We start from the raw sequence: 72089 nt of genomic DNA on the forward strand, positions 1-72089 counted from the left end.
ATTAATCACTGGAGTTATCTTGACATTTTTATTGTCTGGAATTGCTTGAGGTCTGGAATGTGTCAGGAGTGCTTTTAAAAGCGAAATAAACTCGGAAACAGGACCTCTCTGCTCTGAAGTCAGTATATAGTGCGATCACACTGCCCTTGTGCCAGCACTGCTTTCCGGTTCTGCATTAATTTAATGTACTATATTCAAATACACATTTACAGGGAACATTCTTCTAGAAAGAAACGTTTTGGCCTCAGCTCTAAACCAAGAGCAGCGACTTCCAACCCCTCAGCCAGCAGCCAAGCACCGGGAAGTATTGATTTAATGGAACTGAAACAATGGCTCTTTTTAAGTAGTGGTTTAACTTCTTTACATGATATAGAGCTGCAGTAGCTAGATGACATGCTGTGGCAGTGCTCTTGTGCCTGTTTCCAGAGTAAATTAAAGGAGGCAGACTTAGATTTAAAACCACAATAATTAATTGATTGCATTCAAAGCCAGCCTGGGAGCTGTCTTCATGAAGAATACAAAAAAATGCCAGCCATATGGAAGGTACTGAGAGGGTTAATGCTGCAATAAAATGTAAGCAGCTACGGGTCTGAGCAGCTACAGTGTAACATGAGGTTGAAAACATATTAAAATAGTCCCCCCATGAGCAGATCAACAGAACAAAGCATAATCATATTGTACTAAGTCCCTGCTCCTTGGAGGAAAAAGGAGGGACAAAGAGGCAGGACTGGCCACTGGTAAGCAACGATTTTTAAAATACATTAAAACAAACAAATGAGAGGCAAGGAATGGCATTTGGCCCACAGAGATATGTATACTAAAGTTTACGAAAGGTCATGCACTTACACATGACCTAAAAAGGGGTTGTGGAATGATACTGCTGAATTTAAATTTAATCATGCGACTTCCATTCATGGGGTGAGGGCCTGAGGGTTTGGCAGGGAGACTTGTCTCATATAGCTTGGTGCTCTGGGGCTACCCTGTGGGTAATGTAGAGGTTTTCTAGATTGCTGGAATAGTTTTCTGCTGGTCCAATTACACTCCTGAGGGTCCCCACTGAGACTGTGCCAGTTATTGCTGGGTGGTTCAGTTTGGGCTGTAGGAAACTGGGGTATCTGTCTACGTCAATAATTTTGAGATCAATGCCCCAGTTTAAGAACTGGCCCCTGTGTTACCATACCTTCTAGGTTGTTTTTAAGTTGGACCAGGTGACCACCGTTGCTTCTGCCCCTGCCAGTTCCGGCTTGGGTTTAAACTCAACACCTTCTATATCATGTGTGCATAGGTGGTTTAGGGTTTCTATTGTGTTGGCTAATTTCAGACTAGCACTTCTATTCAGTATGTCCTGTCTTCCTCTGGAACTGTAGCAAGGGATCATTACTAATTTCAATGGGGCATCTCCCTTGTTAGCTTTTAAGGCAGTGAGTTGTCCCTGGGCTACGCTTTACCCTTGCTCAAATTTGTGCCTCAGAGTAGTACTGGGGCTAGGTTTGACTGATAATGCTGATTTCAGGGGAAGGCAGCGCCCCTTGGCTGTTCCAGCCCTCAACTTGTGTTTGTGCCTCTGGCCTGTGCTGAGGGCAGTCATGCTCACTTAAGCTTATAACTGGTGATGTAACTGTTGATACCATCAGGGGCGATGTGTTGGCTGGTCTTAGTTATGGGTGGGTTTTGTAATCATCATTTGTGAGCCATTGGCTGGCCCGAGCCTCAGCTCGGTTTTGTTCCCCATTCAGTTGTTGTGGAGGTTTTTGGTCGCTCTCACTTGCAATCAGTGCTGACAGTGTTGGGTGCGTTAGGGCAGACATGGTAACTTCTTGTATTTTGCAGTTCTTTGAGAGATGATCATTTATGGCCATACTCCGAAGTCGGGGTTCACAAGGAAGTAGATTGTTTGGGAAGGCTGTTGTATATAGGATCTCTGCCAATGTAAGTGGTTGCTGCAGACGAAGTGCCATTGGGAATGCTCTTTTGGGCCTTACAGAATTTTTGGTTATGTTTCTGCCTGATTTGTTGGTCAACACTATTTTTCTTTAAACTATTGTATAAATGACCGACCTTGGCAGTTCGGATCTTTCCGCTATGGTAGAAAATGAATCCTGGGCCGTTTGAAGATGTGATTGTGTTGGCTGTCTTATTGGCCTATTGCTTCTTGCTTTTCTAATGTATTTGCATTCTCCCTTAGTTAAGGACAGTCTTCCACTTTCCAATTCCTTGGCTGTTGTTACCGGTTGTGCATTTTCCTTTGACTGGTTGGGGTTGCCCTCGTTGCCCCGGGTGGACAGGGGACTGCTCTTAAGTATTGAGGTCTTCTGGACAGAAGGTAAGTCTGAGCTGCCAGACGAATGTATGACTTACAATGCAAACATTTACAACGCATGCCTTTACAACACAGTTTTTACTCACAACATCCTTTACAATGCATGTTTTTACAACGCATGCCATCACAACGCATTTTTAGAAACTACATTTACAATGCATACCATTATAACACATATTACATTTAGTGCCACAGTAGGGTAAGTATGGATAGTGTAGTAGTAAAAATTACTATTCCAACCCCAGTGAGTGCAACAGTAGGGTAAGTGTTGGATAGTGTAGGGGTAAAAATTACTATTCCCACTACAGTGAGTGCAACAGTAGGGTATGTGTTGGATAGTGTAGGGGTAAACATTACTATTCCCACTCTAGTGAGTGCAACATTGGGGTAAGTGTTGGATAGTGTAGGGGTAAAAATTACTATTCCCCATTACTTACATTATAATGCGTTGTGATGGCATGTGTTGTAGTGACATGCCTTGTAATGGCATGCGATGTAAAGAATGTTGCGCTGGAATGACTGCGTTGTAAAGGTAGTGTGTTGTAATGACTGTGTTGTAAAGGTTGTTTCCCGTCCATATTTCAATTAGCTGTTTTGAGTATCTAACTTCCGTAAAATGTCTGAGAGGGTATTTGGCATTGACGTTAATTGGTCCAAAGTGGAGGAACATAGACAAGAATGGTAAGCTGTGTTGGGGTCTTTTTGCACTTGCTTAATTAAGGTATTTGGTTCCAGCAAGTTACTTTCAATGCATGCGACGTGGATGGCCAGGGCGTTCAGTAAATCAACTTGTATTTCAAGTTGTTCTGAGTGAAATGTAAGCCCCATGGAGATCGCCTCCATTGAATTTATGAAAGGGGTCCATAAGGGTGCTGAGGACAATGGTGAGGGGCAGGCTAATCTACATTGTTTTTGGGGTGAGTGAACCTTACTAGTTTGGTTTTCCTTGTTTTTAGGCATTTCCTCGGAAATATTGATGTTGGTGCTGGGACTGTTTTAGTATTGAGTCTTTATTTCGGAAAGCATAGCGTAATAATCGTGCTGTGGTCCAGGGTTTACTGGTATACTTGTATGAGCCTTGTCTTCGTAGTCTTTCTCCTCAAAAGGGCTGAGTAACAGGTCATGCCACACAGCTGAAGTCTCCAGTTATCTTTCTAGTGATGCGATGTCATGGGGTCTGAGTGGGGAACTCAAGAGAGCGAGAAGAGGGGAGTAATGGAGAGGCAATCTACTCCCCACAATAGTTGTTAAAGGTGGGCTGTTGGGTGTGTCCCTGGTATATTGATCAAGACTGTGAAATGAACTTGACGGATAACTGGTATCTGTTTGTTGGATATTTTTGTAGAATTAACTACTGAGGTTGGTGAGGAGATTAATTGGCAGGATCTAGATGAACCCATAACTTGGTTCCTGTGGGATTAAAAAAAATATGTGATGTTTAGGATCCTGGGTGTATTTTTGACTGTGGGTTGAGCCAGAGGAGGTGGTTTGGGTGTTTCAGGTGTATTGGTTATTTCAGGTTTAACAGAGCGATTCCCATTGGCTGCTTCTGCTGTGTGATTGGATTTGGTCTTTGGGGCGTATTTCTTTTCTGCTTTGAGTGTCTCTCGGACCCTGCCTGATCTCATGATGGCTCAGTTGCGGTTTGGATTTTGGCACCCTTGTTCACGCTAGGCAATCCGCACTCAGGCATGGGCACGTACTTAGCTGAGGGGCTGTGTTTTATCACTCGATGTGCCCAGGGGCCCAGTCTATCTCACCTATGCACTGATACACCAGGGCCACCCTTGCACCTGGTGCCCCTCACAGGGGTACAAAGAGCACGTCAGTGTCTGTGCTGTCTGTTGCAGTGGGGAGGGCGCTTGTTGTTTACTGAGCGCTATCAGCAGATACTTTTGGATGGTGGCGATCTAGTATGATGTACTGCATGGGGAGGAGGTGCTGGAGAATAGGGGCTGCTAACAACTCGCCGGGCAACCCACAAGCCGCACCCAGTAGTTGCTGGGCCGCTTCCGGGGCCCAGGTGCACACTTGGCAGATGGTAGCTACTACCCATGTGCTTGTGCCCTTTCCTTTACCTCCAAGCACACCCAATTTGTTTTCTTGTCCTGTTGTTCTGGAGTCTCTTGCCCTCCTCAATGAGGGCCAGCAGAACTCGGCGGATCCCCCCGTTGATGCAGGGGGTGGATGGGCGAGGATCACGAGGACTGTGGGTAGAAGTGGTAAAACGAAATCAGTGCCGCTGGACCGGACCGGAGCTGGGCTCGATAATTACGCCCCTCCTCCTTCCCCCCCACCATCGTTAGTGTAGGGGTCTTCCCCGCCTCTACTGCACTCTCTCGCACTCGCTGCGATTACCGAATCCGGGTCAGGGCTCGCCTGCGATTGTCTGGTGCAGGTAGTCAGGCGGGAGGTCAGAGGCCTGGAGGGCGCTATTCCACTGTACCAATCCGTAATCAGCTCTGCTGCTCTGGGCTTGATTGCTCCTTCCTCACCAAATATTCACTCCTGCATGTTCCCACCACACACCATCTGTTCTCGACCTGGTGCCAGCGGCGTCTCTTCTAATGATACTGTTCAGCATGGGATTTTTGTCATTTTAGTGTCAAATAAATTATTAAGTGTTACCCTATTTTTCAAAATTGGTGAGGGATTTTTCATGTGTTTTCACTTTATTACTGTTTGAAATGCTGCATAAATACTTTACGCATTGCCTCTAAGGTAAGCCTGACTGTTTTGTGCCAAGCTACTGATTGCGCTGGATTCTTATCTCTAAATCTCCCTAAGAATCCTCGGTTGACTGGATCTTTGTTATCTGCTGAGAAGCGTAAAGGGGAGAAACCCAAAGCATTCACCACCAAACATTATGGACCAATCAACTTAGACTCAGAAAGGACTACTGGCTCCGAATTACAATTTAGGGGCTTTATTACAAGGCCAAAAATAACTGGACATACAAGCACCTCATGACGAGGTTGAAGAAATTTATGGGCACTAATGCAAAGTTCATCCTACGCACCAGTCTGATCTGGTGTAGCATAAAAAGAATGAGCAACTCTAAAAATACTAAACCGGCAACAACTGCTCGAACATCTAAATCAGACTTCATTAGTAGTTGTAAAAGAAATCCGTTAATCTGTCCCTACACTATCACTAAAGTGCCATCCCTACTTTACATCTTCCAGGCAAGATCAAGAAAAGGTGTCAGCTCGTGAAGACTTCCTAAGAAGTACACTCACATTGCAATGGTCAGTAGCCAAAGCTAAATCTTCCTTCTAAGAATCGATCCCTTCTTCTGCCCTCCTAACTGCTCTCTGCCAACTCATCCCTCGGGGCACTGTCCCTAATACAAAATCCACAATAGATAGGACACGCCTCTGTGACACCTCCTCTGGCCGGGCACATCGCGTAGGTAATTTTCCACCGAAACTTGTACTCAGTCCAGCAACGGTTGGTATGTCCTTGGGTCTCAGGCTTCTTCGGCGAGTCTCCAATTATCGGCATTCCTGGACACTATGTTGCAGGTCTCCTCCATACGTAACTCCTAAAGAGCATCAGTCTAGCTAACGTGAACAGTGTCCTTGCACCTGCAACAGAAGCATGAGAATGGAACAACCTTGCACGCACATGAATCTTGCTGACTGCCTTAAAATGAGAGCTTTACCAGGGGAAAATACACTTCGTCCTACACATCTCATATAACATAAGAAATACGAATAGGCCTTTCGTAGCAAAATGTGAACCTTCATTTTAGTCATTTACACAACAAGAATTACACACATTAATAAATGTTGCATTTGTAAGCACTACTCTTCAACACATTAAAGCACAGTTAATCGTTCCTTTATGTGCAACTTTAATATGGTGGACGTTTAAATCTAATGCATTACATTAATCGTGAACTACTTTGTTAAGCATTTGCAATGAATATCAAGAATTACATAAGTACATGTAAATGTCATTTTACCTTCTCGACTGACATGAACTAATTTTGTATCAATACTCTTACACATTTCGTTATTACCCCACATTTCTAATGATCATCATTTAGTGTAACACAAGAATATATGCGGGTGCAGACTATCCATGATTTATGCACCCCTACAATTTTTGGAATATCATGACGCTCTTTCCCTACCTGAGGGTTTAGCACAGGTTTATTTGGGTGTTCTTGCATTTCACCTTGAGAAGAACTGTGGTTGCTATGTGAGTAGGGTTTCACACCCATCAACCAGTAACCAGTAGCCCAAATTCCTACAGTGTGCATTTACTGACAGAGTGTAAAGACACCCTTGGGGGTCTGAGCTCAACTAATAGAAGTTAACATTACCTGCAATATGCTGACTATTACACAGTATTATCTACTTTCATTCAGATATTTTGTGGGAGTTAAATGTCATTTCAAAACACGGAAACCGTGACTTGATACATAGACAGAGCTAGAGTGCACAAGCATCAGTCCTAGGATACTTCTTTGAGCTTGGTTGTTGGCATCACGGTACCTCCCACTCTAGCACAAGTAATGGGGCCGGATGCAGTGTATTTCCTGCTCATGGTTCTCTCACTGAATTCTCTGTACTTACCTGTGCTATGTTATGTCATGTTATATTGTGCTATGATATGTTATGTTGTGTTAGTTGCCTGTATAGCTCTCTATGCTACTGAAAGGCGAGCTCACGGTGTTAGATTTCACTGGCGAATGGAAAGGAATGGATCAGAGAGGGATTGAGGAAGGACACTTATGTATTAAATGATCTTGCCCAAAAATGAAGTTGTACCTGATGGCTGACAATAGGAGTTTAATAGACAAAGAGGAATCAAGGAAGGTGAATAGACTTAACAAGCGCAAAAGAAGGTGAACTGGAGGGTAGGTATAAATAAAAATGTTGGAAAACAAATCGAGGATTAGGTTCATGACCGTCAGAAAGAAAATATACATTGTTTGAGAGGTGGCAGGGTGGCCAGATAGAGCCAGATATCCGTGTCTCACACATGCAGTCTCCATCAGTGTGAGAATATTTATTGTAGGTTCATTAACGCCTCAACAAAACATTGGTAAACGTTCATTACACATCATTCATTTACACAATATTAAAGATAATTAAAATGTGATGCATCAGTTAATGTATACTTGCAAGACAATAGTTAAAAAAGAATCTATATTAATCCACATTATGTAAACTTAGTTTGCACCAAAACTAAATGACTTTCGCAGTCATTCCACCTTCTGAAGCTGAATTTGGTCGCACAGGGATACATATTTCCTTATTCCATTTGGCACCACATATAAACGTCACTTTTTTTACAAGGCAATAATGAGCCCCCTGGGCTACAGTACATATTCCCTGGCTACAGAACTAAACTAAAATGTTACAGCAATTTAACGCATTCTCTACATAAGGCTGGACAAATACATAAAACATGAAAAGAAGTCCCATAGGTATACCACACAGACAACAATAGAGACGATCAAGTGTTGCCACCATAAATCAACTATGGGTAGGAAAAACAAAAGGTTTATAAATCTTCATCATACCTAATGTTTAAAGCTGTTAAATAAAATCGTGGTCCTATAAATTAAGCCTGGGGGGAATTCAAGTTATGCTAGTGGGATTATGTAATTTCAGAAATTTTGTGTTATGCTTGTAACATAGAATTTCCGAAATAATGCCTTTATGGCATTTCACGTTATTAGGCACACGTCGCAGTAAAAATGTTCTGCATTCACTGTAAAAATGTACTTGAATGTGCAGGAACAACAGAATGTGATTGTCTGTGGTGCTTTTGTTTTTGCACACATTTTTAATGCGAAATGCCTCCTGGCTTTCATAATTGACACCAAGATGCATTCAAACTAAAATATACCACAAAATGGCAGATTTGCATATTGTGCAATTACGAGTATTTTTTTATAACTGAGCTGAAATTTTGCATAATTGTGCAAAAACAAATTACTCAATTTTTCCACACTCCTACTATAAATTCCTAATAAGGCTTTCGCCCTTTTAAGCTTCATAAACATCTGAACAGCTTTCTCAAAAGAAAGCTATCATATTCTTTCCTCGACAGTTATACCCAAATACAAGGAGAACTTCCCAACCTTTTTAGGTCGAGTTATACTCGAACCTATTACTGCTGAACCAAATTCTCTTAAACCAGCCGGATTTCCTACAATGCGTGTTAATTGTTCATCCGTGACTTCTCGAGCGCGCATTTGTTAATAAATGGCATTATGTCCGAAATCAGTAGATCCAATGTGCTGTTTCAAAGCTCTGACTTTCTAAAACCTGGTGGGGGGAGTTTGAATGCTAAACTGCTTTGTGTTGCCACACCATTGTAGGTGCTTTAAAGCAAAAAAAAGGCCAAGGTTTGAAATCTCGGGAACACCTGAATGTCACAATTCAGTCAGAGTCCAAGTGACCTCTGGTCACATTCTGACGGACAATTCCCAAAAAAGGATTGGTGTTTGGAATAAATTGACTGAAATGAAAATGTAATCTAAGAGTGACCCACTTCCCTTAATACAATGGATAGATTGAACTGAAGTATCTGACAAAATGCAGCTGTTGGCACAATATAGGGTTTGAGTCACATAGGTGAGCATACACTTGTTTTCAAGTTTACGATTGTTTGCTATACACAAGGGTATTTTACTTGTAGTATCCTTACGACTTTGTAGTCTACACACAAATAGATAGGACAGTCCTATCTTTTCATGTGAGGGGAATCCACAATCCTAAAGATATTACTAGTAAAATACCTTTATGGATTGCAAACAATTGTAAACTTACACAAAAGTGTCTGTTACCTTTGTGAATCAGGCCTATTGTGACTACATTAAATTTCCCTAATCAAATCATCCCACCTCTGATTTCCTTCTTTGAGACTCTGTCCATCACCACCCCTTGTTGTAAATTATTTTGTCCACCCTAAGCGTGGAAGGGTATACTCAGATGTGAGTCCCTTGCTCATTGCACCATCAGGATTCAAGCAAGCCGGGCCGAAGACGGCTGAAATGCCAGAAACCGGTCCCCGGAAGCTTGTTTCCTTCCCAGTGTAAGAATTGGCTTTTGTAGTCTGGTCTGCCCTGTTCCCATGATGCACTGGGCCAGGGACAGACTAATTTGCATACAGCCAGGTTCTGAAACTGGGATGGTGCAATGAGCTAAAAAACGGTGTTGGATCTAGCCCTGATCTCTTGACTGGGTGAGAGTATTCTGCTTAATTCAGAGACTCTGTCCATCACCACCCCTTGTTGTAAATTATTTTGTCCACCCTAAGCGTGGAAGGGTATACTCAGATGTGAGTCCCTTGCTCATTGCACCATCAGGATTCAAGCAAGCCGGGCCGAAGACGGCTGAAATGCCAGAAACCGGTCGCCGGAAGCTTGTTTCCTTCCCAGTGTAAGAATTGGCTTTTGTAGTCTGGTCTGCCCTGTTCCCATGATGCACTGGGCCAGGGACAGACTAATTTGCATACAGCCAGGTTCTGAAACTGGGATGGTGCAATGAGCTAAAAAACGGTGTTGGATCTAGCCCTGATCTCTTGACTGGGTGAGAGTATTCTGCTTAATTCAGAGACTCTGTCCATCACCACCCCTTGTTGTAAATTATTTCTTTCTCAAAGGGGCGGACTGCATGATAGGAATATGCCAAGAAACACCCACATCATCTATAAATTAATTGCTGGAATCAGCAACCTGATTTGGGTCCATATTTAACATCACCGAAATGCCCTATTAAAATCAGATTACAGTTAAATTATTTGTCTGAAAAGTCATGAAGAATATCCCTTACTCTCATCTGGGTTAGATATCTCCCAGTATTGCCAGAGTGAATTTATTATCCTCAATACATGTTTTCTGCGAGTGTCAGGACCTTAATGTCAGTGATCTCTGTGTAATTCGATGAAAGAGAATTAATGTAATTTGCTATTATGTTAAACCAACCTATAAATCTCCCTTTGTCATGAAGCCTTCTTGCAGGAATCATCCAAATTCCATACCATGGGAGAACAACTTGTCCTTAGATCATATTTCCTGTAAACAGATTATATCAAATGTGGTTAAATATGGCTTTTCTTTTGTGGATTCTGAGATCCGCTTTAAACCTGCTACATTCCAAGAAACTAGGGAATAACCCTTTCACTCAATGTGCAAATTGTTTTGAGGTGTTCTGCTTCAGTTGTGAACAAATTATTTCTGTGCAGTGAGAAAGCTAGGAGTACAACATTGTCTAAGCGAAGGGCATTTATAACCAAACTTCATGGACTGGAGAGGGGGCTCTTGAATTCTGGTTCACTATATTACATTGTATTAATATTACCACATATGGGTTTACATTATAATTGTTCCATAATGATCTCACCTATGTCTTATTCTCCATGAGGATTACACAGTAAAGGTATTCTCAGGATTGGTTCCATTCTTTGGAGGGGTTCATCCTATTAGCATGGGATCGCAATACATTAGGCTACCTCAATTACTTCTATTGAGAGAGGCATATCCCCAGTTTAGAGTTTCTTGTACTCAGTCTATTAGTGATTTCATTCGTACTAAAGGTAACCTTTGTAGCCTTTCCATGATGTGTGCCATGCAATTTTGTTTATTCAATCAAAAAGAGGGTGAGAGCACACTGCCCCACCGCAGCACTCAGTTCACCCAAATGCATCATAGTAAACGTAGTGCATGATACCACTTAGTTCAGTGAAAGTCTTTAGCTTTTCACCCTTTTTGGTGCAGCCAGTACTGTGTATCTCTAGACACATGTTTGAGGATAGGTGTCCTGCTTCAATAGACAGCAACACATTCTTTTGGGGCTTCTGGGAGTGCTGCCCAAAGTAGTCTCAGGTCTCCGTACTACTCACTGGGCGCAGGTGCATCAGCCAGAGCTCATCAACCTATTTTCTCAAGGGAGGCTTTTCAAACAAAAAGAGGGTGGGAGCACTCTGCTTCACACTACAGCACTCAGTTCGCCCCACTGCATCATGGTAAATTCAGTGCACGATAACACTTACTTCAGTAACAGTCTAGCTTTTCACCCTTGTTGGTGCAGCCAGTGGTGTGTATCTCTAGACATGTGTTTGAGGATAGGTGTCCTTCTTCAATAGATAGTAACACATTCTTTTGGGGGTTCTGGAAATGCTGCCCAACTCTCCTCAGGTCTCTTTACAGCTCACTGTACTCCCACCCTCCTTTTGTTTGCAATTATGTTTTTGCTTGTTATTTTGGAAAGACCTTTTGATAGCTGCAGGCATTCTTAGTATGGTACTTCTAATTAAGATATCATGTTTACCTTCAGATACGGTATTTGGTGTTAAGATCAGTATGTTTTTTATAGCAGCAAACTGACTGACATGTAACAAAATTGCCTAACAATCACCACTAAATATTAGTATTTCCCTACTACCTGAAGGTAGAGGAGAGGCCCATGAATCTTTGCTGGGCAATAACTAGCATATGCTCTATTGTGTCAGACCTGGCACCTTTCATAAAACCAGCCCTTCACAAATGCTAATTTCCCTACAAGTCAGCCTGCCTCTGGCCCAGAGGGATTGCAGGCTCAATTAGTTTACATTCTTACAGATATGCCTTGTTTTTGCAGTTTGTGACCATCCCTCTTCCAAAACAAAAGCCTCAGATTTACAGAGGCATTGCTGGGAGATTAGCCCTGCAGATAAACCTGCTATTTCGTGGTAAACATAACATAACATAACATAAATACCTGTGAAGGGGTCCCTACCTCCGCCATCTGGGTGTAGCCACTGTTCACTGTATCCAGATAGCATTTGCAATTCTACTTGAAATCTGCTACAAATTAAAATATAAATCACGGTATCTAGAAATAGTTTCATAATAACATGAACACCAGTTTCTTCGGGCTTCCGATATGCAGGAAAACAATGCACTCTAATGAATGACAATATTGCCTAGTACAATAGAGAAGTGGGCAGCCTATTTCCCACAGACACCTAGTGTAGCCTGATGGTTACGACATCAATTTCTAGCTTTGCCAAATCATCCTTTAATCCTCCTAGGTTATTGGGTAATATTGAACACCTAACACTTAACTTCGGATGTGCTATCCGGAATGTCAATATTACGTTACCCTTATTTCTTTATTTCTGCATCATATACACTAAAATTCAACCCACATAAAGCCGTGCTCATCAAGGCCTAACAATCAAATCAAATCAAATCAAAAGAAGCTTTGTTCGATTGTAAAAGTGTGCAGTCATAAAAGCAGTACATACATCGATATATTCAAAGTGACAATGTAGAAAATGTAACTCCATTGGTATCAATCATATATGAAAGTTAAAAAGACATAAATATAGTCGGGGATACAGACCTGACATCCACATTTAATTAAAACACTAAGCTCTTCCTATAGGCGACCATCCTTTTCAAAAACATCGCAACTTTCCAGATCATATCAGCATTGTCCAGGGTTTGCACGCAGTGCAATATACGCAGGGCGCAAGTGCTAAGTTCCATAATTTTTAACATTGGTCGAATCCACACTTTTCTAATTTCAGAGTAAAAGCCACAAAAAAAGATAACATGGATGGTGGATTGACATGAGTAATCGTCCCAAGGACAAGCTATTAGAGTGTGACTCCAATTATTCATATTACGAAAACTAGTGAGTCTGTGAAATATACAGAGTCGAAATCTTGTTAGTAAGAACCTATCGGACCCTGCTGGAACTATGGCTAGATAGGGCTGTATTTTAAAAACACTTAAAATCATTTGGTTAGCTAGTACCGAGGGTTTAAGACTTTCCGCTGTCAGTCTTATCATTTCTAACATTGCAATACCTTCTTTTTTCAGTTCCTTCCTGCTTACTGAGTGCAACAATTCAGGGTCAGTAAAATACTCAGCATGACTCAGATTATGCATAAAATTAAAAGCATAATGAATCCAGGTAATCCTTAAAACTTTATCCAATTTTAAAATATTCTTTAAAACATCCCTATTTAGGGGCCGATTATGATCGCGGACGGACTTGAGTCCGTCCGCGATCACCGAGGATGAGGGAACGTCCGCATGGGCTGCGGCGTTCCCTCCTGTGCTATTAGGATGTGACCGCCACCCTGGCGGTCACATCCTCTATTTTTAACATTGCGGCGGGTGCAGCTTCAAGCTGCACCCGCCACAATGTTAAAAATGCACGCATTGCATTTGTGTGTAGAAAGTGGCAGGCACCGCGCGGTGCCTGCCGCTTTCTGCATACAAATACAGGGGGGTACCATAGGTACCCCCCCATGTGCACCCCCCTTCACCTAGGGGGCCCGCAAGGGGCCCCTGCAGTGAAGATCCGTATGCTTTTCAACTGCGGTAAACCCGCCGCGGAAAAGCATATCTTGGCAGCAATCCTAATATGGCGGACGGTGTCTGAGAGACACCGCCACCATATTAGAGCTTTTCTGCCGCGGTTGTAAGCCAACCACGGCGGAAAAGCGGCGGACGGAAACCAGGACCCACCAGCCATCCTAATGTGGCGGTGGGTCTTTGGTGGGTCCGCTGCGGTTTTTCCGCATCCTCCGGGCCGGCGGTGGCTTCCGCCGGCCCGGAGGATGCGGAAATTCCGCAATCATAATAGGCCCCTATATATGGGTTCTTCTTTAGTCCATACACCATGCCACAATACAATTGGCTCAAGTTTAATGATGTCAGTCAGATATGTTAATCCCAATATTGCATGACATATGTAGGAAGTTGTTGTCCTTGGAACAGACAATAAATATCTTACAAATTTATTTTCCACTACTTGTAGGGAGTTAGTATTTGCAATACCTCAGATTTCAGAGCCGTAAGTTGCGGTGGAAGTACATTTTGCCTGATAAATTTGTAAAAGTTCCACTGGTGGTTGTAACTCTAAACTTTTCACGAACTGGGTGAGTGCGGATATAGTGTTAGTAAAACTAAGTGTTTTAAATCTTATTGCCTGTGCCCACATGTCCTCTTGGTGGAACATAACACCCAGATATGAGAAAGTTGTTGTGGTGTCAATCTTTTGATCGACAGTGAACACTTTATTGTGTTTTTATCCAGGAGCCTAAATCGATATTACTATTTCATGCCCTTGTTCGGTTATAATCAATAATATCCCTATAACGGCATAGAAATCATATCCATATTCAGTCGTAGCACGTGCTGTCACATTAAGCAAGGCTACTTCCCGGCCCCCTAGAAAGCACAACGAGTTCTGTAAACAAATCCAAACCTCCAGCAACCTGGGAAATCCCCCTTGCTTTTGTTTTGATTTCATCCTAGAACTCCTGTAAAGCACTGTAAGAACGGCCAGTTCTTAGTGACATCTTTATTGACGTCTTATGTCCAACCTTACGTCAAACCCGGCACCTTTCAGGTATAAATATACCAACGTTGCCTTAAGCAAACACACGGTGGTGATTTTGGAGCAGAGCAGCTATCTACTTGCCCGAGAGCCCAGCTGATGCGAGAGCCCACGGACACTGCCCCTCCTCTTTGACGCACTGGGAGAGACGCTGTCTTTTCTCCTGCCGAGAAATCCAGCTCCGGGGTTTCCAGATACCTTTGCGGGTTACTGGGATATCGAGTCCTGAGAAAGAGATACCAGACCTCCTGCTTTCTAATACCCAGGTATGGAGCTGACTAAACCCGTAAAGAGAATTCTTGAGTCAGATTCTTGGCAAAACAAACTTAACTTAAACTGCTACTTACTTACTCCTTCCCACGTATTAGGCTTAGGTCAGGTAAACCGGGGTAGGCGTATTTAGAAGCACGAGTTGAGTACGTTAGTCAATTTATATAAGTATGTATATATTTTATTTATTTTAAAGTATCTTATGGCTAAGAAACCATATCAATGCTTTTACAGTATTATTTCTTAATCCTCCTTTTACTGTACGCACTTTACTTTACTATGAGTATTGCAATTGTGGCAATTAATTTCTCTTGTATGAGGAAGAAGACTGCTCAATAAATTACACCTTTTATTGAAAACGCCCGTCTTTCTTTTCTCTGCACTCTGGTGAAACTAAGTATGCACACTTGACTGAGCGAAATAGCTGTCTATTGCTTTCACACGACTCTAGAGATCTACTCCTATTCTGAGAGAGCAAAGTTGTCATGTTATATGGTTGTCAGAAGCTAATCCCTTCTTGTCTATCCAGGGAGGTTAAACTCCTCCTCGTTTATTCGAGAAAGTTTCTAGTGACCTCTGAGCTAGCTGGCAAAAACTTAAGTCTAATATAGTCAGTAGGGACCTAGTCGACCTCAGTCCTACGTCTACACTGCTGAATATATTATTCCAATGCGCAGAGCCTATTGGGAATATAGGAACTACACTACAACTACACGACATTTTTTCATCCCCACCCTGCAGCTCATTACATAAGTTTTAGACGTGTTCTCAGTTAGTCCTAAGTCCCGTATAAAATCGTAAAAGCAGTCAAAACTCTCTGTAAGCCGGCTTGGGTTCTGGACATAAAAACGGCATCACCGGCGTATAAAAGGGCGGGGATTGGATAACCATTGATCTTAGGGAAGTCAACCTTTTGCTCAAGTAATGCGCCCTCCAAATCATTTATGTTTGAGTTAAAAAGGAATGGTGCGAGGTCGCATCCTTGTCGGACTCCCCCATGAATTGGAATGGGAGTTGTAGTCCCACCCTTAACATCAAAGCGGACTCTGGTTTGGGCATTGCAATCAAACTGTCTTAAAAAGTGGATAATTTGATGATCCAGACCTATCCTTTCTAAAATCTCCCACAGCTTAATGTGTCGTACTGAATCAAAAGCAACTGTCAAATCTACAAAGGCAAAAAACAAGTTACAATTTTTCACACGAACATATTTTCCCACCAATAAGAAAGGTTAAGAGACTGCTCGATAGTGCCCACTCCTTCGCGAAATCCATATTGTAAATCAGAAAGAATCTTATTATCAGATGCCCAGGCTTTTAGTCTTACTAAAATTACACAACCTTTGATTTTTGTCATTGAGTCGAGTGATGAGATGGGCCTGTAGCATCTAGGGTCTTGATGGTTTCCTTTTTTAAAGATAGGAACTATAATTGATTCTGTCCAGGTTGCTGGGAATGATATGTGGCAGCTAGCATTCGCTACTTGCCTAACGATCGGACCCCAAAGAGATAAATTTGACTTAAAGAGGTCACTGGGGACCCCATCTGGTCCGGGCGCCTTTCCTCCACAGGTATTGGAGATTGCCATCAACACCTCATCTTAGGTGAATTTAAGGTCAGTATTAAATGATTTATTACTTGGTAAGGTGTCGTTGTCTGCCGATCAATCCCCCTGAAGATCTCTGTAAAGTGCCCAACCCCCGGTTCCTCTGAAATGGCAATCTCAATAGAAGGGCCCCGTCTGGTTTCAGAAAAGGTGCTTTTATTGCCTTCCTGAAGGCACTACTATCCCTACTTAAGGCAGCCGAATGGAGGGACTCCCAGGCTTCCTTTTTCAAGTTGTCTCTTCTCCCCTTAATTGCTAGTTTATATGTTCTCCATGCCTCCCTAATGGCCTCACAATCTCTCGAGATAGCGTGAAGAATATTTTTTTAATTTGTGTGTGCTTTCGTACATTGTGTGTCAAACCAACCCATTTTTTTGCCTTCCTGGATCTCTGAATAGAAAGGGCCTCCCTCACAGTGCTTGATATTGACTCAAAAGCCTATAAAATGCTACCTGGGCCAGCTAGATTGCTAGTACAAGTATCAAATTAATCTATGCACTTGGTCACCACAATTTGTAGAACACGTTCAGGATCAACCATAGCTCATTTCAATGTGTAGCCATTCGTTCTGTCTAGTGCCAGTGACTCCAAAGGCGGTGTAGCAATTTTACCCCTTTTTGAGCTTTTTAAACATCCTTTAAATGTTGCGCACAGTGGGAAGTGGTCACTCAATGATATGTCTCCAATGTGAAATGAGCTAACTTGAGCGGCATAGCGGTTTGACAGCAACAAAAAATCAATTGTAGAATATAGGCCCCGCCCACTAAAAGTATACCCCATGGGTGCTGTTTCCAGGCACATTTCATTTACAAAGCCTAAGTCCAGGGTGCATAACATCTCATTTAACTGCTCCCTGACTTTTGAATGAGTAAAATGCGAGCAACTGAGCCCTTCCTCCACATCAAATACACAAACATTTGAATCAACACTGGACATAAACCACAATTAAAATCTCCTAAGAAAAGGATCCTAGTGTCAGAGACACGTTTATGCCGTAGAGATTGGACATCAGTTATTAACTCATTAAATACTGCTTCTACATCAGACGTGGGAATGTTATTGTACAAATTAAACAGAATTATTGATCGCTTGCTATCTATCTTAATATTAATGATTTGAAAAAAGGCGTTGTCTAGCCTGGATTCAATTTTACTAAAATTCAAAGTGTTTGCAATATATGTACAGAGGCCTCCCTTTAGTCTACCTCCTTTACTATCTCTTGCCTCGGTGTGTACGGTTCTATACCCGTTGATATGTAGTGGATCTCTAGCCCATGTTTCTTGGAGGCAGAGTATATCATAACTTTGGATGAAATCACACCAAATTGGATTTATCAATTTTGGTGTAATCCTGCTATGTTTCATGAGACGAGTTTGCAGAGGGTTTCCTCTCCTATGTTGTCCTTGATAGACGTTGGTAATTTTGACGAAGCAAGGTAGCTATCATTACACAATTCAGGTTGCATAACTTTTACGCTTGTGACTCCTTCTAATATTGTTGACTGGTTGTCACAGGGCTGTAATAAATGATTGTGGTCACTGTCTAACAGCCCTTGCCAAGATGCTCCATGACTGAGAATGGTGTCACAGTTAAGCCCACTCTCTACATTAGGAGGATTAACATCGTCATCAGGGATAGATGGTTCAAGCGTACTGCATATAGATTTTTGGGATAGGGAGGGTAAGTACTCTTTATTCAATGCACTAAAATCTTGAACAGTTAGTCAATCAATTGTGTCTTAGGACTCAAATACTTCAAAACGATTGCTGGTTGGCGCGATGTAGCAAATAATTTACGTGCAAAGATTTTGTGTATGTAACGTTACCTTTGAGATAGTTCTAGGTGTAATAGGAGAAACCAAAAAAACGTAGAAACAGGCCATGTATAAAACAAGTATTGGAACCGAACATATCTGGTTTTAATGTGCTGACGCATGTTCACACTGTCATGCACAAAATACTGTTTGCATGCATTAGAACATTAAAACCAGACCTATTTGCATTGGAAATGCTTGTTTAAAGTTCTTGCTAAACACACATATGGTGTTTATGATATTTTGTATTCCTGTTGCTGCTTATATACAAGTTCCTTGTTTCACGTTATTTCTAATTGTTTCACAGTGCTCGACTGTCTGCATCTGTTTGTTTCACCTGCTGACAATTGCTTCAAAGATGACATTCACTAATGCCCTGAGCATGAAGACATGTTATCAGCCAGATCTGTTATGCTGTGAGGTGTGTAGCTGTTACAAGACATGCCTCGAAGAAAGTATTCTCTGAACAAACTGCACGTTGTTTCTACCAGTGCCAGTGGGACACCAGTGCCAGTGAAAATATCAGATGATAAATTAGCATGTGAAGATGTTGCTCCGTTGCTGAGCAACGACCTGTGGCACTTACCTACTTCTCTTTCCTTTCCAACTGCAAAGTAGTTCTGCAGGCCTACCCCACAGAACCTTCTTCTTGTATAGTCAGACCCCCCAGGATATTGCGGCATAGATTTGGATATTTAGCGGCACAAAAATGGAAATTTAGTGGCATAAAAATGCAAATTGTTCAGCATTATTGCTGCACTTTATTTTACTCGGAATCATTCCTACTCAGCCTTAAATCAATGTACACTGATTTAGCAGAGTATTTAACTTTGAAATAGGCATTATAAACTGTCTGAGAGAGCTTCTTTGCTCTATTCTACTTTTTGGTAACATTCTGGATCATAGGTTAAGCCAAGTACAATAGCACAGGGACAACCCACAGACACCCCTGACCATGGATACGTCAGAGACACCCCTGACCATGGATACGTCAGAGACACCCCTGGCCATGGATACGTCAGAGACACCCCTGACCATGGATACGTCAGAGACACCCCTGACCATGGAGATGTCAGAGACACCCCTGACCATGGATATGTCAGAGACACCCCTGGCCATGGAGACGTCAGAGACACCCCTGACCATGGATACGTCAGAGACACCCCTGGCCATGGATACGTCAGAGACACCCCTGACCATGGAGATGTCAGAGACACCCCTGACCATGGATACGTCAGAGACACCCCTGGCCATGGATACGTCAGAGACACCCCTGACCATGGAGATGTCAGAGACACCCCTGACCATGGATACGTCAGAGACACCCCTGGCCATGGATACGTCAGAGACACCCCTGACCATGGAGATGTCAGAGACACCCCTGGCCATGGAGATGTCAGAGACACCCCTGGCCATGGATACGTCAGAGACACCCCTGACCATGGATACGTCAGAGACACCCCTGGCCATGGATACGTCAGAGACACCCCTGACCATGGATACGTCAGAGACACCCCTGGCCATGGATACGTCAGAGACACCCCTGACCATGGATAAGTCAGAGACACCCCTGACCATGGAGATGTCAGAGACACCCCTGACCATGGATACGTCAGAGACACCCGTGGCCATGGATACGTCAGAGACACCCCTGACCATGGATACGTCAGAGACACCCCTGGCCATGGAGATGTCAGAGACACCCCTGGCCATGGAGACGTCAGAGACACCCCTGACCATGGAGATGTCAGAGACACCCCTGGCCATGGATACGTCAGAGACACCCCTGGCCATGGAGATGTCAGAGACACCCCTGGCCATGGAGATGTCAGAGACCCCCCTGACCATGGAGATGTCAGAGACACCCCTGGCCATGGATACGTCAGAGACACCCCTGGCCATGGATACGTCAGAGACACCCCTGACCATGGATACGTCAGAGACACCCCTGGCCATGGAGATGTCAGAGACACCCCTGGCCATGGAGACGTCAGAGACACCCCTGACCATGGAGATGTCAGAGACACCCCTGGCCATGGATACGTCAGAGACACCCCTGGCCATGGAGATGTCAGAGACACCCCTGGCCATGGAGACGTCAGAGACACCCCTGGCCATGAAGATGTCGGAGACACCTCTGGCCATGGAGACGTCAGAGACACCCCTGGCCATGAAGATGTCGGAGACACCTCTGGCCATGGAGACGTCAGAGACACCCCTGGCCATGGAGACGTCAGAGACACCCCTGGCCATGGAGATGTCGGAGACACCTCTGGCCATGGAGACGTCAGAGACACCCCTGGCCATGGAGACGTCAGAGACACCCCTGACCATGGAGATGTCAAAGACACCCCTGGCCATGGAGACGTCAGAGACACCCCTGGCCATGGAGATGTCAGAGACACCCCTGGCCATGGATACGTCAGAGACACCCCTGGCCATGGATACGTCAGAGACACCCCTGACCATGGATACGTCAGAGACACCCCTGGCCATGGAGATGTCAGAGACACCCCTGGCCATGGAGACGTCAGAGACACCCCTGACCATGGAGATGTCAGAGACACCCCTGGCCATGGATACGTCAGAGACACCCCTGGCCATGGAGATGTCAGAGACACCCCTGGCCATGGAGACGTCAGAGACACCCCTGGCCATGAAGATGTCGGAGACACCTCTGGCCATGGAGACGTCAAAGACACCCCTGGCCATGGAGACGTCAGAGACACCCCTGACCATGGAGACGTCAGAGACACCCCTGGCCATGGAGACGTCAGAGACACCCCTGGCCATGGAGACGTCAGAGACACCCCTGGCCATGAAGATGTCAGAGACACCCCTGGCCATGGAAACGTCAGAGACACCCCTGGCCATGGAGACGTCAGAGACACCCCTGGCCATGGAGACGTCAGAGACACCCCTGGCCATGGAGACGTCAGAGACACCCCTGGCCATGGAGATGTCAGAGACACCCCTGGCCAAGGAGATGTCAGAGACACCCCTGGCCATGGAGACGTCAGAGACACCCCTGACCATGGAGATGTCAGAGACACCCCTGGCCATGGATACGTCAGAGACACCCCTGGCCATGGAGATGTCAGAGACACCCCTGGCCATGAAGATGTCGGAGACACCTCTGGCCATGGAGACGTCAGAGACACCCCTGGCCATGGAGATGTCAGAGACACCCCTGGCCATGGAGACGTCAGAGACACCCCTGGCCATGGAGACGTCAGAGACACCCCTGGCCATGAAGATGTAGGAGACACCTCTGGCCATGGAGATGTCGGAGACACCTCTGGCCATGGAGACGTCAGAGACACCCCTGGCCATGGAGACGTCAGAGACACCCCTGACCATGGAGATGTCAGAGACACCCCTGGCCATGGAGACGTCAGAGACACCCCTGGCCATGGAGACGTCAGAGACACCCCTGGCCATGAAGATGTCGGAGACACCTCTGGCCATGGAGACGTCAGAGACACCCCTGGCCATGGAGACGTCAGAGACACCCCTGACCATGGAGACGTCAGAGACACCCCTGGCCATGGAGACGTCAGAGACACCCCTGGCCATGGAGACGTCAGAGATACCCCTGGCCATGAAGATGTCAGAGACACCCCTGGCCATGGAGACGTCAGAGACACCCCTGGCCATGGAGACGTCAGAGACACCCCTGGCCATGGAGACGTCAGAGACACCCCTGGCCATGGAGACGTCAGAGACACCCCTGGCCATGAAGATGTCAGAGACACCCCTGGCCATGGAGATGTCAGAGACACCTCTGGCCATGGAGACGTCAGAGACACCCCTGACCATGGAGATGTCAGAGACACCCCTGGCCATGGATACGTCAGAGACACCCCTGGCCATGGAGACGTCAGAGACACCCCTGGCCATGGAGACGTCAGAGACACCCCTGGCCATGAAGATGTCGGAGACACCTCTGGCCATGGAGACGTCAGAGACACCCCTGGCCATGGAGACGTCAGAGACACCCCTGGCCATGGAGACGTCAGAGACACCCCTAGCCATGGAGATGTCAGAGACACCCCTGGCCATGGAGATGTCAGAGACACCCCTGGCCATGGAGATGTCAGAGACACCCCTGGCCATGGAGATGTCAGAGACACCCCTGGCCATGGAGATGTCATCTCCTCACAATTTCTTCCGACAACAATGGCTTTCCAGGAAAAAGTTGGAAACGAAAGCACTATTAAATGGTCCACTCTGTAAAGTGGCACTAATGTGTTTGTGTGTGACTGAAAACACTTTGGTCACTTTCCAACCACTATCTATAGTTGCATGCAGTTATTTTCAATATATTGTATTTTTTATTTTTTTTATTTATTTACCTTTCCGTCTCAAGGCTGCAGCTCAAACAGCAAAAGCCAGAGAAAGACAACATTTCCAACCAAGTGTTTCTTTCTTTTTTCGATCCATTTCACATGGGAACGAATGAAAGAGAGGGAAGAGAGGTAAGAACCGCTTGCTGGAGTCACAGTTTTCCTTCAGCAAGCTTGAACAAGGGAGGACATGGGGCTCCACGGACCACTGACCCCCGCCTCCTTACACCAGAGCTGACTTGTCAGGACGCGGTGACAGCGCCATGCGGACACACTCATCCCAGCTCTCCACCCCCCCACCAGGGAGGAATATTAACAACCAACTGGACCGCAGGAATACGCGTGTTCGTACAGCAAATAGGAACTCCCCATTTTTTTCGCTATCTGACCTGAGACCATTTTTTCCGGCCATAATGGGAAATATTGAGGCCATCGCGCTCCTTAGCCAATTTTGCGATAATTTTGTGAATGGCAAAGTCGCAAAATGCTGGAGGGTCTGCTCAGCTTTGCCCCTCCTCATTGCCTCCCTCTCTGTCCATCCTGCTTCACCCACCCCTTCCTCTTGCTTCTCTCACCTCCAGGCTTTGCCAATGCTTGCATGGATGAGTTCTAGATTCTGTCAACTAAAGCATGTACCTGGTTCCAAACAGCCTTTAGATTTGCTCATTCACCAATTGCACACATGAATATTTCTATCAGCTGGTAGCTACCTCTCCCTTCTCTAACTTCACTTTCAAGCTGCAATAACTCATCTGTCCGGAACAGCCAATTTTTTTTTTTTTAAAAGACTGGGAACTACTTTGATTAAATTAATAAAGCTTGCGAATGTCGTTCTCCCGTCCCCTTAGCCACTTCGACCTCTGATTCCGTCCCTTTCTTTTTGCTCCCTTAAATTCCTAGATCCGTCCGCCATGTTGCTTTACCTGCACCCTTGGCATTTGTAACTCAGCACACGGCCTACACAACTTTGTGCCAAAAAAATCTATACTTTTTCCTGAAGTGTTCATTCTGTACATAACTAATATGTGTAGCAGAGAACGCACAAGTTCTTCGCCGGTGTCATGTCCTCTAGACAGGTGCGTATTTTATTCATTCCACTCCCGCATTCAGCTCCTCAGGCCTCTGAAGCAAGCAACATTGACAGTTTGCTACTGCGGCCTTCTGCCCCAACACCAAATTCTCCTTGAGAGGGACTCCTAGCAGTTCTGTGCAAAGGTCAAACTCGCAAGGCTGCGCCGCACAGTCTACACCCACCACTGAAGTTGAGTTTCCCCCAACAAGCGCTAATCCACACACTAGAAATGTATGAGATGTGCTTCTTTGACCACATTTCATGGTCTTAATAAAAGTGGTACATGTTACATCCTATGCATTTCTGGCTCACGTGGTAAAGAAAAATACCCACCACATCTGCTCTCTCACAGCGACACAATACCAACACAAATCTGGCACCTGCGTATTTACTTCCCCTTAGAAACATATGTGTTTAGGTTGGAATTCTTCACCGTATTGACACTCAAACAAGCGGGGAAATTAAAGCTGCACTTGTTCAGGAATGAATGTAGGAGAGGAAAGAGAGGTAAGAACCGCTTGCTGTAGTCACGGTTTTCCTTCCCAAGCTTGGACAAGGGAGGACATGGAGCTCCACGGATCACTGCGCCATGGGGACACACTCATCCCAGCTCTCCACCCCCAAAAATCTCCTGGGAGACTATTTTTCGCATCCATATTGGAAAATATTGCAGCCATCGCACTCCTTCGCTGATTTTGTGGTAATTTTGTGAATCGCGAAATGGTTGAGGGTCTGTAAATTGTATGGTATATTGTTCCATGAATAGTGCAAATACCAGGTCATCCAATCTAAAAAGGGAGTAAGAAAAAAATTGCGGGTGGAATTAGGGAACTGTGAGTGGGGGTCTTCCTCATAACAAGATGGTGCACCAGTGGAAGAGCCACTGTGAATGAATTTTGCATTTCCTAAAATGTGCAAAATTCCATGAAATTAGTGCTTGTGAAATTTCCCATGTTTTTCTCAATGGCAGGCTGGTTGAAGGCAAATTGGTCGGAGCCGTTCCAACCACATTGGACTTACCAGTTCGGATTCCTTTCCAAGCGAGCAATTCCGATGGGCTCAGTCGGAAGGGAATCCCACTCGGATTTCTCAATGGTTTCTGATAGAGGAGTACGATGGCAGTTTCCCACTGCCTTTTTGTGCCTGCCTTTCTGGCACAGAAAGGCATTGGGAAACAGCTTTGGGGCCCCCAGCAGGGCCCCTATGGGTGCCAGGCCGCTGAATGGGCCTAGGGGGCACTATGGTGCCCCTCTGGTGATTCCTGCATCCGGTGGCAGGCACCTCGGGGTGCCCGCCACGGGGTGCAGGGATGAACTACACCTCTACTCTTTCAATGGGAGCATGCATTCCGTTCGGAATGTATGTTCCCATTGAAAGGTATAGGCATGCGACCGAACAGGGTTCGGTCACATTCGACTTCCAGGGATGTAACCAATGACAGGAGGTCATTCGGTTACAGTTCCCACCCGATGTCAGACGAACTCCGGTCCGTCCAACATCTGAATCTGCCCCTATGTGACTATGATACATGTGCACACTGGGTGTCTATAAGAGTGTACTGGCCGAGTGTGCATACTGAATATGTAGCCAAGTGTGAACAGAGCCAGAAGATCTGTTCACAGTAGGTGTGAGTAGACAGTCAAGAAAATGTATGGAAATCAAAATCCTCCAGTAGGGAAAGTTGGAAGGCTGTATCCGCTGGAGAGCCGCTGAATGAAGATTCACTGCAGCAGTTTGTTATGGTGGGTAAAACTCAGAGCTGGAGAAAAAAAATGTTATGGCTGACAAAGTCCTAGTGTTTGGGGAATACAGTTTTAGGCTGTTCAAAATTTCTACCTTTGTACTTCATCTTTTTTATGAAGCTGTAATTCCACCAGCAGGGCTAACTTGAAGCTGTGTCTGATGAAGTTGCATCAAAATCAAATACCTTTGCCACAAGGTCCCTCTGAAGTTCCTGAGGGCTTGGAAGTAAAAAAATTGTTAAAGTCTCAACTTCTCAGACTTTTAATGACAGATCCTGTTAGCCACTTCTAAGACTCCCAACTCAATGGGGCAAGGACACACTCTGGCAGAGGCCAACCGCAAGGTCCAGTCTAGTTTCAGTTACAACTGGTCCACTGGTCCCTCCATGAAAAGGCATCTTCAAGATTGTTATGTCCTTGTAGCCACACAGTAGGTCAGCCAACTGACCCTTGGTGTCCACTTCTTAGTCCTGGGCACCAGTAGGAACAGGTCCAGTCCTTCAGGTTTCATCACAGGTTACAGACAGTGGGTCCATTCCTCTTCTATTCTGCCACACACCAAAAAATTGTTCAGAGAAGCTGGAGTTGAGCTGCACATTTTTTATATTCAATAGGCAGTGGGTGGGGGTGACTCCGGGACACACTTTGACCAATGGAGATAAAGTTACCAAGGGCAAACCTTCACCACTTTTGAGGTGCATCCTCTTTGTCTCATTCCAAGTTATCCAACAGTGCACAATTTTCAGTGAGATCCAATATGGCAAAATCTTTTTGCCGCTGGAGGAAGTTTGTGACACAGCCAACGGTTTATGGTTTAAGGTATTAAGCACCCCCCTTCAAATCAAGCATTCTAAATGGTTCTGCAGACAGCTTCATACTTCACTGAAACTAAAGGCAGGAGGCTAAAGTGGGTTTTGGAATCAAAAAGACCCCTCTCCTCCAGACTTCCCTCATCACTAACTTAGAAACGTATAGGTCTCCTCAAGTTCCTTTTAAGTTATTGAATTTCCTAGACACTCCTATTTTGCCCTGCTTGGATAAGCTGGGTAATATTCCTCCACGGACCCATATTGCCAGGCCCAAGCTATTGTCTCAGCTCTTAGAGCGGTATTTCATATCTAATCAAAGCAACACTTACAGGCCGGATGCATGCAGGCAAATGTTAATTAGCCCGCAGGGGCTTCAAGCAAGGAAATTCATTTTTAAAGAGTACTTTTCCTGCATATGTAACAAAAATCCAACTTCACCACTGAATTCAATTTTTATTAAATTTAAAAAACAGTGGTTCCTTATTACAAACTCAGTATACAGAATTAAAATATCAACTGTGCTTTAGATTTTTCCGGATGTATGATGGTACAACACGATCAAAATGATCGCGGTAGATCACAACGCATCTTTTACAACGCAAGTCGTTACCACGACTTGCGCTGTAGGGTGCTGGACTTAGGAATAGTAAGATTTACTATTCCAACTCCAGCCTATGTACAGTAGGGAAGGTGTTGGAATAGTAAATCTACTATTCCTTAGTCTAGAGCGCCCTTCAGCCCAAGTCGTGGTAAAGACTTGCGTTGTAAAAGACGCGCCGTAATGGCACCGCGGTGTTTTGACCGCATTGTGCCGTCTGCTCACCGATTTTTCCTCATAAAACCAGCTACAGCCCTAACAGTGAAAATATCTTTGTAGGGCTAGTCACTGCCGGCCCGTGCAAACATTACATTCTTATAATTTTCACTTTTAAATACCAGGCCCTATGGGGTGAGGGGGCCATAACTTGTGGAGTTTCACTGTGTAGAATTCTGCAAAGTTACATGAAAACTCCATGAGATTCCACAGAATTCCCAAAGTAGGTGTAATAGGCACGTTGTGCTTATTGTTCGTGCTGCAAAATCAGTGACAGCTTTCTTAATGCGAACAGTTACAACTGCCCACACCCACTCACATTGAGATAATCCCACCTAGTGCCACCCTAGAGCCCCAGAATCCCACTAGGGGACACCAATTCTCACTCACAATCACCAAATTATCATTGGCGAGCCATGTCTGAGAATAAAATTGCCCCAAGGTGGTTGATGGAGTTTTGCCAGACTCTGCCTTATAAGCATAACACGGAGAGGGCAAACTCTGCCAGCGGAGTGGAATTTATCACCCACCCCTACCTGTCACCCTGCCTTGTGGGCTATACAGCCTACTTTGGAGTAACTTATTGATTATTTAAAAGTAGGGTTTAAAAGCTGCAGGAGTCAGGCTATACTTGTAGGCCTGTAGACATAATTTCCTTGAAAGCTTAGTGACTAGCACAACAGGTACTGCAGACCACAGGTGATATTAACTTTTTATACCATGGGTGTAATTTTCACACAACTTTACTGTGGTCTTACTGGAAAGTTAAATATGCTAATAGGGGATTAGTCAATGTTGTCGTGTTTTAAGAATCTGAGCACATGCATCGGGGACTGGACAGCAGAGTTAAAAAAAACAGCAACATCAATCCACAAAAATGGGGTGACCAACCAAAGAGAAGCACTTTCTCACAACCAGCTGATAATGGGATGAACTCACGAAAACAATAGCAGACAACGTTCAAAAGTAATATCGATATATGAGCCCAGTTTTCACAGAAGCAGCAGTTTTTGATAAATCACACTTAGGGTGCCAGGGGTGCTCTCCATTCTTGGACCACAGATAGGAACTTTCTGTTAACAGGGTTTAGTGTGGGCAAGAAAACATTGCTGTTATGCTTTACAAAATAATAGCATTATTCAGGGCAATTTATATTAATCTTACATGACTCATGTTAATAATTGACTTAATAAAATATTTGGAAATAAAAAGGAACTCAAGAGTAGAGCTACTCTGAATCCGAAGGCACTAAATACTAGGGGTGGGCGTAGTTCGCAAAGTAGCGCTACGCGTGGCTACGTAAAGGTCACTTCGCACTACGTGAGCTACACGTAGCACTACGTGGACTGCGTAGTAGCATGTTCGCACTGTGCAAGATGTCGTTTTCAATGATTGCACAGTGCGGACACGCATTGGCACTGAGCAATCTTGGAAAACGGCATCTTGCACAGTGCGAGCTGTACTTTTCTGCCGCTCAAGTAGATTTTTACTTGAGCTGCAGCTTTCTCAACGAGGACTAGTAGTTTCTCATCGCGAGCGGTCGCGAGCATGCGCGACCACTCGCAATGAGAAACCTGACCTCCCCGTGTTGAGAATCTCGCCGAGAGGTTTATTTTCCATGCTCGCGATCGGCAACTTGATGTTGCTGATCGCGAACAAGGAAAAAGTCTTGTGAGGATGTCATTTTGCTTGCTCGCAGTCGCCAACTTGACGTTGAGGACCGCGAGCAAGCAAAAAATGACCGCTGCACTACGCTACGCTACGCATGTTTGCACTGTGCTACGTGCTGTTCGCATAGTGCGAAGTTGCGCAAACTTCGCAAACTACGCGGGCGTAGCTTAGTGCTTTGCCCAGGGTTACTAAATACCATACTGAAGTCCAAAAGCTATGCTAATGCAACAGCCTTCAGACTAACAGTGCAGGTTGAATGAATTCCTCACATCGCCTTTTGTGTATTTCATGTACTGTCCTAAGTGGGAAAGGGCAAAGACGAGGGCCCCATGCTCACTGTGTCACTGGAGCCAAGCTCTACCCAACTGATGAGCCCATAACTAGGGTGAAACTGGTCCCGGGATGCTTGTGTTCCGGTTCGGGAAGATCCTAGCTTGGCATTTTGGGCTGGACTGCTCCCATGAGAAGCAGAGTGGAGACTGATTTGCATATGGCTGGGTCCGAACTGAGGTACCATGGTGAGCAAAAGAACGATGGGTTGGGATGCTACCCAGAGTGATTGCCAGAGGTTAGGCAAATTACTAGCATTCTTCCCATCACATTTTGTGTGTTTCATGCACTGCCTAAGTGGCAAAGGATATGCCCAAATGTGGGTCCCATATTATTCTGGTGCTGCAGTACCACAGGAGGTACCCATACCTGAATATTGTTTTTCACTTTTAAGGTAACTCCCACATGGCCCTAGGGGTTCGGGTTCCCATATTCGCTTACATTTATTTTTCAAGACTCAGGGAGCAGGTCTCTGAGTCCTGTAAATGGGGGTCACAACATTTTCCTTCCTGCTGTGGCCAGCCAAGCTGGCTATTTGGTACTGCAATACCAGTAAGCCCCAAGGGAAAAAGTGCTCCCTGTGCCAATCAGAAGGTACTATTTGTTTTTAAATGTCCGTGCTTCGAGACCAACCAGCCAGATATACCAACTTTTTAACCCTTTGAAGTCCCCCCCATGCATCTCTGTAAATACACATTTCTTGAAAATGGCTGAACGGATTTACACCACAATAAGTGAAGCATGCTTTTTGAGTAAAGGTAGTGTAATTTTGTTCAGCCATTTATTCTTTATCAGTGATCAAAGTTTCCTAGTAACATAGAAACACAATGTTTTGGGATTCCCCCTTTAATCTTGGACCCCGTTTGCAAGATAGGTGCAACACTGTCCAAGAAGGAGCTGAGTTGGATACACTTTTTTTAAGATACCCTTACATGAAGATTCATCGAACAACAGCAAAGTTATCTTCGAAACAAAAAATGCTCTTCCTATGTTACCTCAGTAAACTCAAGTAAATGTAACTCGCACCCCTGCCATGCAGGAGTGATATCATCATGATGTAATTTCAGATGTCATCAGTGATGTTATTACAAAAGTACCAACTGAGCAGCAAGATACAATGAGCAACACCTCCCCTTCGTCCCAAAATAAATAATTCCAAGAGAATGATGTGCACTCACTGCATACACCCACTGCACAGGGGCGCGCCATATGGACACAATGTAGAAAAACACATATAGTGGTGAAAAATCAGCAAATAGCCGTTCAAAAGAATCCAAATCAAAATGTGAAATATAACGCGTATCATTTACCACCATGAACTTCTCCAGAGCATACATATATTGCACAACCAACAGATCACAGGTTAATTTCTTGACTCTATATTCCACCTTAAGAATCTTTCCATATGTGTGCGGAGTCCCCGCTTTATTTAAAACCCTGAATCCTCAATAGTTCAGGCCGGTCCAGCCCCATAGTTGACACCTTAGACCATATCCAGTCCAACGCACTAGCTGCAACTCACACTGCATAGGTGAAAAAAGCAGTGATGAACAATAATGTTCATGAGTGTTGTAATATATGAGATCATAAGCAGTGCATGGCGAGGGTGTAAGTTAAAGTTATTTGCCTGAACTATAATTGGTAAATCTCAGTGGTTTTTACAATTTAAGATGTTATATTATTATGTCACTTTAACCTTTGGGGTTTTCAGTGAATTCCTAGATTTTTTTAATGTAAAGTAATACACGGTGTGGGGTTGGCCGCGGAGCCTGCAGCCAGGCCATGCAGCCAAACACCACGGGCGGCCATCACCCAGTTGCTGGCCAACCCCCATGGTCAAGCACCATCCCAAGGATGCCCATTTCCTTTTTTTTGCAGCTCCACAGTACCTCAGAATTGCAGCAAAAATATTCCAAGGGGCTTCACTGAGTGCCGTGTTATACTGCGGCACTTCCCAAAATAAAAAAAACTTTTCAATTCGAACTAGAGGGACCCCCCACAAGTACAAGAGAATCACGGTACCCCAACCCAGCTCTTACTATACCTTTTTGTTTGTTTGTTTGTTTTTCACTGCACGAGGACATTGGACTATATGTATCATACAAATTCGCATTCGCAATTTCGGCCTTTGCGAATGTGAATTTGCTAAATGGGATGTATGAATGAAAATCCGGTGCAAAATAAGGAATCGCAAAAATTGCGATTCCTTATTTTGCAATTGCATTTAAGGAATCGCAAATTTTGCAATTCCTTAAATGCAATGTATGAAGCTAAAAAAAATTGCTAATTGTGTCTAAGGAATCGCAAATTACCACCAACTTCAAGTTGGTGGTAATTTGCGAATTTCTTGAAAAATGCCCATTTTTGCATTTTTCAAAGTGCCATGTGACGCACATACATGCCCTTGGGGCATGTATGTGCACCACATGTGCACACTTGCTTATTTCAGGGGTGCAACAGGGTGTCCTTTGGACACCCCTGCTCCCTTGAAATGATTCTCAATTTGCGATTAGCAAATTGCGAATCGCAAATTGAGAATAAATTCCCATTCCTTCCTATGGGCCTCCCGGCCCATAGTAATGTATGGGAAAGTATTCCTTAATTGCGAATTCGCAATTTGCGAATTCGCAATTAAGGAATATCAAGAAATCGCTAAAAAATTGCAATTTTCTTGATACATACCAATTAGCGATTCTGAAATAGCGATTTCTTAAAAATCCCTATTACAGAATCGCTAATTGATACCTTGATATATATTGCCCTAAGTCCCCTAGTTCTAAAATGGCAGTCACAACATGTTTCTTCATGTTGCAGCCAACCAATCAGATTACGTACTTTGAGGTCTCGAATACTACAGTACTTCACTGTAGTACCGCAACGGTATCGCAACCTGAAATATCTATACATTTTGAACCTTAATTTTTCATTCAGTACCAACCATATTTAAACTAAATCACAAAAAGTATGGTTTAAGTTCTAACTTTCTGTAAAATTTGGTGTAATTCTGTTCAGCCCTTCTGGCTGTCATGTGTCTAAAGTTCCTATGAGAATTTGGGATCCCTGTTTTCCCTTGGCCCCCGCTTCACAGATCATCCTAAAAACTGCCAGGAAGAAGCTGAAATGGATTGGAAAGTTTCATTAAGGGTTGTCAAACGGCTCTAAAGAGTTAGTAGAAAACCAAAAAATCTGTTTCCTATGGGAACACGGTCCTAACTATAACTACACAGAGGCGGCCCACAACTGTGTAATATATATATTTATAGATAGAAAGTTAGATAAATAGATAGATAGATAGATAGTTAGATAGATAGATAGATAGATACATACATAGATTGATAGATAGATTACCCACTGGGTAGTTGTAGTTAGATCAGCGCTTCCTTGGAAATGCATTTTTTGTGTTGCTAATATCTTTGGCACCGTTTGATGAATATCCACAAAGCTTTCCAAAAAACATCTCTTTTTTGCTTAGTTTGTGCATAAAGGTTTTGGGGTGATCCATCAAGCAGGGATCGAGAAAAAGGGGGCCTAAAATGCAAAATCTCCATGCATTTTTCATAGACTTCTTTAGGGGGGCTACAGCAAAAACTGCTGAACAGAATTACACCAAATTTGGCATAAAGTTAGATCTTGGCCCGCAGATTGGGCTTTTTATGATTTGGTATAAATCTGTTCAGTAGTTTTTGATAAATTAAGATTGAAAATATTTGTATATCTGGAAGACTGGGTTTGAGGGACTCTCACGAGAGTCCCTCGAAAACAATTTTAAATAATAGAGCATTCTGATTGGACAAGTGAGCTTTTTTTGTCATTGAGCTTACGTGCTCCTGCAGATGCCAGACTCCCGCGGGAGAAGGCGTTCTGATTGGCTTTTAGCAACATGAGAACAAATGTGTATGCCAGCTTTTACTGAACTCTGACACTTAGTCCCCTGTCCTGAAGTAAATAAAAAAAAAAGTATAAGGGGTCAGATTAGGGATTCCCTGCCCACCAATGTCTCATATGCGGTCTCTGCAAAAAACATAGTGGGGGGGGACCGCGCCCTAAATAGGGCAGAGTACAATGACCCAGAGGCCTTGCGGTGGATGGCCTGTCGAGTCAAGGGTTTTGAGTCTGCAGACCCAGCTAAGGTCCTTCTGTTGGTAGCTCCCAAGGTTCAACCACTTATACATGCGGTGAGGTATCCTAAGTTCGGAGGAGAGGTGGACATTCTGCCGATTTATGGTGGTTCTCCCTCATACCAAGCACCCATCTGCTTTTTTTTTGGTTCAGCCACATTCAACCAGAGCTTCTCTCCCTTATTAATGTAACAAATAAAGATGCCTCAGTGTCATAGGTACAAAATGGCATGCCAACCACCTACCCTCCCATCACCACCCATATCCGCCCTCCCTTTCACCACTCCCATCCCACTCACGTTCACTCCCACCCCTTCCCATTCATCACCTCCACCTCATTGCCAAACCCAATAGCTCACCCAGAGGCAAGACGTATTGGCTTTGACAATGCTCGTTTTAACAAAGAAGAGTCATTTCACTTTTAGTTGAACAACAAAGGGATGAATAAATGTTTCGTAAGCCCCATAATGGCGGCGTTTACACTGCTGTTTTTTCAGTCCTTGACACCATTTAATAAAATCGAGTGCTTATGAATGGCTTTAATCTCTTTTTTTCCGTGGCCTGCCACAATCCACGCCGAAGGACAAAGGTAGCACATATCAGATAAAAAAGGAAACAATAAAATGCTAAACAATAAATGTAAAAATTATACTGAGTGGATTGGAGTTAGCTAAATTACTTTGTGGAGCGTGGAAATGACAAAGGAATGCCTGGGGACAAACATCTCAATGCAAATTTTCTTCTTTTCTTCTTCAGGAACCACAAGAACAAAGCCCGTGTTCATTAACAGCATAAATATGCAACATAAATGAATAATGAGACCATGCAGCGTACACTTGAAAGACCAAACGACTGGTGAATTAAATTATCAAATCAAACGAAGAAATGCCCCTACCTGTGCAAAATTGCATTATTGAATAAAGTGCCAGATGTACGAATTCCCGGATGCAAAGAACTGGTTGAAATTTTGTGACTAGTAAAGAATTTTGTGAACTGACATATGCACTTATTGGTCGGTTCATAAATCCAGATTCACCGTGGGTCATAATCTGACTACGTCATTGGTAGTAATGAAGTAGGTCGCTAGTTGCATACTCACTCCAATTGATGACACCACAGGAAAAAGATGTATTTTTTTAATGTTTGGGGTGGTCTCCTAGATCACTGTTGACTCCCCCACCCAACAAAATATTTTCTATTCACAAAGGGCAAGGGGTACGCAGGGGACCCTTACCTTTTTGCACATGGGTGACGACTCCAATGCAGGAGTCAGTAACATTTCAATGTTTCTTCACCGGATTACAGTTGCAAAAATCGATTCAGTATTTGGAAGGGACGAATATTGCATGCGTCTTCTAAATACCAAGTCAGTATGAGGTTGCAATCAAACTTTAGTAGCTGGAAAAAGTTTTCCAAATCCTAAAATGGGATTGGTACATTAGAAAAATAATGTTGTGGTCTCACTCTCCGGTTCTGTGTGTTTGTAACTGTAAAAATGCTTTGTACATCTGGTCCATAGTGTCTAATATAATAGATTTTCACTAGATGATACAGAGAATACATTTACAAAGTAATTAGCATATCAGGTATGTCTTAAATATATGTTCAAATGTAGGCAAGGGTTAAGAGTTCACAAGGACAGAGAAGAACTGGCCCATAAGAAAACAGACTTTTTTTTTTATAACAAATTTTATTCAGTTTTACATTGGTACAACAGCGGCCCAAAGGCCTACACATCAATAAATGTCAATATGAATGCCGCCATGTACAGGTGAGAATAATACAAAAAATCATGAAAAAAAAGGAAAACAAACAGTTAACCTTAACTAAACTGGGCACAGATTCGGCACCCCCTTCTCCCCACACCAGTCAATCATTGACTCCTCATGTCTTATCTGAATAATTATGTACAACTTACGGAGACCACGTAATTGTATTAATTTCCAGCTGTATGAGGGATTCCGGGGTCTCTACTGCAGGTAAGTCAATACCTCTAAAATCGGCCCATTGTTGCCATATATTTCGGTGTTTCTGTGGGCAACCCGTGGCTGGATCATAGCTAATTTCATTCCCATGCACCCGTCTAAGGCTTTTTTTCCACTTCCCTAAGGGTGGCGAAGTGTTATTCTTCCAATGTTGGGCAATATCCCGATTGGCAAGTGAGAACCCTAGGAATAATAAATGTTGTTTATACCTATTGCCATCTTTTCCATTGTTGATATGGAGTAAAACTAATTTGGCATCGGACGGGATATCCCATGATAATATCTTAGCAAGGCAGATCAATATCTTATACCAGTAGGGTTGGAGAGCACTGCAACTCCACACGGGGTGGCGGAAGGTGTCCGTTTCTCGATTGCACCTAAGGCACACCGGTGAACGCCCATGCGCCAAAGGTGATGACTAGTGTAATATGTGCAATGCCGAAATTTGAATCGAATCAGATGATAGCGCGATGCTATAGCAGCACCACGAGGACTCGCCAGTGCCTCTGTCCAATCATCATCAGAGAGATCAGGTATGTCACTCTCTCAGTTCCGTCGAAGTGTGTCTAGTGTTGCACTGTTGTATATGACTATGTTTTGGTATATTTGTCTGATCTTATGTGCACCAATATCCCCCATTAGAAATTGCCCTTCTAATGGATGGAATTCTGGGAGTTCTTTTGTTGCAATATGTGGGGGCAGGGCATGTCTCAGTTGCAGGTTTGTGTAGAATTGGGTGTGGTGGAGAACTCTTCCTGTAGTTGCTGGAAGGATTTAAGGACAGTTCCCTTTATTATGTCCCCTAGTGTGGATATACCAATAAGATCCCACATGCGGAACCCAGAGAGTGTCCCAAATTGTTGAAGCCAAGATCCCTGCCACAGCTGAGTCGTCTGTGTTAACCACCCGCCATCCCATCTGTTGGGCCGCACGTCTCCACAACGGAATCACTACTCTTGTGGCTGGGGGCAGATGGTTCAAGCGGCAGTGGATATACAGCAAGTCGAGCAATGATTTGTCCTCCTTCATGCATCTCTCAACGGCGAATGCTGGGTCCGTCTGAGGACTGTACCACCATTCATTAATGTTGAGGAGGTGAAAGGCTGAGTAATAAGCGAATATATCAGCCACGGCTATCCTGCCACAGTAAGTGGATTGTGTACACGTTCACAATGAGACTCGTGTAGCCCCGCCACCCCAAAAGAATTTAGTGAGGAGTGCATTGATTTGTGTAAACCACGATTGGGGGATTCCATAAGGATAATTTTGAAGCCTGCATAAGATCTGCGGTAATGAAATCATGTTGAAGATGGCAGACCTACCATAAAGGGAAAGGGGAAGAGGGGAGCAGGCCTGCACTATGTCTCTAATCTTAAGTACTATGGGATTTATGTTGTGTGTCCAGTACACCGTCTGATCATGTGACACAAAAACATCCAGGTATGTAAACCCGTCGGATGCATGTGTCAAATGTGACGCCCATGTGCCTTGTCCCTGGTCGCCGCAGACTGGGAATAGTATGGATTTGGTCGGATTTGTTCATAGAACCGATGTTTCCCCAAATTCTCTAATGATCTGCAATATCCCTGGGCACGTGAACCCCGCATCTGTAAGGAAAAACTTGACATTGTCTCCATTATATGGGATCCTGTCTGACACCTCGGATCCACTTAAAGCCCTGGACCAGAGGATCCCGACACACCCAATTTACCAATGGTTTTATAGCAAGTGCGAAGAGGAGCGGGTACTGGGTGCATCCCTGTCCCATGCCCCTACCAATGGGAAAGGGGGCCGAAACTGCTCTGGCAACTCGCACAGAGGCAGAGAGATCTGTGTATAGGAGGCCAGTGTAAGATATGAATCTCGGGCTGAGGTTTGGAGCTTGTAAGAGGAGGAATAAGTACTCCCAGTCCAGCAAACTGAAGGCTTTATCAATATCTGTGCGCAGGACTGGTGCGAGATGTCTGAGCTTTGGTACCATGGCAAGGGCGTTGTGTAATCGCATGATTTTGTGGCGCGTAGATCATTGTGGCATAACGCCAGACTGGTGCGGGTGAACAAGTTCTACTATGTGAGGTCGGAGACGATTGGCAAGTATCTTACCTAAGAGTTTGGCTTCAAGGTTTAATAATGAGATGGGGAAATAGGAATATGAATTGTAAGGGGGCACCCTGGTTTATGGAATACCACAATTTCCCCCTTTGGGCGGGAATATCCCCAGCTCAAGGGACCCTTGTAGTGCATATCACAAAATATTCAAACAGGGGGTCGGTCCTAGGGAAAATACTTAAAGACCAAACATTTTTATATCCCCAATCTTAAACCATATATAACACAAGAAAAAACGTTGGTCTACTGAAAATAAACTCTGGCAACAACAAACTAATCTGATATGATTAAAGGAGTCCCTTTAAAGAGAACGGAATCCCATCACCCACAGAGGTGGCATGCTTCATCATCTGGGATCTACTCTTATCTGCAAGCCCTAGTGCAACTAAGGGCTGCAACCTTCTCAACCATAGAAGGGAGCTCACAGATGTTTTTAAGGAGTAACATAAGATGGAATCTACTATGATCCCAGAATGAGGAGCCTAAATTCATATTTAGAGGAGGTGGTTGCAGTGCATGTGACTAATGTGTGTGAAAAAGTGACTTAAAATTGACTACCAGGACACAAAACAACTTTAATAGGCGGTATCCTAGTGTCAAAACTAAAACAGTGTGTGTACAGTTTCAACAAATACCTTTAAGAAGTCCACAAGGATGACAGGTCTACATGTTTCAGCCTATGGATCCTCTGATCGAGGCTTTCATCAGGACCTTCGATAGAATCGCTACTGCAAATACTGTGCTTAATGTGCAAAACAGGTAGAGTCTCAATAGAAAGTGGTTGGTTCGACACAACATACTAATAATCATCTTTTTTCTCTGCTCACCTGTGAGTCCAAAAAATGATTGATTGTCACAGGAGTATTGGACACATTCCCGTCTTTATGTGGGTGTGCTCCTCACCTCACCTGGCATCCGCTCAGGAAGTGAGGCACCGCTCTGTCCGTCTGTACCCCTGTCTGGACATGAGCTGGAAGGGGAGGTAGAGCCCCAAGAAGATGAGGACCTCTCTGGTAGATGCATCCTATAGAAACTCACTTGGGAACCCATTGGGACCAGGGGCCCATCCAAGGCGCAAGGCATGAAGAGTGGTGGTGAGCTCTTCCAGCATGACGGGGGCTTCTATTTAGTCACGTATGTTATCTGGGAGTTGTTTCAGTGGTGTGTCGCACAGGAATTCTCTAATTAAATTTCGGGACAAACGTTCCCTTTTCCTGTACAGGTCAGTGTAGTACGTGGAAAATATCTCTTCTGGACTGTCGAAAAATATAGTTTTGGACTTATATCGTATACTCGTGTTCGTGCAGAGTACAACAACATGTATTGGATGTTGCGGTCTCTTGGCGGCCACAAAGGATTGGCGCTGCTGTTGCACAAGGTGTGTATAGTCCGGGAATATCATAATATTCTGTGAGTCATAGATCAATTTATCTTTATGGCCCGGGCAAACTGCAGGACCACATCTCTGACTATGTAATTTAGGAGTTTGGCGATGATCGGATGGGTCCGCACTTCAGGGGTAGGCCTCCCCACCAGGGGTCTATGAGCTCGTTCCTCAACGAAGCATGGAGTGAGGAACCCCTCTGATATCAATGAGCACAGCCATTGCGTTATGAATTCCGTCACGAAGGCCCCTTCACAATCCTCGGGGAAGCCCACAAAGCTCAGGTTGTTGCGTCTTAAGCAGCCCTCTGCGTCCTCAACTCTTGTAGTAAGTTCTTGAGTGATGACAGTTAGGCGGTTGACTTTTTGTTGCAGTGTTGTAACTGTGTCTTCTTCAGAGAACAAGTCCACTGCTTTGGGAAGATCTTGGTGAAGAAAAGAAACTTCTGTGCCCAGGGCACAGATTTTGTCATCTAACATGATGCAGGACTGTATGATCGCTGCCAACAGGGCCAGGACTCGGCCTCCCCATCTGATCTACCCGTTGCGCCGGCGAGGGTGGTCATGAATTGGTCCAGGGTACTCTGCTTTGTTGAAGGCACGGGTGCCTTGTCCTTTGTCATAGTGGCAATGGAGGTGGGTCTCAGCGCCCGGCCCACCCGGATGGAGATCTCCTGATGAAGCTGTGTTGGCGGAGGGGAGAGGGACCAGCAGTCGGCCCTCACAGACTCAGCCTGTCCTGGGCAGCAAGCCAAACCGGGGCTACCATGGCTGCATCCGCCACCCAAGGACTGACTGCAAGCGGACCCTCTAAGAAGATCGCGCCAGCTGAACCCCAAACCTTGCGGTTCTTTGGTTTGTTTTCATGCCACAGGAGAGCATAGGCACCCCAGGCTGACTGCGTAGACCAGCCCCGATTTCTCAGCACCTTCTGTCTGTGCCCTTGGCTGCACAGCAGACTGGGGGAATCCTTCCTCCACTCGGGCGTCTGCGGCATCCACTCCCAGAGTGCCAATATCTCACACTCCAGGCCTTTTCACCTTGCCATCCCTGTAACCACCACAGGTCCCATCTAACGCCGGCTCACTGTCAAGGAAACTCTCACCACATCCCGGGTGTGAGCACCCTGGGAACTCCCCCGGGCACCGGGGAGCACGACCGTGTAGCTTTAAGCTTTATTTTATTTTATTGGCAGAGGCCTTCTCTCTGGCCGCAGCCGCTCCCTGTAGGCCAGAGAAGACCCCATCGCTCACATGGGTTGGGGGCAGCTTCACTCCACGACTTCCAACGACCGCATAGTCCCAGGGTTTGCACCGGCCTCCACTCTGCAAGGTATCCGCTATCCAGGACGTCGCCCTCTCCACCGGGCTGCAACAAGCACGATCTTGGCCCTTCAGCACAGCCCAAGCCGGAAGTCTCTGCCCAGAATTTCCTGATGCCAGTAACTGTATTGCCAAGGATAAATGGTTTTCCCTAGAGGATAGCCACCTCCAGTAACTTCAGACCTCCAGGCCCTGTGGCCGCTCACCAGCAGACCAGGCCGGTTGTGCCCGGAGTCACAGAATATCTTGCTTCCTCCACAGTCACTGGAGCATCCCCCCAAGCCCGTCGTGGCTCACCGCTCCCCTGGAGCCGCCGTCATCTGCCGGTGATGCTCCTGTGCAAGGTTCCACACGATGTGCCCCGTAGATCAGGCTGGCCCACTAGGGAGGTGACAGCATCTTTCCGGGACCAACCGCCCTGGGCGGTCCAAGGGGCTCCTTCGCCGCTGCTTGCCGGGTATCAGTCGGGGCCTTATTCTCAGGGAGTAGCCTATCCTTGGCCGCCAAGGGCAGCCGCGGCGGGGGCAGGTCTGGCCTCGGAATGCCCGGCTCCTGCTGCACCTCCCAGTCCGCTGCTATCTCCTGGCAATCACCCGTCCGACGGCAGGTGCCTCACCAATCCCAGGGTGCAGCTCCACTCAGTCCAGCCCAGCCAATGGGGAGTTGCCGGCATACCTCCGGGTAGGCCCACTTGAGCGCGTCTCCGATCGTTGGGGCGCATTCTTCAAGGGCCACAACTCTGTCAATCTACATATATTGTGCCCCACAGTCTACGGTTCTATGCAAGACTGACCTGGGCACCAGATGCGGGGGATTGGGAAGGATTATGGTGGATTTCAGGCACGGTGGGCCGGAGCACTTTAATAAGCATCCGTCATGTTGGCTCGTCTGGCCACACTCCCTATCTCAGTATATTTCACAGTTAGCCGCATCAGTGAAATGGTGTCTCGGAAACTCTGACAGGCACATTTCAGCTGAGGATGTGAAATGGTCATGACATTTATTTATTCTTATTTATTCGTAGTTTTCGTTAGCACAAAACAGGCCTCAGTAGTATTAAAGCACTTTATGATTTTCAATAGGTAACAGGGTTAGATACAATAGAGAAGATGGGTGTATGCATCATTTTCATGTTTCTTATGATATAGGTGGGGATTACATCCTAAATTATGACAGAAAACATACATATGTAAGCCAGAACATGTGGAATAGTACTAACAGAGCACAAATTAACATAGTGAAATGCATTTTCACAGTGCTTGAGAAGAAGGCTTTAAGAAGGCACAAATAAAAAATATATCTGAAATAGGAGTAATTTCAAGTCTTCTTTTAAATGTTTTTTAAAATGAGAAAGATTTCAAAAGGGCTCAGTGTTTCCTAAAACCCATTGTCTCTAGGAGAAGGATCTCAGACATACAGTGTTAGAAGATCCCCAAGATGTCCATTCAAAGTTTGTGACAGATGGTTTTGATGGTTTGTGTTTCGATTCTATCGACCAGTCTGGAAATGTTTCTAACGGACCTTTTGTCAACAGGTAGCCTTGCAGGGTGATGAGAAAGGGGGTGATGTGATGACGCCTAGATCTGCTTCACAGAGCCTAATATGTGAAACACTCCGACTGTGGACAAAATGGCTGTTGCTGGCAGAGATGAAGATACTTATCTGCAAAGATCTCATCCCTCTCTGATAGGAGTCTCTCACCATCCACTACCCTACTTCATCAAACACAGAATCAATGGCACTTTCTTCCTCCTTCATCATTGATGCAAATGGTCTGAAAACATCTTGCCACCAACCTCCATGTACAACAATCCTTTGTCCCCATGTAGGTTTTCAGTCTTTAGATACCAGCCAGCTGGGCGGGGACCGAGATAATACCAATACATAAGAAAGGTTCCCCCTCACAGCCGTCCAACTATAGGCCGATCAGCCTAATTGACACCTTGCAGAACCTGTTCAGTAGAATAATACCTGAAAGGTTACATCCTAATGGATGACTGACAGAGAGATGTTAACTTTATTACAGGTGAGCTTCCGGGAGTGTACTAGCCCTGTGGACCAGGTCTTTCAACTCCAACTCATTTTCTGGAAAACAGTGGTTTTGGGAGGTGGTCGGCTCTTTTTGTATTTGTTGACTTGTGGTTTGCATTTGACCTGGTCCCTAGTTCCACACTCTGGCAGGTTCTGGCAGAAATGGGCGTATCCAATAAGTTCTTGGCTATCCTAATGAAGCTCCATAAGCATAACTATGCCCAGGTCCAATGTGTCCAACTGGGTGAACTGACAGAGCCATTCCCTGTAAACAGAGGGGTAAGACAGGGTTGTTTCTTGCCCCTACCCTCTTTATTCTCTATATCAATGACCTTATCACATATCTGAACCATTGTGATTTTGATGCCCCACGTTTGGCAAGCATTAGGGTTCCTGCCTTAATGTTTGCAGACAACACATTGCTACTGTCTAAATCACCAAGGCAGCTTAAAAAAATCTTAGACTGTTTTGAGAACGCTTGCAGTCAAAAGGGGCTTGGAAATAAACGTAGTAAAAACCAAATACTTGATTCTGAATCCCTGCCAATCTACGAGGTTTAATCCTAAACTCAAAGGGTCCCACCTGGAATGCGTGCCTACCTTTAAATACCTAGGAATGGCATATCCGGGCTACTCCTGAGCTCCACTCCTATCATGAAGGGTCTTAGACATCCCGAGGTCAGAAAGCATACCGCAGATCAGTACGTAAGAGAAACACTGGGTAAGATGGAGTGTGGGAACCTGTGGGATGATCCATAGGTAGCTGCCTCAACTAATACATTATTTTTAAAGGGAAATTATGGCCAGTATAAATTGTCCTAATTGCAGGCTGATCCTTCATTTGGCACCCTGACCTATTATTTTCTTTTGATGGACGAATTTAAGCTAGAACAGTTTCTTGATGAGATTGAATCCCCAGATGCCAGGAAATTATATCTCCAATTTTGTTACAGTACACTACCGCCTGCCTCCTTCACCACAAAATGGGCTAAGACTCATGAAGCAGCCAGAATGACATGCCCCTCCTGTGGGTATAATAAAGAAACAGAAGAGCATGATTTGTTCTTTTGTCCAGCCTACTTGAATGGATGGAGAAAATGGTTAGTACCTGTTTGTCGGAACTTAGGAGTCAGGAAATTTGCTGAGACATTTCGTATTTTAAAATCAGATGTGCGTCAAAGGCTGGTTTAAGCTATATCACAATATTTGTTTATTGTGTGGAAGATTTGGCAAAAGATGAGCCAGCGACCAATGCCCAGACACTCATGCGGCTCTGTGCCCTCCCTGATTGTACAGCACTTTAAATACTCAAGGAGGCCTGAGTGTACTGAACATATGGTTAAGACTTATATTGTGTAAGAATTTTGGCACGACTTAAGATTTGTTTTATCACTCTATGCATCTTACTGGAGGCACCTTCGATCTTAATAATTTTCTTTGATTGTGTATTTTAACTGTGTTTTACGGTAAACTCCATCTCAAGTGTTAAGGCCAAAATAATTTGTTACTAGCCCTGTCTTTGCAAATGGCATAACTGACTTTTTTTAGTCCATATCTCAGAGCGTTTTACTGAGGTTTGACAGAGTTGCTACAGCAGGTACATACCTAAACACCAAAGGTCTAATACCTGTTAATTCATTTTATTTGCTTGATTTTGTCTGATTTTAAATCAAACAGAATAGATTGCATCTTATTATGTTTTAGTATTTGTATCAGTACTTGTATGGCATAATTTGCCTGTTGCCTGTTGCCTGATACCAGCAGGTTAATTCATATGTACAGCACATAAGGATCTCCTGCAGCAAGTAGTAGGATGTCAGTATGAACAGCTGTGTAGTGAAATACAATTACTGTTCATTTAGCAAGGTACACATCAATTATTACATGTATAGACCAGAAGTAAATTGGAAAGAAAAGTATGGGCAGAAAGAAAAACAGCTCTGAGAAAGCTATGAATACAGAACAGTCATCGTTCCTTACTACTAACCAATTGTTCGATTCATCTCAGCATGGTTTTAGAGGTAGTCACAGCACGGAATCTGCTTTGATTCTAGCTACAGAGGAGATCAGAGAGATAATTAACAATGGTGGCAAAGCTACCCTCATTATTTTACATTTCTCAGCAGCTTCTGACACCGTCAACCATAAAATACTGTTGGCCCACCTACAGAGGACTGGAATCCGTTATTCCACCCGACTATGTTAGGATCTTTTCGATGGGGTCGAGAGCAATCAGTCCTCTGCCATAGTGAATCCCTCACAATCGGGTTTTAGACCACTACATAGTACTGAATCACCTTTATTGACCGTGTCTGAATCACAAAGAGTTACACTTGACCAAGGAGGAAGAGTAGGGCTGATTTTAGCTTGATATTAGTCCTGAATTTGATGTGGTATCATACAAGTTATTATTAGTTCAACTTTACTCATGCAATCTTCAGGCTAATACACTTGCTTGGTTCAAGACCTTCTAGCTGGTCATAATAGAGCCATCAAGTTTAACACCTTCTATTCTCAATCACACCCTCTTACATGGTAAGTGCTCCAGAGCTCACCTTTGAGTCCTCCTTTGTAAGCCTGGGCGGTAAACTCCACTCCGCTCACGAAGTTGGCGGAGTTTCCCACACTCCATGTTATGCGGAGCTTGCAGAGTTCCGAAAAATTCCGCTTCGTGCAGCAGACAAGAGTTTTTTCCTCGCTCACGTTCACCAACGTCAAGTTGGCGAGCGCATGTGAGGAAAATCCATCTCCCGGGTTGGTTTTCCTTGTTCGCGATCGTCAACATCAAGTTGGCGAGCGCAAGCGTGGAAAATAAACATCCCAGTGAGATTTCTCAACGCGGGGTGGTCCGGTTACTGCTCGCGATGAGAAACGGATTGTTCGCGTTGAGAAAGCTGCTGCTCGAGTAAAAATCTACTCGTGTGTCAGACAAGAGAAAGAAGGGGCCGCTTGTGCTGTGCAAGGTGCCGTTCGCAATGATTGCACAGTGCGGACAAGCATCCGCACTGTGCAATCACCGCAAACTACATTTTTCTATGGAACTCCGCCGCTTTTGGAACTCCGCGTAGTGCGACGGAGTTTTATTTGCACTTCACGTATCTCCGCGTAGTGCAACTCTGCGAACTCGGCCGAGGGTTACTCCTTTGTTAAACCTTTATGTCATTCCTCTGGACAAGGAAATTCGTTCTTTTGTCTTTCAGCTGATATCATATGTGGATAATATGTAAATGATAATTTCCTTCATTTGGGAAATTCAACGTCCTAGTGAAATCTTTAGATATTATATGGCTGCAGTATCTTCCTGGATGACCTCCAATTCATTTAAATGGAATCAGGACAAAATGGAGGTCCTGATCTCCAGTGGACCTACCGCCATTTGGTGGTCTAATTAGTGGCCAGTTGAGTTGGGTTTTCCTCCCTCCTCGGTAACTAAGATAGAAATCTAGGTGTGATGATTGATAATAAGTTGACTATTTACAAGAAAATGAATAAAATCACTACTAATTGCTTTTATTATGTTTCGATTTTCCATTCAAATTGTCCTTTTCTCCCAGTGGAGCAAGGAAAAACAGTCGTCCAGGTGATATTCATGATAAGCCCTGACCAGTGAAACTCTGCATAATAGTTTATCTGCTACATTGCTGAAAAGATTGCAGCTTACCCAAAACGTTGTGGCTAGACGGGTACCCGCAATTCATAGACATCATTAATTTTCTAGACAATTGCATGCCATGCACTGCCTTTCACTGCAAATTAAATGTATTTTAAGGCTCTCCATATTTGACATAGGGCTCTCTCAGATAAACACCTTCTTATATAAGATCTCATATCATTCCGTACAGTCCAACACACAGTTTGCTTTCTGCCTTTACATGCATGACAACTATTCCTAGAGCTTTAAAATACCTTGCCTGGGGGCAGATCTTTTTTATTTTCATTATCAATTACGAGGTGTGCTGTTCATAGCAGAGGGAGCGGGATCAGTACAGAAGGGGGGGGGGGGGTAGCTCCTATAAGAAGCCAGGGCCCTCACACACCTTGGGAGGTGCCATGCCACTAAAATCTGCAGTGAGCCTCCTTTTAAGATCAGACCACCAATTCATTTCTTGATCTTTAGATAAATATGAAAGCGTGCCTTTTAAATTGATTTTATTTCAACCATATGACTCCGAGTTCTTGTTATCCTTTTAGCTCTAGGGCACACATTATGGGAAATGAATTCTATAGCAGTTCATAAAACTTCATAGACATCTTTCAAATCAGTTGCATATGAATACTACAAGAATTTGTTTTACAAATCTATTTATATAAAAACGAATGTATGTCTGTCTGTCTGTCTGTTTGTCCTTTATGCATTACTATACCATTCATCCAATCGCCATGAAACTTTGGGAAGTTGTTGAGTACACTCCCGCAAAGGTTTCTGCCATAACATTTTTTTAAATATCGGCCCCACAGGGTCCTCATAATCTTTAGAATACTGATGTACGCACCAGACGGAAAAACAACAAATCGTGAATCCACAAGCAGTCGAATAAATAAATAGAATTAAAACACCATTCATCCGATCGCCATGAAACTTTGGGAAGTTGATGAGTACACTCCTGCGAAGGTTTCGGCCATAAAATTAAAATTTTTGAAATATCGGCCCCCCAGGGTCCTCATATCTTTCAAATACTGATGTATGCATAAGACGGAAAAACAAAAAAAGTGTATCCACAAGCACTCGAATAAATAAATAGATTTAAAACACCATTCGTCCGATCGCCAGGAAACTTTGGGAAGTTGTTGAGTACACTCCCACGAAGGTTTCTGGCATAAAAATTTGATGTACGCACAAGACGGAAAAACAAAAAATCGTGTATCCACAAGCACTCCAATAAATAAATAGAATTTAAATACCATTTATCCGATCACCAGGAAACTTTGGGAAGTTGTTGATTACACTCCCGCGAAGGTTTCTGGCATAATTTTTTTTAAATATCAGCCACCCAGGGCCCTCATAATCTTTTGAATACTGATGTACGCACTAGACGGAAAAACAAAAAATTGTGTATCCACAAGCACTCGAATAAATAAATAGAATTAAAACGACACTTTGAAATGTTTTCCATATTAAAATGAATAAGTTTTAAAAAAAAATTACACAATGTAAATTGAATGTTATCATGACGAGTTTCCTTGAATTTCCTTTCTTCGGAGAATGCAGCAACGTGCGACGGGTAAGCTAGTACTTGGTAAAAGTCATTTTTTTAGCAGGTTTTAAGAATGAGGCTTTAGCAACTATTAAAGCATACAGCATTAGGCTGATTCCCAAAAATGTATTTCTGAAATGCAGGACACAGTATACATTTGCACTGATATAAAGTAGATGTACTATCTAATAAAAGATGCATGATATTAAATTTAACATTCAAGTTACACACACAGATTTCAATACACACTTGCACTGCTGGAACTTGTTAATTTATTTACAAAGCTCAGTTAACCCCTACCATTGACAGAAAAATCTGCAGGTGCATTTCTATGTTTGGCAATTTGTCTAGATAAGAAAATGTCTCATCATGTCACAGTCACCCCAAAATAGAGTTACGTAGCAATTTCTACACAAATTGATTGATTCACAGGACTTGATGTAACCAACAAATGCAAAAAAACAATTGATGGACAAAATGCAGAACAATGTCATACATTCACCCCAGTACAGAGATCTGGGCCTAAATCCATCGTTTTTTTGCTCACCATGCCTTGCCAGTTTGGACCCAGCAATATGCAAATCAGTCTTGACCCTGCACCCAATGGGAATAGTCCAGCCCAAACTGCCAGGCCAGGTCCTCCCTGAGGTACAGGGCAAGACTGATTTCCATATAGCTGGCTCTGAACTGAGGTGACGAAGTGAACTAAAGAATGATGATGGATTGAACCCAGATCTGTGACTTGGGGTGAGTGTCTGAAAGGTTTCAGCGCTCCGTCCATCATCTCCTTGTGTTTGCTTGTTTGTCCTAAATTGGCAAGGTATGCCCAGACGTGTGAGTCTTGCTCACTTTGCCAATGGATTCAAGCTAGCCTGGCTGATGAAGGGTGTTACCCAGAAACCAGTCCCAGGATGCTTGTTTCCCGTTCAGGGGAGACCTGTCTTGGCAGTTCGGGCTGGACTGTTCCCATGAGGCACAGGGTCAAGACTGATTTGCATATAGCTGGCTCTGAACTGAGGTGACGAAGTGAACTAAAGAATGATGATGGATTCAATCCAGATCTGTGACTGGGGGTGAGTGTCTAAAAAGTTTCAGCGCGCCGAGGGGTATTTCCGATCACTCGCCGCTCTGGCTTCGTTTCGAGGTTGGGGTAGAAGCGGCGGGCCGAGTGGCTCCCATTAACCCTTGGTATCTTTCCTCCCCTGTGACTCGCACCCTCTTGCTCAAGTCCATGGATGCATATTTCCTGGAAAATGAGGGGTCGGTCTCTTCGGCTGTGTCCCTGTGGGAAGCTTTTAAAACTGTGATTCGTGGACAGGCCCTTTCCTTGATTGTTGAAGCTAAGAGAGCAGGGAGGAAGGAGGTGGTGGACCTTGAGGGGGAGATCTCTGCTTTGGAGGACGAGTTGGAATCTGGTGTCACGCCTGAGAAACTCCATGCCCTGGGTCTAAAACAGTTTGCATATAAATCTCTGGTCACTGACGCTGCGAAGGTGATGTTTCGTGAGCAGCAGGGCAGATTGTACGATGTGGGTGACAAGGCGGGCAAACTCCTAGCGTGGTTGGACAAGAAAGAAAGAGTTAATCGTGTGGTGCCCGTGATTCAGTCTGCGAGTGGTGAGAATGTGATTGATCCGACCGCCATTGTTGATCGTTTTGCGGAATATTTCCGTGTGGTGTATGCTCCCGTGTCTGTGAGGGATGTTGCTGACTCCCGCCTTCTTCTGCATGATATCACTTTGCCCTGTGTCACCGACTTGGACCGTATTGCTTTGGACTCCCCTTTTACGAATGATGAGATAGCCAATGCAGTTCGATCGCTCCGTTCGGGCAAAGCACTGGGCCCGAACGGTCTGCCTATTGAGTTGTACAAATTACGCCCCGATAAGGTGGCGCCGTATCTCCGCGCCATGTTTCTAGAATCTCGTGAGCGGAACATACTTCCTTATGATCAGCGTCTGGCGACAATCGTCGTCATTCCCAAAGAGGGTAAACCGCGTGACCTCTGTTCCTCGTACAGGCCCATATCCCTATTAAATGTGGAACCTAAGGTGTTGGCTAAACTTTTGGCGACCCGTCTCCTTTCGGTTCTTGGGGAGTTGGTCCATCCGGATCAATCTGGCTTTATCCCGCATCGCAACACTGCTCTGAATTTACGTCGCCTCCACGGCGCGCTGGCGAGGGCGGGGTTTTTGACTGAACCGGCCATTTTGGCGTCCCTGGATGCCTCCATGGCCTTTGATACTGTGGAGTGGCCCTATTTATGGGTGACACTTGAGAAATTTGGATTCGGGTGCGAGTTTATTAGCTGGGTTAGGCTGTTGTACGCGGAACCTCTGGCGCAAGTTGTAGTGAACGGTAGAGTGTCGGCCCCCTTCTCCTTGGGCAGGGGTACCCGTCAGGGTTGCCCCTTGTCCCCTCTGTTGTTCGCGCTCGCTCTTGAACCGTTGGCGGCCTGGCTCCGTTGGGAACCATCCCTTAAAGGTATTCGTTGGGCCCCGGACTTCGAAGACCGCGTCTCGCTTTACGCGGACGACATCCTCTTGTATCTTACTTCTCCTCGCAAGTCTTTATCTGTCTTATTTGACGTTCTTGCGTCCTTTGGCGCTAACTCAGGCCTCGTCATCAACTGGTCTAAATCCTGTGTATACGTTTTATCTGGTATTTTGCCTCCGTTGCCGAATAGACTTCCTCTTCAGGTGGTCCGGGATGGTTTCAAATACTTGGGGGTCTTCGTTACCTTGGATCCGTCCCTTCGTTTTGATCGTAATCTCCTTCCCCCGTTGCTTAGGCTCCGTTTGGACGTTGCCCGCTGGCGCAAGCTTCCCCTGTCTCCACTGGGTCGGGCGGCCCTGTTTAAGATGATGTCACTACCGCGGTTTCTCTACGCTCTCCAGAATTATTATGATCCTATCCCCAAGACCTATTTTCGGGAGATTGAGAGCCTTCAGAGGCAACTTATTTGGGATGGGCGACCGCGCATTGCTCTCGCGAAACTTTCCATCCCGTGGTACGATGGGGGCATGGCGCTCCCCGATATTAAGAGGTACTACTGGGCTTCCCATCTGTCCGCCATTAATCACGCTATGTTCTCTCCGGGTCGTAATCCGGCGTTTGAGATGGATAAACTTCAGCTTCCGGGAGGTGACTTTAATAGAGTGCTCTATTCTCGCTCCGCTGGGCGCCATCTTGTGGGACCTACTTTGACTGCTTTGACAGTGTGGCGTGCTGCGAATGTGAGCCTGGGCTGGGAGGATCGCTTGACGTTGGCGACGCCGCTTTATGCTTCGGAACGTCTGGGCGGTCTTTGGTCTTCCAAGGGTTTTGACCGTTGGGACTTGATTGGGATCTCTAAAGTGGGGGATGTATATTCTAAGGGTTCTGTGCGCCCGTTTCAGGCCCTCCAGGCTGACTATGGCCTGAGTAGTCGGGAATTCTTTCGTTATTTACAGATCAGGCACGCTTTGGTTTCGGTGTTTGCTCCTGGTGAGATTCCGCCTGACTCTTCCCCACTTGAAGACCGTATCCTTGACGAACATCTTCCTGATAGCACTATCTCCCTGATCTATAAGAAGTTGATTAACAATCGGACTGACTTATTGGCCCGACTTCGGGAACAGTGGATGGGAGATGGGTTGGAACTTGATGATGAGGATTGGCAATCGGCCCTCTCCTCTCCGAAGGAGGTGGCTATACCGGCTCGACTCCGTCTGGTCCAATTGAAGATCCTTCATCGGGTGTACGTGACGGGACCGCGACTGATGGTGATGGGCTTTTCCTCCGATGGACTGTGTAAGCGTGGATGTGGTTTGCGTGCTACTTTCCTGCATATTCTTTGGGAGTGCCCGATGGTGGCTGCCTATTGGGTGGCCGTGCTTGATCTGATGACTGTGGTGACAGGGATATCCTTGCGACCGGAACCTCGTCGCTGTCTTTTGAATGTTTGGGAGCCCACGGACTATTCGGTGGCACAGACTAGATGGGCCACCCTGGGCTATATGATTGCGAAGCGAGACATTGCGCAACTTTGGGGGGCCTCCAGGCCCCCTGCCCTCTCGCAATGGGAGGATAATATGGATTGGTCCATGTTCCGTGAGAAAACTGTCTATGTGGCCAGGGGTAGACCCAGGGCATGGGTGAAGGTGTGGGGTCAATGGAACGAATACCGTGGCGACATTTGTACTCCTCCCCTTGTGGACACTATCGAGATTACCCTATCTCCTTAGGCTGGCGTTCCCGGAATCTTCATATAGGGACTGAGCTGGTGTCTCCGGCTCTTCCCCCCTGCTTCTTCCTGATCTCTGCCCCCTCCCCCCTCCCCCCCCCCACTCCATACTCCTTAGTGCTTAGGATATTACTACTGCACCTCCGCTGCTGTCCCCCCTTGTGTCCCTTGGGCTGACCTTCAGTGATACACTCTCGCCTTTTTGTATGTTTGTTTTTCATATATATAAAACCTGTTTTGGTCCTGTATATAATGTGGAGTATTGCATTGTTGATTGACGGTTACCTCTGCGGGCATATGTGATATGTGTCTACTCCTTTTTAGCGGCTGGCCCGTGTGGTTGTAGGCCCATCCTTGTACATTTCTGCTTGCTCAAATAAAGGTTTTAAAAAAAAAAAAAAAAAAAAAAAAAAAAAAGTTTCAGCGCTCCGTCCATCATCTCCATGTGTTTGCTTTGATGTAACCAACAGCCTAGCATCTAACCTGGGGTTTAAGAGCAAATGAAAATGTATTTTGCTTGGTTAATCAAGTTCCAAGGAGTAGAACCTCTGATTAATGAATTTCAGCCAACAAAGAGCACATTATTTTCAAAAGAATTATATCTCAGCATATGTACACATATTGAACTGTGAGATTCAGCTAAATCATCCCAGGCCTTGAGTTTAAGCTTTGATCTCATGACTTGGGTCATATCATTAACAGGTAACTCGTCTAAGTGTTTCAAACAACACCACTGTATCAGTAACAAAAAGAAACTTGGATATAAAGCTAAAACCTCTTCACCATGAGTAGCCTTAATGTGATTAAAGAAGAGTCCTTTTATGAAGGTGATTTATATATAGTTTTGCCTTGCCACGAAAAAAGAAACTCTTGGAGGAGTGCAAAGGTGTGTGTTTATGCAGTTATAGGAATATTGTTGTGCACTTTTTCTTTTTCTGATTCTTGGCATGTCAGTTTAGGGAAATTTGGTGAAGTCCTCTTCTATTGGCTAGATGCATTCACTCTGTCAGAGATGCTTTACTCTACAAGTGATTATGCTGGCATTCATGCAGTATCCAGCCTGTATCCAAAAATAAACATGATTTAAGAAGGATATTGGTTGGTTTTAAGCTTTTTTTGTAATGCCTTTGGCTGCATAGTATTGTTCACTATTACCTATTGATTTAGATTTTAGATGTCCAAGTGTTACATATTGTATTGGAAAGTTTTGCATTTCGTTTTTAGTAAGGCTGGCTTTTTGTACTCCATTGTAGTTTGTTGCTATAAACATGATCAACCAATCAATCAGGAGTTTGTCTAGCATGGCTCCTCACACATGACGGTCTCAAGGCGTTGGGTGGGGGGCTGTTTATCTGTCTGGGCGTGGAGGTTCAGTCGAAGAGCCAGGTCATGAGATCCTTCCTGAATTGGGTCAGTGACAGGGATTGCCTGTGGTGGAGGGTGCAGGATGTTCCTGGTCTTGGCGGCAAGGTAGGGGAAGGATATTTCTCTGGTTCTGGTCTAGTGAATCCGTGGGACGGTAGCCAGGGCAAGTTGGGCAGAGTGAAGTTGTCTGGCGGGTACGTGGAATGAGGAGGTGGTTCAGATATGCTGGTCCTACTTCATGGAGAGCTTTGTAGGCATGTGTGAGAAGCTTCAAAGTGATTCTCTTGTTAACAGGGAGACAGTGGAGTTGTACAAGGTGTTCTGTGATGTGGCTGCTGTGGGGGATGTCGAGGGCCAGTCTGGCTGCAGCGATTTGAACCTTCGATAGTTTACTGAGCTGCTTCTGGGTGACACCAGCATAGAGTGCGTTGCCGTAGTCGAGTCTGCTGGTGATGAGTGTGTGAGTGACCGTCTTTCTGGATTCTGTGGTGATCCACCTGAATGTCTTTTGGAGCAGATGGAGCGTGCGGAAGTAGAATGAGGATATGGCGTTGATCTGGCGGTAAATTGTGAGTGAGGAGTCCAGTATGATGTTGAGGCTATGTGCGTGGTCCATGGGGGTGGTAGGGGTTCCCTGTGCGGTGGGCAACCAGGAGTCATCCCAGGCTGAGGGGGTAAGTCTCAGGATGAGTACTTCAGTCTTGTCCAAGTTGAGCTTGGGTGGCAGAGTGGGCTAAAGAACGGTGATGGATTAAACCCAGATCTTTTGACTGGGTGTGAGTGTTTGATTGGTTCGGATGCTCCGTCCATCACCACCCCCTTTTGTACCGCAAGTTGAGCTTGAGGCAGCTGTCTTGGTGTGGTAGCATGGTACAGTGATCAGTGATGATTATGATGATGAAGAAAAAACAAGGTGTATTATTATGTTAAGTAATTAATAGTAGTGCTGTTAATATTATTATTAGACTTATTATTATTGCTATTATCAATATTGTTATTCTTACTACTCTTGCTAGTTGTATGGCCTCTGAGGGTTAAAATATATGGTGGAAGATAGCTCCAGTACTCTGGATCTCTCTGCTTAACACTCAAGAAGAATGTTCTAGGGCTCAAGAAAAACATGGAAACCGGGGCCTATATTTAAAGAAGCCTTTCCATTGTCCTTGAATCATGCAAGGACAACATAAAGGCTTTCAGTCATATTTAGAAAGTCATGTATGGCCTGATTTGTGTGGCCTTGTGTGACTTTGTGAAGAAATGTGATGCAGGCAGCTGCATGCACTGCATTATATTGCAGTTCAACTAGGACGTCATTCAATTGGGTGGTCCATGGGTATTCCCATGCATCCACCCATAGATTCTGACACATTCACATTTCCAGATTTACAAAGACATGTAAATCTGGGAATAATGTGTCAAAATGCTGTGGCTTCCCAAGTGAGGCATAACAAAGAGAAATATGATTTGAATTCTGCAGCACCCATAGAAAGGGGAAAATGCCTCTAAGGATTGTTTTTTTGTAGAAAGAAGGTCTCCCTTCCTGCACAAAAACAACCCTGCCCCGAATGCAGGTACCTTTGCAATATTGTGAATGGGTGCCTGTGTTGGCGCTAGGCTGCCACAGTGCGCCAAGGCAAGGAGAGAGCAGTAATGCTCCACATCTTTGTAAATATGGAGAATTTTGCTCTTTCCCTTTCACTTTGCTTGCTGCCCTCCATTAAATGAAAGCTTAGTATATGTGCCTCTCAATCATTCTGCTTGGCCTATGGTGGGGTGGTATAGTACAGTGATCAAACCAAGCTGCCAAAGCAAACCAGAGAAAACTTTCTCTCTTCCATAAAAAAATGCCCTTAGGGCAGGGGACCCCTTTATTTCTGTGTCCTCTGGTGTATGGTTGCTAGCCATGCATATATTTCTAATCTACTTGAGGTCTTATTGGGTTTGGTACACATGTCAATTGGTGAAAATGTATCACCCAGCGATAATATCCTTAAAAGGTATCCAACTCAGGATTCCTTTAGCTACAGATAAGGAATGCTGTGTTACAGTTTCAAAGATAAATCATTCAGGCTCTTGGTACTTAGGGCCCGATGTAGGTCACCAAATATCGGTCGGTAACGGCCGAATTCGTCCGTTACCGACCGGTATTTGGTGATTGAGAAGTAGGGGGCTATATTTTACAGAATCGGTAAATTTACCGATTAGGTAAATTTACTGAATCTGTAAAATACCGAATCGGTAATTTTTCCGATTCAGAAAATTCCTGATGTAGGTAGCACTGTTTCCAGTGCTACAGGCCTTTCAGATTCGGTATTTTACCACCCAATCCAATTGGGTGGTACAATACCGAATCCAGGTGTGCATGCACATGTGTGCATGCACACCTATGCCATGTGACAGACAGACATGCCCTTAGGGCATGTCTGTGTGCCACATGGCACACATGCCTGTATTTGGGGTGCTAGAGGGTGTCAAAGTGACACCCCCTGCACCCTTGCTGGAATCGGTATTTACCGATTCTGTAAATACCGATTCGGTAATGCCCATTGATTCCTATGGGCTTCAATGCCCATTGGAATCAATGGGCATTACCGATTCTGTATTACCTACATTCCCCCCCTCTATTTGACCACTTCTTAAATACCGATTCGGTATCATTCGGTATTTAAGAAGTGGTAAAATACAATTACCTACATCGGGCCCTAAGTGAGTTGATTGCTGCTCTTTTATCAATGAACACAATTCCCTTCACTTTGTAAGACAGGTGTTCCTCTGGGACTTGCTGCCCCTTTCTTTCACTTGAAACCACGCAATACAGAAAATTGCACCACAGACCTTTTCCATTCATAATCTGTATCCTTCGAGCGTGCCACACATCATCATCTGGCCCCTGGTATAGTAGGAGACAGCCCCCTTATTAGGCGCCACTATTGAAGAACTATATGTCGATGTGTACTTTACTAAAGAGGCACACTAGGTGTTTGAAGAGTATGCCAGTGACCTTCCAAAACTCCATCAGATATCACAATACACTTCTCCAGTATTCTTAATTAAATTATGTTTGAAACACATTAAAACAAGAAGATCCTAGAGTCATTCATACATGTATTTTGGAGTACCTAAAGTGGCACACCTATAGTAAAATTTTGTGTTCTCTTACACGATCCCAAAAGATCTAAAACTGTAATAAAATGGGAATATTTATCTACAATTGCTACAAATAACAAGCATTTGCAATGCAATAGGTCTCGTATTTAAAAGAGTTTGAACTTGACAATGCCTTTTATCTATATGTTAATTAGCAAACAGAAAAATAAAAGGCCTTGTCATTGACAATGCCAATAGCTTAAACTCTTGCAAATGCAAGATCTACTGCATTGCAAATGCTTGTTTTTTTCCACTGGCTCTAGTTCTAAATTGCTTTAGGCTTTAAAACAACTTCCTGTAAATGTGCAAGCCCCAGAGCCCTTCTTATAAGTCTGATTTCTGTTCCACATGTCATTTGAAGCTGTCCTTTGAGACAAAGAGCATGGCAACTGAAAACAATTATTAATAAGCATGACACTCGAAGGCATAATTGGTCACTATTGAATAAGGTCAATATCTTACATTTGTTAACGTCCTGTGTAGCTCTCCCTTGCTTCCTATTAAATAAATTAGCAAGCCGAGTCAACGCGGTTACAATTTGTCATCATCTTTGACCTGTAACCAACTGATAGTGCTTCGGATTGACAACTTAGTCTGCTTCAAAGCACGCCTGGTTGGTGCACAGTGACCAATATGACGGTGCCCAGCCTCCACTTTCTTTGTGAGGGATCGGACCACACTAACTGGAGACCCCCTCCAGATCCTGGGTCAGTCTTCCACCTGCCTGCCTAGTCAGCTAGCTCTTAGAAATGGCACTTTACAAAGCACTAGAATGTGTGAATGTTTATGTAGACACACATATTTCTAGGCCGCATTACTTTTAGCGCAGACCTGCAAAAGGTTGCGCCCAGAGGCGAAGGGCAGATCATGTCTGTGCGGTTACTAGAGTGAGTGCTCAGCTGCACAAGTCTGGGAAGTTTTGATAAGCAAATACCACCAACTCCACGCCTCCCTATTGGTCACTAGATTTTGACACAAGTAATCAGACTGAAAAATCAATGGTAAGTAGAAAAACAGAAGTGCCTGTAGCAGCCCAGGCACAGCCGGAGGGAGACAAAGATATCCTGACAGGGGGAGCAGAAGGCTTACGTCAGGCCCCTGGATGTGTACCCCACCTCAAGACTCAGCACTTTGACCACGGGTTGCTCACTTCATCCCATGACTGCGCACCTCACGTCTGCGAACTTCGGCCAAGGGTTGCTCACTTCAGCAAAGGACTGTGCACTTCATCCAGCAACTGTGCCTTGCGCTGTCACAAGTGCGCACTTCAGCCCACGAGTTGCGCATCACCACACTCCAGTCAATGATTGTGCACCTCACCACCAAGCTGCGCACTTCACCCGGTGAACGCATGCTTCCCGGCTCCTCTCTTCAGTCCACACCTGTCTACTTCACCCTACAGCTGCCCCGGACTTGTTCTTCACCCCAAGACTTATGACCTTAAGCAGGGACTGCTCACCTCATCTAAATGAAGCTTGCATGTACTTTGGCATATATCACGCATGTAACAAACACTCCAGCATCAAGGATGCGTCCACACAACCCACTGCTGATCCTTCATAGTAATCCTAAATAACACGAATCAGCACGGCACCCCCATCGGGTCTACTTCCGCATGTCACACCAGGGGTCACACAGATCTGTAGAGCATCACTGATATCGTGTCTAGTTTAGGCATGTAACACACTGTGATTAGCACAGTAGTGCGGACCATTGAGCAAACACAGCACTGATGCTATGCCCGCTTTAGCATTTTCATGTGCAGACGTGACATGTGTAAACAAGCGCTGAAACACAAACGTGGCCCCGCTGCCATGAAAGTGAAACAGTACTGGGCTAACAAGTGGGAGGGGTGGGGGGAATGCGAGTAAACACACAGCAATTCCCTTGCGGGAGCGAGCAAACATATGTTGCCAAAGCTCGCTCCCACAAGGGAATCACCAAACGTGCATGCGTTGCTATTGAAGGCAATGCAACGCGTGCACGTTTTTGGCTGAAAAGCCGAAGCGATTTCTATAGGTCTTTTTCCTAATCAGCGCATGCACGCTGCGTAGGCGAGACCTACAAAGGACTGGGCCCAGTTTGCACACAGCACAAGAAAAATCTGATATCAATTTAGAAAAATAGAATACAATGTAATAAATTATTTGTCTCAAAAACAACAACAAAAAATCAGTAGAACCAAAGATATACAATTTCAAAGGTTTACAGTAAATATGGCACCTAAAAGCATGACGCGCCACTCACAGTTATCTGGTTGTGAGAGACTAGGTGAAAGTCACAAGTTAAGGCTGACCATGATGGAGCGCTGGCCGGATACAGGGACCAGGTTAGTCTCACTTAAAACATTGCCTACTAAAATCTAGCACCAAGAATGGTAGAGGAGGCTGTGAGTAGCAGCAAGAGCATCACGGATGGTCATTGCTGTAGCGTGAAGAGACAGGCATCACAGATGGTCATTGCTGTATCAAGAAGATCCTGTTTGGTATCACAGATAGTCTTTGCTGGAGTTTTGTGTTGGCAGTCGCCGCAGGCTGTCAATGCTGTAGTGCAAAGTGCGGAACTCACTTTGCTGGTCATCACTGGTGGACTCGGTAGCGCAAAGTGTTGGGTTCACCGGAGCTTCGCGTTGGCAGTTGGAGCGAGCCACCTACCTTAAGGGTGACATATATGTATTAAAAAGGGAGTTTTGGGCCTGGCAAGTGGTTTATTTGACCAAGTCGAAATTGTAGTTAGAATTGCAACTAGTCTTCAATGGTAGCCCTGAAACATGTTTAAAAATACTACTTAAGTGGGTGGCACATTCAGTGCTGTAGGCCCACTAGTAGCATTTAATTTGAATGCCCTAGGTACATGTAATGCCACTTTACTAGGGACTTATAAGGAAATTAAATAGGCCAATTGAGTATAAGCCAATTTTACCATGTTTAAAAAGGAGAGCACAAGCACTTTATCAGTGGTTAGCAGTGGGAGAGTGCACATAGTCCTAAAATCCACAAACATGGGTTCAGAAAACAGGCAGGGGACGGCAAACAATTTAGGGTATTAGTACTTTCTGTATTGTGCACATGTAGATTTTTTTGTAAATCAGCCCCACTATGCACAGGGGAAAAAGATAAGTCTTCTTTGAGGTGGAAAAGTCTTCCTTTATAATTATATTGGGACATATCCATTACAACGCATTCATTACAACAACCTACCTTTACAATGCAACTGTTGCAACACAACTGCCTTTACATTGCATGCCATTACAATGCATGCCATTACAACGCATGTCACTACAAAGCATGCCATTACAACGCAATATAAGGTAAGTAAAGGAGGATTTTTTAATATTAGGTTGGGTATGGGTTTTGGGGTACAAGAGAACAGTAATTGCTACCCCTACACTATCCAACACATCCTACTGTTGCACTCATTGGAGTGGGAATAGTAATTTTTACCCCTACACTATCTAACACTTACCCTACTGTTGCCTTAAAAGTATTATGTGTTGTAATGGTATGCGTGGTAATGGAATGCGTTGTAATGAAGATAATAATAAGAACTTTATTGTTGGTTAATTAAAACCCTTACAATATAAAAACACTTGCAGCATATTTAAAGGAAAAACCACTGTATAAAATTGCAGAAAGATACAAAATGTAACGTTTTACTTAAAACTTCGCAGGACTTCTTGGCAGTTAGTGATCGACTCGGGTACCAGGTTGGGGTCAGCAGATTGATGGTGGTTAGAAAGCAATTACTTGACCCAGGGTTGGAGTGCCCCGCTGCCATAATGAGGAGTGGTTTGGAGCGGCAATGACTTCCAGCAGTTTTTGCGTCTTGGCGACAAGTTTTGTTAACCCAATGTTCAGCTTCGTGTTGTCCGGGTTTAAGGCTGCTATTACGGCTTGGCGGCATGATCGAATTCCGAGCCTAATCCATTCTTCTCACAGTAGAAGTTGTCTGACATTGAGCGTTGCGGGACATATGCAAGCTATGAGTTCCATTCCTTCAGTATGGTAGCCGCACAGTGTACATTGGGTGTGATTTTCTGGTTGGCGCTATTCTTGGAGGTTCTTTAAAAAAGGCCATTCACCCATCCTTAGAGCCAGGAACTTTCTTTTCCAATAAAGTGCGAACGTGCTTGATAAATAAAAGGGTACAACTCCTAGTTTAAAATTTGTAATCACTGCCCAGGCGTGTTTCCTTTTTGACAATATTGCCCTATCCGAATGAAAGGACCACAACCTGACGGTCTTCGTGCGTTGTAATTGTAGTTTTTAAAAATGCATTGTAATAGAATGCGTTGTAAAATCATGCAATGTAATTGTAGTTGTGACGTAAAGACTGCGTGTAAAAGCATGCGTTGTAATTGCATGGAGTGTAACGTCATATATTCAATTATATCAAAGGAAGTCTGTGTTACCAGTTTTCAATTCATACTACGAGGCATATACAGGGATCGCGTTGACTTTCCACGAGTCCTGCACTGAGAGGTATATTCTCTACAGAGGATAGGAATCTGCTTCTAATTATGACATATTCCACGTATAAAGGTAATTAAAAAGATCTAATTTGAGATCACCCTCAGAGTAATTCATTGCAATTACTTGCAGTAATCTAATTATGCCAGAGACTTAACCGTGCAGATAAATGATTGAGTTCCTACTTATGAAAGAAAAAGCAATTCCTCTTATCTGACACCCTGTGAAAATGTGGTGCGGATGTTTTTTCGTTCTGATACCTGGTATTTTGCTTACTGCTCCACAAGCTATATAGTATACAAAGTTGCATGAAAAGGAATGACTATTATGTGCATTTAGTATTCACAACAGTGGAGCACCATGTGGAACAAATAACACTTGTCTCAGCTGGCTATTCATCTCAATTGGCATTGCTCAAACACTGCTAATAATAGCTTATTTATATATAATGATTTTACAGCACCTCTGCCATTTTATAAGTGGTCTAAACCAGAGTGTGGTCAGCTCTGCCTGTGTGGGGCTAAATTCCTTGTACTGTTGCATGCTGGGTGGGCCAAGGTCCTGACGGGCACAATCAGAAGGAGGTGGGTCAAATGTTGTGACAAACAGCATATGTGTAACCACTTTATTTTTGCCAAAATATGGTCAAATTAAATGGCGAAATTACATAGGGCTGTGCATGTGTATGCAGTGTAGGCTAACAGAATCAAAATAGGACATAACATTTCATAAAGCATGTTATGTTTGCAGAAGCAAACAAAATAAAAAAGATCTGGCTCTGTTGAAGGTAATAGAGGTCCCTAAAATGGGTTGCCATTGATGGTTCACTGTCTTTAACTTACTTTCAAGTATGTTTACTGCACCTATGTAAGCCTAATCGAGTTCTTTTGGTAGTTCTGTTACAATAGAAACATACATATCTGTCCTTATTCCACTCACAGAAAAGTCAGAGATGAATATATAAAATGGTACTGAAAACATTAAAATGTTGTATATATTCAGGCCAGGTTAAAAAAAAGAATACCTTTAAGATATTCAAATATATCTCCTTACTTAGGACTCCATTTTAAGAGAGTATCTAAGAAAATAAAAGAAGAAAAGCAGTGACTTGTATCATCTATCCCAGCAACACATCTCTAAAACAGTTGGAGACTGGAAAACAGTGCTTAATTTGAGCTGGTGGTTTCTGGGTCTCAGCACCGGCACTTAATTGGCTTCGGTGCTTGGCACCAGCACTTAATTGTCAACACAGCACTTAAGTAAGTCTGCCACATGGGGCGCCCTGCTCATCTAATTTAGAGATGAGCAGTACAACGGTTGTTTATGAATACAAAACACATTAAAAATTACTAATACCTGCCTCCCCAGCCATTCCTTTAGCTTTGGGGACCCAGAATAATCCAAACTGTCACACTTGCAGGAGAGAGAGATGGTTGATAATTGTTTTGGCAGCGATGACAGGGGTGATGGGTGGTGCAAGCTGCAGTGGCCTCCTGGTCAGGGTCCTGACACTTATTATTTCACAAATTAAGTACTGCTGGAAAGGCTCAGCTACAAGTAGGTGTGGCCTCACAAATCTTAACATTCAAAGCACTTCCCAACAAAAATATCAGGGCTGGCTGGAGATGTTGCACATGGCATGTGGCAACTTGGCAAGCAGAATTGTGTGATAGATATTTGGTGTGAGCTTTTTAAAGTAGATTCACAGATCCTTGACGCTAATCAAAGCACATCTTCACCACATACACAAAGCTCTGAAATACTCAGTGGTGATGGAACATTTTTCAGAGTGGGAGAGCTGCCATCAGTTTTACATCACTGAACTCACAGAAATTGTGACGAATCCAAGCATTACAGTAAGAAAAAATGAAGCAAATGAGCCACGCCCATTCAGCAGGAGAGTGGTAAGGGAATGGTATAGCCAGTGGTGCATTTTGGAGCCCACTGCCGACATATTACTAAAGCATGGTGGGCTTCCTTACTCTCGTTTACAGACAGCACATTTTCCAAAGAAATGGCCACTAAATATGATCAGACCTGCAATTTTACTGATTAAACTATGTAGACACGTAAATAATATTGTTCAGAAATCATGTTTCACAAATTTTTATCTTTTGTTTGTCACCAACTAAAATGCCTTAATTGTATTAAAATCTGTTTCCATCATACTTCAGAATTACAAAAAATGTGCTTGACTTGCGCGCTCCCAGCTTATGATATATTTTGAATAATTTGTACCGTTCTTTTCTAGTTATTGAAATTATGCTGTGTGTTTGAAAATATTTGACATCCTACAGCCTTTATTTCCATTCTTCCTGAACCCTAGAAAAAACTGTTAGATAGTTCACTTAACAAAATCCATTCACTTTGCAGTCAGAGATAGAAAAGTAAACACCACTCTCCATGATAAAAGAATAAGCAGCAATTTGACAGAAGACATAGCCTGATATTGGACCTCTTTCTTTGAGCACTCAGCTAATGTGAGAAGATAAAAACTAAATTTAAAGGCATTATTATTGCTCATTCACCTTCTGAACTCCTGCAAGTGTATTTGATGTGTGCTGACCCCGCACTGATACTTCCAGCACCAATGCAAACACTTGATTTTATTAGTAAAACTTAAGATGGGGATTTACATTAAAAATAGAGTGTATTGTCCCTATTAACTCAAATTGGACATGAGAAATGTTTAAGAAGGAAAGAACTAAAATAACAAAATGCTTGGTTTAAAAAAAAAATCTGGAGTCTGCAGCTTAAATTGTATGTGCAATCCAAAGGGGTTTGATTTGGAGATATTTGAAATGCCACACAAAACATCCAAATTGAAATGCATAACCAATTTAAAGGTGTACTCAACGTAACCTTACTGAAATATACTTCTACTTAAAAAATAAATGACATGAGGTACAAATATTAAGCGAGTAGGGAATTGTAGAACATGATGGAAAAAAGTCAAACAACATTTGGAGTGGCAGCTCTGGAGCTTAAATGGCTTCTATAAAGTACTGTGGATGGAAATTACAACTGGAAGAGTCTAGGCTTCGGCAAAGTCCAGCTGCAAGAAACATTTTCAGCAATCTTTTTTGTTATGGGTAACTGTTTGGGTGGAAATTTTTGGGCCTCGGTGCTACAATTGTCAGTGCCCAATTGTGCTGTGACACATTACTCGCGAAGGGCTTCACCCAAGAGCCATTGTAAGGGTAAGTATGGAGAAAAATGGAGGATTGTGCCCTCACGATTTGTGAGCAGTAGTCCGAAAATGACATGCAAACGTTCTTTGAAAGTTTTACGTGTGTAGTTTTTATTTCATGTTACATCTGTGGATAAAGGACAGCCGACACGTGTTTCGCCCTAGTGGCCTATAGGCCATGGGCTTTTTCAAGGCAAGAGTCTGGTAGTGGTGCAGGGAAAGATCATGATTCTCTAATCAGGACCGCAGAGACGAGATACCGGCTTTTTAGAGAATCATGATCTTTACCTGCACCACCACCAGACTCTGGTGCACATTCTAAGTCTCTAAAACCTAAGCCATTCATCATGTTGTTGTTCTGAATGTGATTGAGGCCACCCTAGATCCACAAATAAGACCTCTTCAAATACTAGCCACTTTTATAGTTGTTTGTGCTCCAATAGTTTGAACCAACAAAAATTATTTTGTTTAAAAAGACCACTGCAGACGCCTATATAAAAGTGAGAGATATTCCAATGGGCATTTGCTGTGTGCCAAATCTTGCCAACTTAGTTGTCAATCATTTTGAGCTTTCACCTTTAATGCGTATCTTTAATATTGGTGTAGGTATATAGATAACACCTTCTCATTTGCCACATGCCAGTTGCATACTTTGAACATGTTCCTCATAGGCTGATAGACTGAAGCACAGTATCCTGAATATAGCAGTACTCTGATTTCAAAATTAGAAATTAGAATTTATTATATGTGATTTTACACTGCTATCTTCAGAAAACCCATGTAGTACAAATCTCTATTGTAATATTCCAGTGACCACACAAAATCCATGAGCACCAAGCTCTGGTTCCGATTCATTTACATCTAGAATTTGATAATAAGGAAAACAAATATGTATTTAATTGAATCTGAGGCAGTATGCCAAAAACACATGGGGGTTGGAATACCCTAGACATTTAGTAAGAAACATTTTGCCATTAAAAGGAACCTTTAATAATGCCAGGAACACAAATACTGGAACATAAAATGGTGTGAATTATCACAAGTAATCTGCTAAACAACCACTGAAAGAAAATCAACTTCATTTCCATCTCCTATCAGTCCTTAAAATCCCCCTGAAAAATGCATTATTCATTTTGAAGTGGAACACAAATATGCAGTTTATTCTGTCTAAATTTGAGTGGTTTGTGATTGGATCAGTGTTAATGCCAGACTAGCTTTTAGGGAGTAATGCTTTGCATTTAAGAATTACCAAATACATGTTGGCCCTTCTTCTAAAAGTACATAGTAAGGCAGTCTGTCTGGCAGCAGGCCTAAAATTAAGATCTATGTTTCAGCAGCTAGAAGAGTCCTTCATTGGTGAAAGTGCACTAGTCCTTACAATGTAATCACTTAGTCAAGTCGTTAAAGATTTTTCCCCATTGGTCATATGAACCTTTATTAGCTGACATGAAGAATTAAAAGGGAGAACACATTAACAATACATTTCTAACTTTTGAAGCCAATGTGACTCCAAAATGAGAACCAAGAATCACTGAATATGGTTACACTTTTCTATTCGGGTTACCAATCAATCCAGTATATATGCAAGACAAAAGTAAGTTCAATGAGTACATGAGTCCAATAGGTAAGCTAAGGTATCTCAGTTGATTGAGCCACAACAGAATGAGATATAGAATTGTGATAGCCACAATAATACAGAAACAAATTAAAATGAACAGGTGCTCCATAAAGAAACTTCCCTTCTCTCTACTAAACATAAGTCAGACATAGAGTGATCTATCAAGGGTCTCTAATTCGGGAGCATAGAAGGTGTCAGCATGAACAGACTTCAGTAGAAGTCTTGGAAAAAGGAAATAAGTATTTAGCATAAAGCTTCTTACTCGCAAGAATAAGGCAAGAAGATAAGTCTGTATCTCTCTAAGTCCAAAGGGGATCTGCAGTGACTCTAACTGTGTGAAGACTAGTACATGTGTACATATGCACATATAACTTGAAGTGTAAGTGTGAAAACATGACTAAATAATACAGGACTTCATGTTTAAACTGAACATTAGTGCACACATGTATAAATCTCTAGACTCTACAGTGAATAGATTTCATTAATACATTCTAAATCTTCACACACGTTAATGAAGTTAAGGCATACTGTGAATATAATGGCAAATACGTGTATATAATTGCATTTCTGTGATGTTTAAGGGTGGAGTCTAAATTGCTCTCCCCATTGGCTTTCTCCTAAAGCAAGGGTGAAATTCAAATACTTTTGTATTTTATTTAATGACAAAAGAGGTTTGCACTACAGTACTCTATAATAAAAATTAAACCTTACACGCCCACCAAATGACAGTCTGAAAGTACGGACTTCCTGAATCAAATCAACTATGCATTGGCCACAATTAGAGAATGAACCGTGGATAATTTTGAGTCCATTGATATTGATAGAATATTCTCCTGGGCCTTATTAGACAAGAAACTGACATTACAAAGTTAAAAAAGAAACATTAAAACCACCTCTTTTTGGGTCTCTTCCTTCTGACAACATTGCTACTCACTGGAGCTTTGAGGTGCATTTATTATAATATTAATAATTCTAATAATAATAATATTATTAATAATCATAATAATAATAATATTAATAATGAAGCCTAGTAGATATATGATAGCATAACTTTCCTCATCATTGGTGGTTACTGACTACATCTGTTGCTATTTACAACAAGGGGTGGTGATGGACAGAGTCTCTGAATTAAGCAGAATACTCTCACCCAGTCAAGAGATCAGGGCTAGATCCAACACCGTTTTTTAGCTCATTGCACCATCCCAGTTTCAGAACCTGGCTGTATGCAAATTAGTCTGTCCCTGGCCCAGTGCATCATGGGAACAGGGCAGACCAGACTACAAAAGCCAATTCTTACACTGGGAAGGAAACAAGCTAAAAAACGGTGATGGATCAAGCCCTGATCTGTTGACTGGGTAGGAGTGTTCTGATTAACTCAGATACTCTGTCCATCACCACCCCCTTTTTGAAATTATTTTGGCCACCATGAGTGTGGAAGGGTATGCTCAGACATGAGTCCCTTGCTCACTGCACCATCAGGATTCAAGCAAGTCGGGCCGAAGACGGCGCTAATGCCAGAAACCGGTCCCCGGAAGCTTGTTTCCTTTCCAGTGAAGAATTGGCTTGGTAGTTTGGTCTGCCCTGTTCCCATGATGCACTGGGCCAGGGACAGACTAATTTGCATATAGCCAGGTTCTGAACTGGGATGGTGCAGTGAGCTAAAAAACGGTGATGGATCAAGCCCTGATCTGTTGACTGGGTAGGAGTGTTCTGATTAACTCAGATACTCTGTCCATCACCACCCCCTTTTTGAAATTACATCTGTTGCTAGGCACTTTATGTGTGGTAACTGTATGGTATGCACATTCATGTCCAATAATAAAGCATTTGCATGTGATAATATAAAACAAACACGCAAAGCAGCTGCCAATTTCAACATGTGCAATGTTATATATGCAATCAAATGTCCATGTGACTTACTCTACTTAGTGCAGACAAAAAGGTCACGCATGGCATCAGATTAAACAGCAGCAGGATCTACTGTGAGGCTGAACCTGCGCCACGGATGCACCACTCCATGCTGCAACAGAGGGGCTCGCAGTTTTATCTGGTGTGTGATTGAAGAGGTGGGTATCCTGTGAAATTGGGATGAGTTTCCTGCCCTGCTGATCATTAAGGAAAAGCATCGGATTTTTAATTTGGACACTGTACATAGCGAACTTAAAGGTTTTAGTGAGTGGAAAGCAGTGACCAAGTTAAACCTATGATATTCCGGCCTGCACTTGTACTTTGATACAATGGTTCTTAAACTACCTTTCTCTATTTTATTCTCTTGATGTGTGCCATTTACTACACCTTCATATTGCAATGATTGCTTTCTGGTTACATATACAATGTTGAAAGCCTGATTGAGCAGGGTTGAGATCACCTATCTGTTCAGATACAAGAGAAAGTTGGGTGATGGCAGTATTTTTTCAAGAATACTGGCTTGTATGGGAAATAGTGAAAAAATGCAATAGTTTTAGATTTACCAGGATTGGGGAGGGCATTTTCTTTTAGCACCGGTATAACTGTGATTTGTTTGAGGCACATTTATGCATTTAAGTAGCTGGTATTTGTATAGCGCAAACCTAGACAAAAGACAGTGGAGTTATATGCAGGTTCAAATGCAAAGATACATTCAATCAGTGACTGTGGCAGAATTTGGATTATGAGAGTGGAAAGGGTCTGCTAATCCGCTCTGGGACCTAAGAACATAAGCTGTGATAAGATACTGAAAAAGGTTGTGGCAAAGAATGGATGCCACTATAGTACATGCTGTCAAACTGAGAAGGGGGATGTGAGTCTCTGGGGGAAACATGTTTAAAGAGGGAAGTAACTTGCAGATATGCTTTTGAGATAGAAGGCAGAACAGGCCCATAGACGTCTGAAAGGGTGAAGTGGAATAGACCAGAGGAACAGAATTATGTATTTGTTTTAAATTTGAAGTAGAAGCAATTGGATAGGTCCTCACAAATATCTTTAGAAGGTAAAAAGACTTTCTGTACAGGAGGGATTGCTCAATTCGCAAGCAATATCAAAAAATATCTTTAGCAGTAAGAGCCGCAGAACAGACCCATTTCCAATAGTAAAAGTGACCAGCAGACAAGATAGCATTTTGGTAGGTAGCTAATGTTAACGTGGGATTTCTGGTCTATTGTTATAGATCTAGATCCCAACTCCGGTCGACTGAACCGTTGGTACCTGTCATAGAGTAAAAGGCAATCCACTACTAGGTCAATCAGTTAATAACTTACTCCACTCTAAAGAACCACTTAAGCTCTAAAAAGTTTAAAAGTTTATTACAAAGCCAAACTTAACTGGAGATACAAACATCTCAATATAAGGTTCAAAAGATATACGGGTATCAATACAAACATGAATTTTCTAAATGCTCTTAGTCGGCAGAAGAATATTACCAAAACCAATTAAAAAATCATCAAAGTTGCAAGAATAGACACAAGCTGTGGCTTATGAGTCATTTACAGAAAGGAAAGAAAAACAGATTAGACTGTCCCTACTCTAGACTAAATGACATCCCTACTTAGCAAGATCTTAACCTAAAAAGGTGTCAGCAGTGGTGACTTCCAAAGAAGATCACACACTTCCCTTAGTCTTTGTTTCAAAAACGATGATATCGCAGTTCCCTATCTGCCTACCCATCCGCTCTCTTAGGTTCCTCAGATCATCTGCCTTAACTCCACCCAGGGGTGCTGTCCCTAATACAAAATCACATTTACAATAGAAACGCCCTTTAGAGACGCCCCTTAGAGGCGCCCCTCACATGGTGTTGGTTCTGGTATGTTCCATGCTGGTACTCCTCTGGGCCCATCGTTAGCGTTGACCTTGTTTCCCAGGCTCCTCTCCGGCAAGATGGTACCCCCAGGAAATTCCTGAAGACTCCTCCAGGCCTGTGCCTGGCTCTCTTGAACAAAAGTCTATTCATCACTCTCTTGATTAAAACCTCCTCGCACCTGCAAACAGACACTTGTACTGTGGGCCCCAAATTCCGGCCTCCACCATATCTTTAAGTCGTAAACCATTCGAACAGGCTCCACAGTTTGTGCCTAACACGACCTTTCTCTAACGAGCACATGCAGATCAAAAGAAATGACTTTGTCTATTCAGGCCCATTAGAATTACATGAACGGGCCTGTGCACTCTGTAAGACATTTAATTTCTTAGTTTAAACAGTATTCTACACACAATGATTATATGAAACACTTCTATAAAACATATTTTTCAGTTCTATGATCGATAATACTTTGAATTACATTAACATCAACATCCACCATCGTGTAAGAGTGTAACAGCATCTTGTACTCTATGTGAACTGCCATGTGGCCTACACATTTCTACGTTTAGCAGCATTACATTTCCCCTACCACCGCCACATAACATGGGATTTCAACATCATTCTAACATCACTACAAACATCTACATTAGCTTTCACACTTGATATAAGTATTCTATTTTAATTAAACACTATTATATATTTTCACTCTATAGATTCGACACTCTTATATCAATTTTACCAAACTAATACAACGTGCTTGTAAATATGGTGCACTTCTATATTTTTCTTGATTTGCGCTCTCTCAATCCCCCCTTTGATGACTTTCAGTAGTCATCACCATCACAACACCATCCCTGAGGTATGGTCTGAGTCAAACTGAAGTCGTTGCAGTACCCCCTCGTTTCATCATTTCTAGAGCCTTTAGACTCCTGTACTGGTTATCCTGCATCGCAGTCAATCTCCTCTCTTGCCTTCTCATGGTTCTTTGCAACCTGTTTGATCTATACCATTTGTACAGCCGCACCAATCCCCACAAGGTGATTATACAAATCACTATTATGATGATAAGTTTCAGTATGTACCAAATAATATTCTTTCCTAGGTTGGCAAACCAACCTCCAACTTTACCCATTCCTTGACCTACCTTTTCCCACACTGTTACCTTTGTCAAATCCTCAATCTCATGGTGTATTTCAGTAATGTTCCGAATGTACGTTTCTAAAGGTTTTGAGTTGTCTGGAATGTAAGTGCAACATTCCTGGACATTCAAAGCCTTACAGACTCCTCCCTCTTTGGCTAACAGAACATCTAGAGCAAGTCGGTTCTGAAGAACCATTGCCCTTATCGATTGCATTTCTCCCTCCACCAGCATTAGTGATCTAGCAGTACTGGCGGACAATCTATCTACAACTGTTGCCAATCTCCTAATCTTGACATCATTTAGTGCCATCCCTAAAATAGGAAACATAGCACCAAATACGTCTCCAACTACCTCCTCAGCGCTTACATCCCTTCTTCCTCTAGCTTGAGTTCCTCCCTCTATAAGTTCCAAATCCTTAGCATGGTATATTTTGGGGAAGACAATTGCCAAATAACATGATCCATACCAATTATCTGGTAGTTTCACGTATGCATTTCTTCCACACACAAAATATACATTTGGGATCACCTGCATTTCCTTCAAGAAGTCTTTTGAGTAGTACTCTAATTGGAAAGCATGTTCACAACTCACTTTTCCCACAAACACATTCTCGTAATAGGTTTCACCCCTATGTATACACAGTTTCCCCTTTTTCTCTCGGTCTAAAGCTATTGGACCACTGCTACCCTTTCTTTGGTGTGCCCTTTCTTCCTCGGTCCAATCTGTTTTCCATTGACCTGAAGCTTTTAAAATCTTCTGTCTCCGGTATCGATCATCCACTTGTCCTACAAACTTTTTCTCAATTTCTGACACTTTACAAGTCAAATTATTTCTTCGAGCGTGTGAAGTATCTAATGTTTTCCAGGGAAGGAAAAATGTCTGTAATCTGTCTTCACTCTTATAATAATCCCACTTATTTAAATGCTTGTAGTTCGGCACTTCTGGTAAAATAGCATCGAAGTTTAAAAAATAGTATTCAAACCCATCACGTTCATAAAATATACTAAGCAACAAACTACATGTGATTCCATAAGTCAATGGAAGATGATGATATCTGATACCTTCGTCTACAGAGGCTGGCAATTTCATACAAACATAACAATTCTTAGCCTCCATAGCATCGATGTATTCATAAAGTAATTTAGCATACGCATTCGATTTAAAATTTCCCTGTGATTCATCTACATGTAACCTACGAGTCTCTGCTGCTAGTAAAGCTTTATCTTTCTCTGTATTGTCCCCCTTTTTACCAGCAATAGTAGGTTTCTGTGTCGATACAATTTTTGCTTCCTTTGCAGCCTTTTCTTCATTTTCATGCCCCACTATATATCATATAGTAACTACTAAAACTATAAGAAAAATCACTCCCACTAAAAGTGTGCCTACTATACATTTGGCCCTGCGGTTCGAGTTGCCAAACTCCATGTTCTCAAATAGTGTAGTTCCAGTTCTCTTTCTCAGCACAATGTCTCTTTCCTTTGTACAATGTCTCTTTTCGAACCACACCTGGAAGCTGATAATCTTCTCCGCAAGATCAGTCTTTGTGTTCTATAGCAACAGACAACCCTAGCCCTTCTCCGTCCACTAAATGGAAGTCCCTAGTTTCTTCTTCTTCCACTTGGCGCTAGGTTATCTCTCAATTTGTTTATTTACAAAGTCTTTCACACAGTCTTTTAGCAATCCGAAATTATACGTGTTGCAGCGACACTAATCACGGCTTCTAATATTTCCAAACGAAGAAGGACCTCCCCAAGAATTGACCTCCTTGGACAGCAAGTCGGGAAATCTATTCTGTTTAAAACCAGGTCTCTTATTCCACTCAGATAAGGAGGATAGGGGATATTGAGTGTCAGCAACCCTTCGACTT

This window comes from Lissotriton helveticus, chromosome 12, assembly GCF_964261635.1.
Source record: "Lissotriton helveticus chromosome 12, aLisHel1.1, whole genome shotgun sequence".
NCBI classification, from domain to species: Eukaryota; Metazoa; Chordata; class Amphibia; order Caudata; family Salamandridae; genus Lissotriton; species Lissotriton helveticus.